The following is a 70,988-nucleotide window of genomic DNA, read 5'->3' as shown; positions in this document are numbered from 1 at the left end:
GCGTGCAGGCTTTCTCTAGTTGCGGCGAGCAGGGGCTACTCTTCGTTGCGGTGCGCAGGCTTCTCATTGCGGTGGCTTCTCTTGTTGCAGAGCACAGGCTCTAGGCACGCGGGCTTCAGTAGTTGTGGCATGCGGGCTCAGTAGTTGTGGCTTGCAGGGTCTAGAGCAGTTGTGGAGCACGGTCTTAGTTGCTCCGCGGCATGTGGGATCTTCCCAGACCAGGGCTCGAACCCGTGCCCCCTGCATTGGCAGGTGGATTCTTAACCACTGCGCCACCAGGGAAGCCCCGGTTGTTGCTCTCTTGATGCAGCTGAAGACTGGAGACGCTGGGAAGGACTCCCCCCAGGCAGAGTGGCTTCAGCTCGGAGGGTCAGGCTCTGCTGCCCCCCCCCCCCCCCCGCAAGGACCACCTCCTTCACCTGCCTCTCAGCCCATTTAGGGCTCCTGGAAATTGTCCCTCCCTCATTTCAGGGCTCCTGATCAAGAGGAGACACATCTCATTGTGGAAAATTTGTTCTGTTTCACTTAAGAAACAGCATTTTCTTCCCTTGTCTGATGTGTTGATTAGATTTCAGACAGGATTAGCAGGGTTGATGGCATTAAGTAAAAAGTCATCTCCTTTGGAAGCAGCCCAGGAAGTCTGGATTCTATTTTTAAAAGCGTTGGATCCCATTAAGATGAAATATTGAGAACCGTGTGGATTCCGATTCGATGGGAGAAGTCAGAACTCCAAGTACCGGCAGGCCCATGTGGACACCTCTGGGGCAGGGGGAGGAGGGTGGGAAATGAGGACAACATAATTTGTCAGTAAGATCAGAGAATTCTCGGCAACTCTCTTCCTCAAGAACAAGTGATCAACAAATCAAATATGGCCCATCTGCCAGGGAATGGCTGAATAAATTGCAGTACACCTGTACCATGAAAAAATGTGCATTCACTTAAAATTTCAAATTAGAGTTATACCAATGGACTTGGATAGAGTTCCACCAGGTATTATTATTAAATGAGAAAAGCAAAATATTTTAGCTTTTAAAGCATCTAAAATATGATACTATCATATAAAACCATGACAAACAACCTCCCCATTTATGACATGAGTACTTATGTACATGAATATGTGCCTCTATATGAGTTTACATATATGGAGAAAAATATGGAAAGGAACATACAAGATTGTTAATATCAGTTACCCCTGGCAGGATTTGGGTTTGTGGTAGGTGCTGAAGAGGGTGGGGGATAGAGGAAAGTTGGAACCAAACAAAAGGGAACCATAACAAAAAAGAGCCAACAAGTATGATGTGATCACATTTATGTGTTTATGTAAAAATGAATAAGGGGGAGGGTAAACTATGTGGTGCATCTCTACTGCCTCTAGCCCTGCCCGGGGCACTGTAAATAACAGAGGAAGGCTCTGTCCACTAGAAGCTTACACTCCCTTTGGGGAAACAAGGCATAAACACTTGCAGCACTTGGTGTCAACGTAATTTGACACTCATCTCTGTCTCCTGTGTTCCTGTTTATTTAACAAGCATTTCCTGAGCCCACACTAGGCGCTAGGCATGATCACTGCCCTAGGGAACATATCTAGTTGTGGAAAATGCAAAATAATTAGAGATGGATACATAGAGGCGCTGAGTAAATATTTATTGCATTGGGTTAAAATAGCTATAATTTGGACATAGGTGCTATATAAGATTTTTGTCATTATAGTCAAATCAAGATCTAAAGGGACCTTACTACCTATCCAGTCTGACTTCCTTATAATTACATATGTGGAAACCGAGGCAAGTAGATGAGAATAGTCACTTGTAGTATACAGCAGAGCTGGGATGCCAACCCACAGCTCAAGGACCACTCATTTCTTTCTGCCATAGTGTGAAGTCTTCAAGCAGAACTGAGAACAAATAATGCCTGAGTGAAGCATTTGACATTTTAGTCATGTTTCAGATGAGGCAGCTGATATAATGGGGAAAACATTGTGCTATAGGTTGAATTCTGTCCCCCCAAAAGATATGTTCAAGTCTTAACCTCTGAAACCTGCCAACATGACCTTATTTGGAAATAGGATCTTTGCAGATGTAATCAAGTTACATCTGATGAGGTCATACAGGATTAGGGTGGTCCCTAAGTCCAAAGTGACTGGTATCCTTATAAATAGAGGGAAAAGACATAAAGGAAGTTTAAATACCTATTACTGAGTGAAAGAAGTCAATCTGGAAAGCCTACATACTGTATGACATTCTGGAAAAGGCAAAATGATGGAGACAGTAAAAAGATCAGTGGTTACCAGGGGTTAGAGGGGAGGGATGAATAGTCAGAGCACAGAGGATTTTAGGGCAGTGAAAATACTCTGTGTGATATCATAATGATGGTTACATGTCTATACAGTTTTTCCGAACCCACAGAGTGTACAACATTGGGACTTCCCTGGTGGTCCAGTGATTAAGACTCTGTGCTTCTACTGCAGGGGGTGCGGGTTCGATCCCTGGTCGGGGAACTAAGACCCTGCATGCTGCGTGGCGCAGCCAAAAAGACCCCCCCAAAAACAAACAAACAAAAAAACACAGAGTGTACAACACCAAGAGTGAACCCTAATGTAAACTATGGACTCTGGGTGAACATGAGGTGTCAGTGCAGGTTCGTTAATTGTAACAAATATATCACACTGGTGGGGTACGTTGATATGGGGGAATTTTGTGTATGTGGGGAGCCATAGGGTATACAGGAACTCACTGTACTTTCCACTCAATTTTGCTAAAACTGCTCTAAAACGTATTGTCTATTTAAGAAAAAAAAAAAAAAAGAGACGCCAGTGCTCATCTCTTGATAGATTGAAAAATGCCTCTCACAGATCTCCTGCCTCTGGTCACCACCGTTTCCTGTTAGCAGTGGGTGGGATTACAGTGAGGCCAGGTATAGGAAAAGAAACATGCTGGCTGCCTTCAGTACTTGTTAGCTTGAAAACACGAAAGAGCTTTCCCTCCTTGTTTGACCAGGGGCCAGGAGGGGGCGCTCCTTAGCAGGCTCATACACCACTGCAATGCTCCCGTTGAAATAGGAGCGTGATCTTATTTTTAGCAGATCTGTGTGTCAATGTCACCCTGAAATGAAAGTGCCTGGATGGTGGCAGGACATCATGCTGGGGGCTAAGGGGTCAGTAATTCTAGGGCTGTGGCTGTGGGACTGGATGACAAAGTATGACCCAGAGTTGAGGGAGGGGAAATGTCACAGTGCTTTCCATCCCCCCAACAATAGCCTGTGTCTTGAAGGTGGTGAAACCAGGGGGAGGGAGGCAGCTGTGGCAGAGAGGGGTTTGCCTCCCCCCTCCTTTCCCTCGTCCTCCTTATCATTTTGGAGCTGTGCTAAGCACTTCACATGCATTTCTTTCTTTTTTTTTTTTGTCTTGCTATTTTCTTTCTTTAAAATTTATTTTATTGAAGTATAGTTGATTTACAATTTTATGTTAATTTCTACTGTACAGCAAAGTGATTCAGTTACACATATACATTTATGTATTGATATATATATGTATGCATTCCTTTTCATATTCTTTCCCATTATGGTTTATCACAGGATACTGAATATAGTTCCCTGTGCTATACAGTAGGACCTTGTTTTTTTAATCCATTCTGTATATAATAGTTTGCATTTGCTAATCCCAAACTCCCAATCCATCCCTTCCCCATCCCCCTCCTCCTTGGCAATCACGAGTCTGTTCTCTATTTCTGCTTCACATGCATTTCTTTGTCTCTGATTTAGAGTCTAAAGGTGACCCCTCTCCTTTTATGAGCTGTGGGCCCCTGAGCCTATCACTTACACTCTCTGAAGCTCAGTTCCCACGTTTGAAGTGGGGACATTAACACCTGCGGGGGGTTACTGAGGGTGTGGGGTAGTGGAGACAACCCAGGCTTTGAGTCAGGCGGCCCAGGGGCAGTTCCTGAAGTTCTGCTCACCAGGTCCCTTCTTCTCCTTGCACTAACAAACAGAGATGATCATACCCCCTGCATAAGATTTAGGGGAGAATTTAAGGGACTTAATGAAAAACTACCACTTGAATGTCTGCCCTGTACCAGCCATTACACCAGGGCTCCAACACACACTCATTTAGCATGACACCTGACGATAGCATATGAGAGATTAAGCTGTTCCCATTTCACAGATGAGGACACCGAGGGCAGAGAGGTTAGGTCTCAGAGCTCAGACCTAAAGCCAGGCCTGGGGTGCACTTTCTAAGATAAGTGTCCTCTGTACAGCAGGCGCTGACCCTTAGCTCACAGGGCTGACGTAAGAATCAAATAACAAGGCATTTGTAAACAACGCAATGAAAACAGTGCTTTGTAAATGTAGGCAGCTTAAAACAAAAAAGTACTTCTATTTTTTAACTTCACATTTAAAACTTGGAGAACATCACAAATGTTATATTCTTTTGGATAGTCTTATTTAGACTAAAATTACAAAAAGTGTTCACCAACTGGAAATATTTTTACAGCTCCCCCAAACTGTTTAGTAACAAGCATCCACAGGTTTGTTTTTATGGTACTGATGTAGTTTTGAATGTCAAATGACAGTCTGCTGGGATGGAAAATCAAAATAGAGCTTTTTGTTAAAAAAAAGAAATAATAAGACATCATTTAGCCCAAGTGGAAGATACTTAACAAAAAATTTTAAGATACACTTTTTTTCCCTGGTGGCTGTCACATACAGTCTTTCTCTCTCTCCCTTCCTCTCTCTCTGTCTGTACTGCATTCCCTCAACTTTGCCTCCTCTGAGCTTCTGCACTGGCTTCTGGTTTCATTTCTTCCGTTCTCTCTTAACTGGGTGTTGACTGCTGTTAGTGACTAGTTGTGCTGCGGACGGAGCTCCCTAGGATGGAGGCGAGGGCTGCAGGCGAGGTCCCCTGGGCAGGGCTAGCTTTACAGACAGGTGGCCAGTGCAGTCACACAGGGCCCCACACTCATAAAGGGTCCCTCCACTCTTGGTTTAATGCTCTGCAGTTGCTGTCTTGAAATTCTTAATAATTCCGTCTTTGAATTTGTGTTTTTGAGTGAAGTCTGATGGGACAGTGGAGCCTGGTCTCATTCATGGTCCCTCCCCTTGCCACCTCCAGCGGACCCTCTTCCCTGCCCCCTGGGGCTCCAGGCCCTGCCTGCCTGCCCCTCCCCACCCCTCTCCTGCAACAATTGCTGTTCTCTGCCTAGGGGGTGACCAGGTCTCACTGGAGGGACAGACCCATGGACCTGATTACAGGTATGGGGAAGGTCATGGTCAGGCACATGCCCTGCTCCCACCCTGCCACATCTCAGGGTGGGGTTGCCAGCAGCCGTCCTCCTTCAGGGCTGGCATAGGTGGCCTGCCTAGAACCTTCTGCCGACCCCTGATGGAGGTACAAGTGCGTCTGGGTGTGAGGATTGCAATCCCTTGAGGTCACCTGGCCTCTGTGTCTTGAGGTGGTAGCCCTTCAGCTGTGGGAAGGGGAGAATGACTTTCCTAACCCAGCAGGGACCCTGCACTTTTATTTTGCATGGGGTCCCCAAATTATGCAGCCGACCCTTCCTCGGGGGTCTCTCTTCCAGTACTTCAGTGGACACCAAGGTCCCAGGTTTTGTTTCATTCTTTTCCTGCCTCCTGGACTCCCCTTCCCCACTGTCCTTCACCTGTTTCCTCCCGTTCATTCAGAACTCAATTTAGATGCCATCTCGGCGCCCCCCCACCCCGGCCCCGCCATTCCCAGCCCTCATTGGTGTCTCTTTCCTTTCTCTGCCTGCGGCACCCAGTGCAGCCTCTGCCACCAACTCTGGCTCTAGTCCTTGTACTCTTGACCTCTTTGGGCCTCAGTTTCCTCTTTATAATGGGGGAGGGAGGGTTGGCGAGCTCTTGGAGGCCCCTTCCAGCTCTGCCTTCCAGTCCGTGATTCCACACGTGTGGGTCTTGACCCCCAGCAAGAGTGTGAGCAACGGGCAGAACGAGACCTACCCTTCCTCTTGCCTGTGTCTCAGTTCCCACCCCTGTGCTCAGCACATCGCAAACACCTGACAAATGTACATTGAACTGGATTGTGAGAGTCTCTAAAACACTCAGTTCCTTGGAACAAAGGCACAGCAGGCCTTTCAGACTCTTCTGCAAAGGGATCTCTTCAGGCATGTGACCTGATGTGGCTTCAGGCTTTCAGATCCATCTCATGTCCATCCAGCTGCTCCCAGTGGGCTGAGGCCATCATAGTGCAAAGCCTGGGTCAACCTAGAGGTGGCCTTTCCTGGCTGTGTGTCCAGCTGCCCCAATGTGGGTGCCCTGTGTGAGCTTCCCTGATGGGCTGGTAACTGTCTACTCAAGCAGGGTGCACCCTTGACCTTTCACCCCAGCCTGAGAGTCAGCTGCCCTTTGCCCCTGGCAGCCACTTGGCCAGAGACTAAGGGGGACGATAGCTTGAAGGCAGGCAGCTGGCCTGGGAGTCCAGCCTTCAGATGTCAGCCCATTCCAGGGGGAGGAGCACAGGTGATGGGAAAAAAGCAAGAGAAAAGCACCTCCTCCAAAGGGCATTGATGTCAGAGATATAGTACAGATTTGAACACATAGGGTGGGGAAAGGAAGACCAACTCTACTCCCTCGGACTTCTCAAACTTTAGAGTGCAGAGGAAACACTTAGACAGAGTATTTAAGATTCAGATTCCCAACCTCACACATGAGAAAGTCTGACTCAGTAGGTCTGGGGTGGGCCCTGGAATCTGCATTTGTAACTGCCTGCCTGGACATGGTGGAGAAATCCTGCCTTCTGCAGCCTCCAGTGCCCTGGGCCCTGATGACATCACCAGCAGCATGTAACAGTGCATCCCTATTCTCTATTTCCTCGGGATAGTTTCCTGGAAAGAGAATTATTGAATCTGAGGGTGCTTCTTTTCCAGAGACACTGATTGCAAGACTGCTCTGTGGTTACACACTGGGCAGGCAAAGTTCCCTTTCTGGCTGGAGAGACTTTAAGATTTTGGGAGCCAAACAGGTCTGCGAGATACTGGATGGGAAAGACTCTCTTAACTGTTGAGCTGAATCTCTGTAGGTCCTGTTTTCTTCAAAGAAAGCAGATTCCAGCTCTACCTAGCTCTAACACTTCCAAGTTTTGTGGCTGTGTTAGTCAGAGGTTTCAGTTGTAAACAGTTGAAACTGTTCTTGGTTTTCTGAAACAGAGTAAGAATTTACTGGAGGGTGTGGTCCACTGAATAATGGTACTCGGAAGATGTCCATGTCCTAATGCCTGGAACCTGGGGATATGTCGCCTTACATTGCAAAAGCGACTTTGCAGATGTGAGTAAATCAAGGATCTTGGGAAGGGAGAGTATCCTGGATAATTTGGGTGAGCCTGATGTAATTACAAGAGTCCTTATAGGAGGGAAGCAGGAAGGTCAGAGTCAGAGAAAGAGATGTGACGTTGGAAGGGAAGGTCAGAGAGAGATTTGAAGATGCTCCACTGCTGGCTTTGAAGATGGATGGAGGGAACATGAATCAAGGCATGCAGGAAAAGGCATTGTCTAGAAGCTAGAAAAGGCAAGGAAATGGATTCTCCCTTAGAGCTTCCAGCCCTGCCAACACCTTGATTTTATCTCCAATAGACCTGTTTCAGACTTCTGACCTCCAGAATTATAAGATAACAAGTTTGTGTTGCTTTAAGTCACTAAGTTTGCGGTAATTTGTTACAGCAGCGATAGGAAACTATTACAGCAGGAAAGAAGGCAACTCAGAGAACTGATGGGGAGGCTGGAGAATCTGGTCCAGGTACGTGAGGCGCAGGTAACACCCTGCCCCAGGAACGGCCTGCTCAGGACACTGTCCCTGCTGGACACTTGCTGCTAACTTTGTGGGCCCCGCTGCCTGGGGACAGTGCTACTGCTGCCTGAGCCCGCCTCATCTTATCATTTCAGGATGCAGCTCAAAAACGATAAGTTTTCCTACAGAACCCGAATGTCTTTGTCACACCTAGCAAAATGAGCTGTAATTTCTTTTTTTTTTTTTTTTAATGACATTGGTACTTTTTTTTTTTTTAATTTATTTAGTTATATTTTTATTTTTGGCTGCATTGGGTCTTTGTTGCTGCGCAGGGGCTTTTCTCTAGTTGCGGCGAGTGAGGGGTACTCTTCGTTGTGGTGCGTGGGCTTCTCATTGGGTGGCTTCTCTTGTTGCAGAGCACAGGCTCTAGGCTCGCGGGCTTCAGTAGTTGTGGCACTCGGGCTCAGTAGTTGTGGCACACGGGCTTAGTTGCTCCGCGGCATGTGGGATCTTCCCGGACCAGGGCTCGAACCCGTGTCCCCTGCATTGGCAGGCAGATTCTTAACCACTGTGCCACCAGGGAAGCCCGAGCTGTAATTTCTTGACTAGCCAATATCTAGTCTCTAATCAGGTTTCCCCAGTTTTCTCAAAATATCTCTTTAGAGATGGTTTATTCTAATCAGGATCTAAACAGGGTCAGCACATCACATTTGGATATTCCGTCCCTTAATTCTCTTACAGGCAGTCATGCAGTCCCCACCCTCCCCTATTTTCACCCATATTTTTTCCTCCATCTTATTGACTTGCTGCAGAAACTGAGCCAATTGTCCTGTAGAACAGATTACCTTGAATGTTAATTAAAAGAGAGGGTACATACTGTCATGGAAGAAGGTGGGCTTTGGAGAGTCTTGAGATCAAAGCCCGGCTCTGGGGTTTATCTTTGTGTCCCTGCACCCCTCACTTTATCCACTGGAGTTTGATCAGTGAGGCAGAGCCACGATGAGTGATATCAAGTAAAGACATTTGGGGGAGAATTAGGCATCACACAATTGCGGATCTGGTTAAGCAGTCTACATAAAGTCATTTCTGCGTCCAGTGTTGGGCCTGAAGTCCCCCGGGCCAGCAGTTGGGAAGGAAAGATAGATGTGAAGCAGGGGAGAAAAGGACAAACTGGAACCCACAAAGACGAACTGGGCCCCTCAGGGAGAAACTGCAACTTGCATTTGTCTTGCTTCCTTTCAGTGACGCAGGTGACTTGCAGGATTAGTTGGTGACCCGCAGAGCCACACACACAGCTGGCCCAGGATTTGGAGAAGCAGATGGAGAAGACTGGGCTGGAGCAAGAGGGACAGTGGACTCACAGCTGCCACACACCAACGAGGTGAGCCAGGAGCCCAAAATTGGCCTGCATGGCGGGTACCGGTTGGATGGGGTTTAAGGAGTGCCCTTTATACAAACAGATTTCCCTCCCTTAAAATATATTTTTAAAATTTGACAAGAAAACCTGAAAATATAGAAAGGATTAAACAAGGAAATAAATAAATAAACCCATAATTAAATAATCCACAGCTACTGTTAACATTTAGGGTTTTGTCTTTTTTTTTTTTTTTTTCCCATGTCCTGGCTATTGTAAATACAGCTGCAGTGAACATTGTGGTACATGACTCTTTTTGAATTATGGTTTTCTCAGGGTATATGCCCAGTAGTGGGATTGCTGGGTCATATGGTAGTTCTATTTTTAGTTTTTTAAGGAACCTCCATACTGTTCTCCATAGTGGCTGTATCAATTTACATTCCCACCAACAGTGCAAGAGGGTTCCCTTTTCTCCACACCCTCTCCAGCATTTCTTGTTTCTAGATTTTTTGATGATGGCCATTCTGACCGGTGTGAGATGATATCTCATTGTAGTTTTGATTTGCATTTCTCTAATGATTAATGATGTAAGCCGTGGAGGTTTAAGACTGTGTAGCTTATCAACGTGATAAGCCACACAGTCTTAAACCTCCATGACTTACATCTTAGTGCCAAGGCCATCCCTTCATTTAAAAGGAAGAAGCAAGAAAACTAGTACCCACTGGGGATTTGCTGAGTGCCAGGCACTTTAAAACACAAGGGAGGCCTATGAATCCCCGTTGTTACAAATGAGCACACCAAGGCCAAGAGAAACAAAAGGCCTTGCTTAAGGTTACGGGGCCAATTAATTAAGGGCTAGGACCAGAACTGGGTGCTTTTCAATCCCTGAGTACAGAGGCAGGTACAGTAGGGAGAAGACCACTGAGCTTGGGTACTCATCCAAGCTCTGCTGTGTATTAATTCTTTGAACCTAGGGATGGTACTCATGCCTTCTGAGCTTCAGCTTTCCTCTTCTGTAAAATGGGGGACTGCTTGCTTTGTAGGGTTCCTGTTCAGAGTAACAGGGATGATACTTGAAAAGGACCTGGTATCATGCTTGGCCCGTAGGAGGAGCTCACTAAAGCCAGTTGTAACATTCACTACCTTTGCTTCTGTCCCACCTCTTCTGGGAGCCCTGATGGGGAAGCCCATCCAGGTATGGATGGATCACAGGGATTTCTGGGAGACTTAAGTCTCTGGAACGAATCCCCTCACTCCCTGACCACCCCACCGGCCCCCATCATGTTCGACCCCAGCCCAGCACGCTGGCAGCTTGATTACTTTGCAACACTCTGGCTTTTCTCTCAGAGCAGAAAGAAGGCTCCGGACTCTACATCACTTTCGTGCTCCCCAGATAGACCTGGTCCCCAGATAGAGGAAGGACAAGGCTCAGAGCTGGGGGTGGGGGTGGGGAGGAGGTAACTGGAGCATTACCTGTACGAAGTGTCCTACATCCAGGTGATATTTTATCCTGCTCCTTGTGAGGGTCTCCAATGAGCAGAGGACTGTGGTGGCCTGCACTGTTGGTGCCTAGGCCTTTGCAGACCCACCTCAAGTTTTTCTGGGAGTTTGGCTAAGCGCTCCCACCTCAGCCCTTTAAAGGCTCTGGGCTGAACTCAGCCACCTCCAACGGGACCACGAAGGACCAGCCAAGCACTCCACGGCTGCTTCCCAGCCCGCCTGGGAAACATTTCATTTTCTATTTGCAGAATCACAGATGTTGACTTTTGATCTCTTCCTCTCTCCCTCTGGGCCTCAGATCAGTAATGACAGCTATTTCATTTGTTTTTAATTTTTTTTTTCTTTTCCCTATAAAGAGAAAAAGTCATGAGGGCTCAGAAAGGCTGTTAAAATATTTTAAGAGTTATTACACACTAGCTACTGGGGTGAGAAAGAAAAGATCTAGCCCTCTCCATGTAAAGCCAGGGGCGGTCATCAGAAGGGGGCTGAGTGGGGCACCTTTAAAGGCAATGTTTTTAACCTTCCGTGTATTTGTACACCGTCCAGGGATCTTGTTATGGTGCAGATTCAGATTCAGTAGGTCTAACGAGCTCCTGGTTGAGGGAGGTCCACGCGGCTGGTTCCGGACCACACTCAGAGAAAGACGTTGAGGTTCTGCCTGTCTCTACCCTGCTCCAATCCTGAAGTGCTGTGGTCTATAAAAACCTCCCTGCCATCTCCATGCAGCTGGGGCTGTGTAGGCAGTGCTGACCAAGCTTCTCTCAGCAGACACTTTAATATAATTAAAACCCACACTAGATTCTTATCACTTCTGTTCTGTTTAAACAGAGGATATTCAGATATATACACATTTCCAGAAAAGGTGTCTTTGTTTTTTGGGGTTTTTTTTGCCACACCGTGAGGCATATGGAATCTTAGTTCCCCGACCAGGATCGAACCTGTGCCCCCTGCAGTGGAAGTGCGGAGTCCTAACCGCTGGACTGCCAGGGAAGTCCCCAAAGAAGGTGTATTTGGACCAGAATCTGTCCCTACAGGTCACACAGAGACTCTTATTGGGGGTGGGGGTCTTCCTTCTCTCACTCCTTTCCATCCTTTGGGTTATTTGTCATTTTTTCAAATGAAATTCAGCTCAACCACTATGATATTATGCTGAACCTTTTGCCACTCCACAAATGGGCAGGTCTCTGAATACCCAGTGAAAATTACCTTTCTCCTTCTATATTTGCTAGTTACTTATTTAAAAATTCATGTTCTATGTATTTAGAGCACATAGGCTCAACTTTAAGAAAATGTATTATATGACTGAAACATAATGCAATGGATAATTAGTGCGCATTAGAAAGTGATCTCAGTTTCATGAAAGGATTCACTGCAGCATGCCTTCAGGTGATGAGCTCTTTTCTGGTCGTTTAACTATGAAAATCTTGCTCTCAGAGATTCTGATTTAACTGGTCTAAGGAGGGACTAGGGCCCTAATTTTTTTTTAAAGCTCCCAGGGTGATTCTAATGCACATCCAGGGTTGAGAGCTACTAGACTAAATGATGTCAAGCTTCCAACTTTAAACTGTTCAGATGACTTGCTGTTCACTTAAATTCAACACATATTTTTGTACACCTGTCGTGTGCCAGGCACTATGTGAGGCTTCAGATACATGAAGTCCTGGTTCCTACATTCAAGGCTCCCACAGTCTAGCAGGGTAAATAAAGCACACAGAATTAATTTTATCTGGAGACCCCACAAATAGTGAATCAGGGAAACGGTGTCTGTAATGTACAAATAAAAGGCAAGGAAGGAATGGGCAAACCTGCATGTATCTCCTCCACATCATTACTATCCCTCTCCCTTCCTTCCAAAGGGAATAGAAGATGGATTAAGTAGGAGAACAATGAGCTGCAGGGCAGACGCTTGGCAATCAGATTTGAGTTCTGTGGAGAATGGGAGGGCTCTGGGAGGCTGAGGTGTGTAGCCGTCCAGACTGGGTGATTTCTTTCTTTTTTTTTTTTTTTAAGCTGCGTTGGGTGTTCGTTGCTGCACATGGGCTTTCTCTACTTGCGGCGAGCGGGGGCTGCTCTTTGTTGTGGTGCGCGGGCTTCTCATTGCGGTGGCTTCTCTTGTTGCGGAGCACGGGCTCTAGGGGCGCAGGCTCACTAGTTGAGGCACGTGGGCTCAGTAGTTGTGGCTCGTGGGCTCTGAAGCACAGGCTCAGTAGTTGTGGCGCACGGGCTTGGTTGCTCCGAGGCATGTGGGATCTTCCCGGATCAGGGCTCGAACCCGTGTCCCCTGCACTGGCAGGTGGATTCTTAACCACTGAGCCACCAGCGAAGTCCCCAGACTGGGTGATTTCTTAATGCAGGAATGCAAAACCTGCCCGCAAGTGGCAAAGAGTATGAGATGATTCTCAGCGGCTCCTCTGCCAAAACTGTCAAGAAATTCAAGTTGCCTTCTCCACCTCCTTTTCCGAACATGTCCCCAGCCTCCCGGTTTGGGTGCTCTTCTCCCCAGATGGCCTTCCCTGGTCCCCTCACTGCTCTAGGTCCCTCACGCCGTCCAGGCTTACCTGTCCCCAAATAACCTCTCACCAGTGGTAGCTCTGACCCCTGTGCTGCAGGCATCAGTGAGCGGGGCTGGCTTCCATATGGAGCTACAAATGGCCAAAAGACCCACTCAGAAACACTTGCGTTGTAAGGTAGGGACTCTGTTCTTCCAAATGTCACTCCAACGTGGGAGAATTCAAGAATGAGATGTTTTAATAAAGGCAGAGCCAGGCAGCCCCCAGCTTGCATGAATCCACCAAAGGGCAGAGCAAATGGATTTTGGCAGAAAGTAGCATATGCCCCAAGCATTCCCCTTGACCCTACTTCTGGGCCTCACTTCTGGGTCAAGTGGGATCCTCTCCCACAAGGGAGAGAGAACTTGCTCCCAGGCCAAGTTGGCCAAAAGGGAAATGGGCTGCTTCTTAAGACGCTCAGCTTCCGCATTTTGTGAGGATATGGGGAGGTTTGGGGGCAGGACTATTTGAACAATGGATAGGGTGTTGGCTACTTCTAATGTGCCTTACAGGGAGCCTCTAAAAACCACTTTGTGACCTGCCTTTAGCTGCCTTCCAGCTCTATGATTCTTTGAAATATTTGAACTGAATTTAGGAGGTCTCCTGCAAGTGGAAGAGCCCTGGCAATCCTGCACAGCCATGAGCATGAACAAGTATTAACTGGGACTCTCCTCAGACCCCACTCTGTGACCCTCAAGTATTTCCTATCACTCAGTCCTCACAGTCATTCCAAGCGGTAGATATTATACCCATTTTACAAATAAGGAAACTGAGGCTCAAAGAAGCTGAAAGATTTGCCCAATATCCCACAAAAAACAAGCAGCTCGAACCCAGGTTTCCTAACTTTTAGTCTGATGCTCATAGTATGATATTATGATTTGTATTCTGTTCAGACACAGTAAGAGCTGGAAAAATCCCAGAGTATTTATTCAAGAAAGAAAATGATCTCAAAGAAGAAGAAATGGATTTGGTGGAATTGAATGGATGGGTTAGCTCAGGGCAATCTCGTGAGTTGCCAGCAGAGGGCAGAAGCTTGCCATTCTATATAGATGCTTACATCCTTTAAAGCCCACGGAGGTCTGGGAGTAAGTGTAGTAAGAATTTTTCACTCAGAGGGAACCCAAAGAAAGAGTAGGAAAGCGTCGGTGTGGACCGCTGTGGTTTCAGGTGGCATGCATCTGGGAGCCAGGGGCATGGAAAGAAAAGCATTCTCCTCTTCTGGGTCCCCTGCACCCAGAAGGCAAGAGGCCTACAGCAGCACAAGACACTGAAACATGCACGGATTCCAATACAAACAATCCAAGATTTGGGTCCTCAATCCCCCAGTGTCTATCTTCTGTCACTTTCCCTGTTTGTGCCTGCATCTGCATCCATGAAAAGAAGGTGATAAAAACTGCCTCGTAGGATGATCAGCTAAAGTACTTTGCAAACTATAAAATGTGCTGGCAGGTTAGTGGAGGTGGGTTTAAATGAAGGCTGCTCTAGTGTCTCTCGCTAGCACGTGAGCTGTTGACAAGGAGGCCAGGTTGACACCTGTGCTGGGAGGCCGGGGGAGGGGGTGTGGAGCTGGCATTGAGGTGGTAGGCAGAGGAGGGGATGCCACTGCCCCCATTCTCTGATCAGGGTCACTCTGATCTCAGGACACTCCACTCCAGTTGACATGCTTCACATGGGCTGCCTGATCTCCGGGGTCCTGTGTCCTCAGAGGAGAGCCCTGAACCTCCCGGGCCAGCACCTGAGAGGCCTGAGTTTCAGTGATGTGGCCCAGCTCCCTCAGCCCCAGGGATCGTGGGCAGGGTCCCTTCCCAGCCAGACAGCTCAGAACTGAAATGCTGCTGGTGAGGCTAAGTGCGAGAGACCAAGGACCCCGTTGCTGCTCACCCCCAACCCGGCACTCGTCACAGTAACAACACTTTACAGTTCTTCCCAGGAGCGCAACTTCCCATCTCATTTGTGATTTTGTTCACCAGGCCAACAGTCCTGAGAGGGAGGTAGGACAGATATGGTTTTAACTCCAATTTTTTAAGATAAAGAGACTCTCAGCCAGCTTAACAATTTGTCCAAAGTCAAGCAGTAGTTAAAAAACAACAACAAGAACAACAACGACAAAACCCCAAGCAATTCAGAACCTGGTCTTATGGCCTTAAAGACACCACCTTGTGCTAATGTTTCTATCAAGAGAGATCTTCTATCTCTCTCCATCTGCTTTCTCTCTTTTTAAACTCCCGGCACAGACATATAAGGTCATCATTCTCAACTTATGTACATTATCATCGTCAAGCTAAGCGAAGACCTTCTCTTGTTTTGTTTGATTTAATTTTATTTCCTTTTCCTATCATCCCCACCTCTTCTTACCCCCTAAATGGGCACACCCTCCAATTTGGTTGGTTGGTTCTTTCACTGACTGATTGATTGACTGATTGATTCATTCATTCATTTGTAGGCTTGAGCCGGATACATTTCTGACCAATAATGTGTTTATGATGCTATTAACAAGCATTTTTTTGTTATTGTTGTTCACAACTCATGGACCCTAATTTTGATTCCTTTTCTTCTACACTTCTAGTCATTTCCCATTTACATTTATATGCTTTACTCATCCCCTACTCCTGCATCCCTAAGTATATTACCTGCTACTTGTGCCTACTTAATTTGTTTTATTCTTATTGGCTTCTGATTTGTTTTATATTATTCTCGACTTTTTATCATCTTGGAGGTGTTTCCCTGCTCGTTTTGTATTATTTGTTTATTTACTGTACATGCTTCTGAGTCCTTCATCCAGGTTGGTGACAGTGATGTCCACAGTCAACACATTAGTCAGTCCTCACTATCACCTAAAGTCCGAGTAAGCTCCTCATAAGGCTGACAGTAAATCACTGAACTCTTGCTTTGATCTTGATTCTTTTACAAGTTTTACGTACTCTTTAGTAGTTGGATGCTGGAACGGTGGTGTCCAATAGAACTTTCCACGATAATGGAAATGTTTTATACTTTTGTGCTGCCCAGTATGGTAGCCGCTAGCGACGTGTGGCTATTTGAGCAGCTGCAATGTGGCTTGTGTGACTGAGGAGCTAAAATTTAATTTTAATTAATTTAAATTAAAATTTAAATAGCTTCATATGGCTACCTATTGGAAAGCACAGATCTATTGCATTACTACTCCAAATGTAGTCCCTAGACCAGCAGCATTGCCATCTGGAATCTGGGAGCTTGTTAGAGATGCAGAATTTCAGGTACACCAACTTCTACTGAATTAGATCTGCATTTTAACAAGATTCCCCGTATGATTTCTATGCACACTGAAGTTTCTGCCCTCCCCCCAAGATTTACTGAGATATAATTGACATATAATTGTGTAAGTTTAAGGTGTACAATGATGTTGATTTGATATACTTGTGTATTGTGAAATGATTACCACCATAGTGCTAGCTAACACCTGCATCACATCACATAATTACCATCTCTTTTTTTGTGGTGAGAACATTTAAGTTCTACTCTCGGCAACTTTCAAGTATAAATACAGTATTATTAACTATAATCACCATACTGTATATTAGATTCCCAGAACTATTTCATCTTATAACTGGAATTCTGTACCCTTTGACAAACATTTCCCCATTTCCCCCACCTCCAGCCCCTGGTAATCACCGTTATAGTCTAGTTCCATGAGTTCAGCTTTTTAGATTTCACGTATAAGTGATATCATACAGTATTTGTCTTTCTCTGTCTGACTTGTTTCACTTAGCATAATGCCCTCAAGGTCCATCCATGTTGTCACAAATGGCAGGATGTCCCTCTTTCTCATGGCTGAATAACATTCATATATATATATATATATAAAACATATGAATGGATGGAGAAGATGTGAGATTATATCTATATCTATATCTGTATCTCACATCTTCTTTACCCATTCATCCATTGGGAGACACTTAGGTTGTTTTCAATCTTGGCTATCCTGAATAAAATGCTGCAAAGAACATGGGAGTCCAGATTTCTTTTAGAAATCCTGTTTCCATTTCCTTTGGATATATACCTAGAAGTGGGGTTGCTGGACCATATGGTAGTTCTATTTTTAATTTTATTTATTTATTTATTTATTTTTTTAAAATTTATTTTATTTATTTTTTTATGGCTGTATTGGGTCTTCGTTTCTGTGCGAGGGCTTTCTCTAGTTGCGGCAAGTGGGGGCCACTCTTCATCGCGGTGCGCGGGCCTCTCATTACCACGGCCTCTCTTGTTGCAGAGCACAGGCTCCAGACGCGCAGGCTCAGTAGTTGTGGCTCACGGGCCTAGTTGCTCCGTGGCATGTGGGATCTTCCCAGACCAGGGCTCGAACCCGTGTCCCCTGCATTGGCGGGCAGATTCTCAACCACTGCGCCACCAGGGAAGCCCAATTTTTAATTTTTTTGAGAAACTTCCATACTGTTTTCCATAGTGGCTGCACCAATTAACATTCCCACCCACAGTGCAGAAGGGTTCCCTCCTCTTTACATCCTTGCCAGCATTTGTTATCTCTTGCCTTTTGGAGGACAGTCATTCTAACAGGTGTGAGGTAATATATCATTGTGCTTTTGATTTGAATTTCCCTGATGATTAGTGATGCTGAGTGCCTTTTCACCTGTTGGCCATTTGTATGTCTTCTCTAGAAAGATGTCTCTTTAAAAAAAAAAAATCAGAGCGTTTTTTTTGCTGTTGAGTTGTATGAGCTCTTTATATTTTTTGGATTTTAACCCCTTATCAGATATATGATTTGCAAATATTTTCTCCTATTCTGTAGGTTTGCCTTTTTTGTTTAATTTTTTTCTCTTTGAAGGTATTATGCATCTTTGTAAGAATGATACTCAAATACTCCATGGCTTGTTTTGTTTTTGCTATTTTGAAAAAAACTGTATGTTTTTCATATATTTTCTATTTTAATATACTTTTTATAGGTGATGTATCAATAGAAGAAAGATATTTGTGATATCTTCATTGAGCAAATGCTGAGCTTTCTATTAGTGCTAATAATATTTTTATTATGTTGAGTTGTCAGTGTGGTCGGTCAGAGTTCTCTCTCTTTCCTTCCTATAGCGCTTATTTATTTTTCTGATTTTTATTGCTTTAGCTAAGTCTCTAGTACTATGCTGAGCCATAGCAATGATAACAGGCACCCTTGATTGTGGGGATGAATCTAAACTTTCTCCATGTAATATATATGTTGTAGACACTTAATATGTAGCCTTCATCAAGTTGAGAAAATATACATTTATTCTAGTTTTTTTGGAGACTTTTTTTAAAAATTCAAAAGTGTTTATTTGATACAAATGGTTTTCAAAATAAAAGTTCAAATGTTTTTCAAAACATTTCTTGAGATAATCATGAAATTTTTCTTCTTCTGTTCATTAATGGTAAAAATTACATTAATAGTTTTTTCTCACATTAAACTTTTCTGTATTCTAAAAATAAACCTTACTTGGTCATAACTTTTTAAATACACTGTTGGATACAGTTAGCTAATATTTTATGTAGAATTTCATATCAATATTCAAACATGAAATAGCCTTATAGCTTTTTGTTTCTTTTTTTTTTACCATCCTTATCTGACTTTGTAATGAAGGTTAGACCAGTCTTATAACAAAGGCGAAACTGACTTCTATTTTCTGGAACAGTTTGTGTATGTCAGGGTATTATCTCATCCTTACCATTAGGTGGAACTTATCTGTAAAACCGTCTGAGCCTAGGGCTTTTCAGGAAGAGGGGAGGTCTTTGATTACATTGTAATTCTTTATTGAATACTTGACAATTCAGTTTGCTGTTTATTACTGTTGCAACTTTGGAATTTCATACTTTTCCAGAATTGTATCAATTTTAATGTCTCCAAATTTCAATTTTTCATAATATTGTTAGTCTAAAGCTTTTTGTGCTGGTGTTTCTTTCAGTATTAATTGCATGTTTACATCTCTTTTTTTCTTCTTCTAACTTTGTCATATACTATTTGTATATTTTACAACCTTTTCAAGAAACCAGCTTAATGTCTTGTTGTTTCTGCACTCTGTCTCTCTGATTTCTGACATTATGTTATGTTTTCCTTTCCTCCCCTCCTCCTTCTCCTCCTCCTCCTTCCTCATCCTTCTCCTCTTCCTCCTTCTAGGTTTATTCTGGAGCTTTTTTCTAGCTTCCTGCATTGAAAAATTAGCTCTAAGAATGTTTCAAAAGGGGTTTGGAGGAAGCCCTCTGAAGCCTTATATACTTGATACTACTTGCATTTAAATGATATTTTGGCTGGATATAAAATTCTAGGTTTGAAGTCCTTTTCCACCAACATTTAAAGTATTACTTCATTTCTTTCTTGTATGCATCTTTGTTATTGAGGTTTCGTATCATTCTGATTCTTTTTCCTTTTTCGTTGATCTACTTTTTCTTTATAAATATTTTGAGAATTTTCCTTGTTGTTAATGTTCTTAACTTTTACTACAATATTTCTAGGTGTGAGTTCCCTTTTTATCTATCTTGTTTAACACTGAATCCTTTCAACAGAAGTTTTATATATTCTTTATTTCTACAACATTCTCAATTACGATACCTTCAAATATATCCTCCCGCCTTAATTCATTTTCCCATTCTGGCTCCAAAGTCTGTGATACTAACCACTTCACTATCCTCCCACTCTTGAAAAGAGAGTCAAGATTTTGTTGCCCTTGTCTGCTTAGGCACTGCCTCCTTCCCCCACACTAAAAGGCCATGATGGGGGCCTATTTTGCCTCTGTATTCTTAGTGTGTCAGTGCTCACTGTGTGTTGAATGAATGAATTAAGAGAATGGAGGAGTGGCAGTGACCACAAGGCTAGAGCAGGAGGTGCTGTTGCAGCCCGGGCAGCAACCAAGCTTCATGACAGTACTGTGTGCCCACACCCAGGTGTATGACCTCTACAGGGTGGCAGCTCCTTTAGCAGACCCCTCCCTGTGGGAGGAAACACCTAGGGCAGCCAGCCCCGCCCAGTCATGCTCTAAGATAATGACCTGGGGTAAGTGCCTGCCATAGCTTCGACCAGCTGTCCATTTGGCTCAAAGCTCCCTTCTGGCAGCTGTGGGGCTCCCGATGTGAGGCTGGTCTGACTCCTTCCTGTCCAGCTGTGGGACCAATGGCAAGTTGCCCTCCTCTTTGACCCTCAGTGTTCTCTTCCATATCTTGGGGATAATGTTACTGCCCTTTCCAGCTTCCAGGGGTGTAAGGGGCAGCAAAAAAGATATTTAAGTGCTTGTAAACAGGGTGCTGCTCTCATCAGGGACAAACCACAGTGCATGTGAAACTCTCTGACCCTGGAGTCTGTGTTCAGAAGGGAGATCCCACATGGTGATATGTGGTCCTTGATCTAACCCTGCTTCCTTGGAGGGGGTCAAGACTCCCCACAGGTCTGTGGCTCTTCAAATCATTTGAAAGAAACCTCTGGGAGCTAGAGCCAACTCCAGGTGGGTGATTCCATCCACTCTTCACCCTCCTCTCCTGCACCCTCACTCACAACCCTATACTGTATTACCTCACTCCATCCCCCCACCATCCCCTGCTCTGGTTTTATTGAGGCTCCATTCTGACCTTCCCTGCTTGTAAGAGGGTCCCACACCCAGAGCATTTCCCTTCCCCTCTGCCCAGCAGAACTTCTTTTGCTATGTATATACCTTATGACCTGCTCTCAGCTAGGCCTAAGCTGAGGAATTCAATCTAAGTGTTCCTTGGATGATATGGGCTTACTCCTCATAAATCATATATATATTTTTTCAGTAGGGCACCCAAAGTCTTAACACAAAAGTAGAAATACCAGGTCTCTTGGCAGCCTGGTGGCAGGAAGAGGGGAGGGGTTGTTCCAAGCCCTTCAGATAACCCATTTAGGCAGTAAGGTGGACTCTTGAGAATATGCCCTTGGTTTCCAAGGCACAGACATTTTTCTGAATGAAATTCTCTCTTTTGGACCAAGGCTATCAGCTCTCTAGAACAACCGCCACCCCTTACTTTCAGCTTCTCTTAGTGGCCACTCCCAGCAATCTTTGAAGCTTTATTGATTCATGCTATTTTCTACCATCTCCTCAGTTTTATTTTTTAAGTAGATCTGATGCTCTTTCAATATTCCTCCTTTTCTGATCTTCTTTCATAAAAGTCTTCCTTTTCTATAGCTTTATTTTAAGAGGTTTCAAGCATGAGGTAAGAAATTAGATTGATTTTCTTGGGCACCATCCAACCCTGAACTCAATGATTCTGTGAAATTTGCAACATGGTTAACACTAAACTAGCACCACTGAGGACCACTAATGATTAAACTGCAACAATGTGGATGGTGCCCTTCTACCTAATGAGAAGATACAACACTAACCAGTAAGTTCTTTGTCTGGTGTTAAGATTACTGAGTTACTTTGACATTATCTAGTTTGAGCATTCAAACTAGCCACATTCCTGGTGTGCCATGGTAATCCTATCTTAGTAATGACAATAATAGATAACACACAATATACCAGTCACTTTACATACATTAACTTATTTATTTCTCGTACTAATGCTGTGAGATAATTAATATTTTCATCCCTACATTACAGAAGGGAAAACTGAGGCATAGTAAGGTTAAGTAATTTACCCAAAATTGGAGTTGGTAAATGATAGAGCTGGGATTCAAACTCAGTAGAATGGCCTCTTTCCCATACTACCTCCTGAAGTTCAGAAAAGATTATTGTGCATCCCCCTATATGTAATTATGCTGTCATATCTCCTCATAGGAGACTATTGGAACCCTTTTCTTTGCCCCTTGTCATTATGATATGTGTCTGGGTTTTACCTTTTGCACACTGGGAAAAGTTGGAAGAATTAGGAGACCTTTGAAGGAGATAAGAAATACAAGTAAAGGGCTTCCCTGGTGGCGCAGTGGTTAAGAATCCGCCTGCCAATGTAGGGGACACGGGTTTGAGCCCTGGTCCGGGAAGGTCCCACATGCTGCGGAGCAACTAAGCCCGTGCACCACAACTACTGAGCCTGTGCTCTAGAGCCTGAGAGCCACAACTGCTGAGCCTGTGTGCCTAGAGCCCGTGCTCCACAAGAGAAGCCACCGCAATGAGAAGCCCACGCACCACAACGAAGAGTAGCCCTCGCTTGCCGCAACTAGAGAAAGCCCGCACGTAGCAACAAAGACCCAACGCAGCCAAAAATTTAAAAAAATAAATAAAATTTAAAAAAAAAGAAATACAAGTAAAAATACTGAAGCTGCAATAAGAAATAGGGAGTAAGCAATGCTTGAGTAAAAGTGAGAAGGGTTGGAGAGGGGAGCAGAGGAGGAAATGAGGGGTCTTATGGAGGGTTTGGAAATCATAATCACATGTCATACAAAATGAAATGAATAAATAGGAACTTTCAAAATCATAAAGATGTCAAATTCATCTATGGAATTTTAATCGAAGTCCAACAGGGTGTTTTGTTTTGTTTGGAACTAGACAATCTGATCCCAAAAGTGATTTGGAAGAGGAAAGGGCCAAGAATAACTGAGAAGCAATTTTGAAAAAGTACAAGGTAGAAGAGCTTGCCTACCAGATATCAAGACTTATCATCAAAATATTTAGTAATGAAGACAATATCATTTGGGCAAAAGGATAGACCAGTGGAGCAGAATAGAGAGCCCAGCCACTGGCCCACCTGTACTTGGAAAGAATACAAGGCAGAGATGTCACAAATCAGTGTGGATCTATTTAGTAAACGAGTCTAAGGAGCAACTGTTTTCATATGGAAAATACAAAATTAGATTTCTACCCTAAATCAACCACAGGTAGATTAAAGAATTCTTCAATAAAAACAAAAAGCAAAAGTTTAAGATACAAGATGAAACTATAGAAAAATTCTTCATGACTTTAAGAAGGATTTCTCTAAGAAATACACACACACAAATAGAAACCAGAAAAAATGGATAATTTTGACTACACTAAAATTAACTTCTACACAACAAAAGGCCACTATAACAAAGTGAAAAACAAGCCATAGCCTGGGAGAAGATATTTTCAGTGACTATAACATGTAAAGAAATCTCTAAAATTAATTAGAAAAAGATAAACAACACATGGGGGAAATGGGCAAAGAATATAAACTATTGATTTGCAGAAGAGGAACCCCGGAAGGTCAATAAAAATACAGAGAGATGCTTGCTTTCACTATTAATCAAAGAAATACCAATTAAAACAGTAATGTAATACCATACACACCCACCAGATCAGCAAAAATTTATGTTAGCCAATGCCAAGTGCTGGCAAAGATCTGTTATGTCATGGAGCCTCATTCACTGCTAGTGGGATTGTAAATTGATACAAGTACTCTGGAGAGCAATTTGGCTGTTACTAGTAAAGTTGTAGGTGGTCGTGTCCAGAAATCCCACTCCTAGGCATACAGTCTTGTATGTATGCACAAGGAGACATGTATTAAGATGTTTGCTGCCACATGGAAACAACCTAAAAGTCCATGAGACTGGATGACTAAATTGTATTATAGTTATACAATGGAATACAGTACAGTGTGTGTCAGCATAGATGAAAATCACATAATTGTAATGCTAGGGGAGAAATGCACATTGCAGAAGATTATGATTCTGTACACACATACATATACATATATAGTTTAAAAGCTGGCACAGCATAATAATACTTTATAATGTTTATGGATACATAAAAATGCAATAAATATAATAAAAAATATAAAAACATGCACGAGGATGATGAATTCAAAACAGTGCTTCACTCTGGGAAATGAGGGAGGAGAATGGAGTGGGGAAGAGGACAGAGGGAAACTCAGCTGTGTCTCTAATATTTACTTTCTTTGAAGTAAAAAGACCTGAAGCAAATAAGACAATATGCTAATATTTTCTAAAGCTGATGTGGTCATCATTAATGCTGTCCACCCAATATTTCTGGCTCTCTGCCTTCCAGGCCCATGGTAAGATTGCATTTTCCATTCACTTTGAAGTTAGGGGTAGCCTGGAGACTTTGGCCAATGAACTGAAGTGGAAGTTTGAAGTGGAAGTGACTTACATTTCTGGTCTCAGTGCACAAAATTGTTGGCCAACATGGTAGCCCAGAGGAAAAGTTTCTCTCCTCCCCAGGCCCTAAGCAGACATGATATTTCCAGATTACCTGTGGAGTACAGGTGGATGAGTGAGAAATGAACCTTTATTGCTCTCAGCCACTGAAATTTGGGGATGTTTGTTACCACAGCACAACCAACTCTGTCCTGACTGATACAGCTGGGAAGTGTGTCCATAGGTGTTCACTGTATTAGTCTCTGATTTTATCTACATGTTGAAATATTACAAATACATTTTTAAAAGTTTTTAAATTGGACTGGATTAATCATTAGTTCACGGCACATTGTCTTTATTGGTCTGCGTAAGGCCCTTCTCTTATTCTATTAATTCTCGTTTTCTTAGTAAGTACCTCAGACTTGGGATGGAAGCAACGTTGAATGACAGGAGATCTTGATGTCTTGACAAAGGGAATGAATGATGGGCTCGCACTCCTAGCATGAGTCCAGATTTCCTCCAGTGCTCTCTGGTAGCCTATAGCATCTCTCGTCAGATTGTGGGAGCCAGACTTTCCAATTAGAAAGTCTCAGCTCTTCTCCAGAGAAATGTAAACAAGAATTGTGATGAATGCAATGGTCCCAATTGTTGCTGACTCTTTGTATGGTTTTAGAAAAATCATTTCACCCTTTGTTCCTAATTCTCTGATGTGTTGGAAAGTGCTAACCTTGCCCCCAGGGAGTTCCTTCCCTACCCACTTAGAGCCAACACCTGCCCTCCATCCCCACCAACCAGCAACTGTTTCCCCAGACGCAGGTCACCTCTGAGAGAAATGCTAAGAAAACTTTCCACACCTCGTGGCTCCCAGGTTCCTTTGCAGGGCTGCCTGCAAAACCCTCAGGGAGTGAAAACCCCAGAAAGAGAAGGAGGAAGGGGGCAGAGTGCTGGGAGAAGGAAGAGAAACTTGTGCTTCTGGCCAGTTCTGTTCTGTACTGTGCAGCGAAACACAAGCGGTGCCTGGAAGTCACCGTGAAATTTGATGCCTTTGAGAAGTTCCGTGGAAAGAATGACATCATGACCAACCACTCCCCCCCACCCCACCTTTTTTCCAGTGGGAGTGAGAAATAAATAGACTGACACATTTTCCAGTCAGGGAGCGATTCTGGAGAGCAAGTTTACCTTGGCTCAGGAGCTCAGGTGGGGCTGTGAGAAACCTTATCTGTGCTTGCCCTGTAAACAAGGGGCCCTCCATCTCCCCGGAGCCTTGGCCACTGAGCAGGTGACCGCGGCAGGCAGGTGAGCAGGGCAAGCCATGGGCTGGCCAGAGCTACCGCAGAGCCAGCCTGGCCCCAAGCAGGCTGTGTTAGGTAAATATTGCCTAGATTTGACTGACAGACTCATTTACTGACTGTGGCTACCAAGAGAAATGCCATCAAATCCACCAGATTCAAAGGTAAAACAGACGTCCCTTAATTCGATGTTTCTCAAACTGTAATGTGCATATGGTCCCCTGGGGATCTCGTTAAACTGCAGCTTCTGATTCAGCAGGTTGGGGCAGGGCTGAGAAATTGCATTTCTAGCAAGCTGCTGGGAGATGCTGATGGTGCTGGTCTATGGAGCACACTGTGAGCTAGCAAAGCCTTAATGTTGAGATGACCATGTGCATTTTACACAGTCGAAATAGTTACCATTTAAGGAGCTCCTTCTGACTCTGTGACAGGTGCTGTACCAGGTGTTTTCTGTCATTGAGCTCTTTTACTCTTCATACCAGCTCTGCAAGGTGGGCATTATTATCCCTGCCCCTTCCTTGGCAGACAAGGAACTTGAGGCTAAGAGAGGTTAATTCCTGCTCTGTGTCATTTCCAAGAGCTTTCATTGCTATCTTCCCTCCCCTTCCCCGCGATCTGAAATAACCCAAAGACAAAGGATAATACACACCCTGTGTAGGGCTGGGCGTTGTCTGCTTGTGGTGATCGGCCCACTTGACACCCGAGAATGAATAATTCCTTTTGTACAGAATCATCAGGGCCAAGCATGGGAATTCAGGAATCCTGGAGTGAATGTTTGGCCCAGTAAGCCCTGGCCACAGTAGAGATAGTCACTCAGAAAGGTGGACACGTCTGGTTTTCAAATCCCTCTTGTACTGATGTGTTCACCCCTAGGAAATGCGGTTTAAGATTCTAAATACCAGGAGGAGATGCTTTGATGTGTCAGCTTGGAAAGAATGCCTCTTAAGGGCCATTTAGGACTGCAGGAGGGAAAAAAAATACCCCAGCTTGTGGAAACACCAGCGTGAAGGCAGTTGTAATTGACTGACCCACCTGGAGATATTTAAATACCTCCAAGAACTGTGATGTGCCCTTGCAAAACCCAGACAGCTTCCAGGTATGAACTTGCATCACGTCTGCATCTCAACAAGCAAGGCAGTCCAACTAGCTGGTCCTGGCCACACACAGGGCAAAGTGGGAAAAATATGAGACTCTCCCCCAGACCCTTGGAAGACCTGAATTCTGGTGACCACTCAGGAAGTCGGACTGCTCTAGGACTCCATTAGCATTTGAACTTCATCCATAGTGGTTCAAAGATGCGACCATGATTTGTACTGCAGGGTGGGGAAGGCCAGGTTCAGGCCCTCCTGGAAGCCATTACAACTCCATCCTTGTTACACAGAAGAAAATACTCAGAGTAGCAAGTCCCAAGAAAAATTGAAGGCCTCCAAAAAGTCACATTTAATTTTGTTATTTACATATTACATCATCCTAAAAAGTATTTGAGGGAGTTTACGGAAATCACATAAAAGAGAGCAAAGTTTAAAAAAAAATAAGGAGAGGGAGTATGGGAGGAAGGGAAAATAAAAGAAGAGGATTAAGCCTGGTGGGGTCAATACCTTATCAAATATTTTAAGGTCCCACGCACTTGGACTAAGTTATCTTAAATCGAGCTCTGACTTCCTAACCTACAAAGCAAAAAAGAAAAGCACGGACAGCACTCACTACACCTATGCTGTAAAAATGAAGCAACTGGTTCAGAGAAGCCCAGCTATTCCTGGTGCTGAGGCTCCCCATGGGGCTTCGTGAGGGAGAACCAGAAGACACAGTGGAATGTCACCAAGAGTGTCCTCAGCACCAGCTCTGTGGGAAGTCCCACGGGTTGTTTCATGGAGACGTTTCCTCTAATGCGCCCAGTGCAGGCTGACGGCCGTGCCAATGCCTAGTCCATCGAGAGCAATTGTGAAAGATTCCGGAATGACCCCTGCGGAGCTGGCTCAGTCCCAGGATAAAAATCAGAGGCAAGGAACTGCTCTGGGAATCTGACAGTCTGATTTCTAAGCACTCCCCGCGCCTGCCTCTCTGGGAATCTGAATTCAGTCTGCTCTCTTGTGCCCACCTCACTTAATTTTGGGGTGTGCGTCCTGAGCACTCCCAGCAAATCTGCAGACAATGAAGGTGAAGACGGGGGCACAACCTGTAGCCCATCCCCGAGCTGGGAGCAACGGTCTGCCCGCCATGACTTGCTGGGCACAGAGCAGTCTCTTTTCCTGGGAAAGCACACACTGAGGAGCCAGAGGACCAGTGCTGGTCCTGAGTTCACGCTCACTGACTGTCAGAACTGAGGAAAGTCAACTCCTCTCTCTGGGCCTTAGTTCTGTTGCCTGCAAAAGGGAGAAGGTGGGCTGGCATCTAATCTGTCCCCTCCCGGAGGATTCCCCAAGCTGTGGTCCTCTGCGATGCACGGCAAATGGAAGAGAGGCAAGAAAGCAGAGTTGCAAGCTTTGGGGTCTGTGGTAGAAATGGAAATGTGCCACCTGGATCCCCTTCAGGGGAGCACCTGCTGCCCAGCTGCTGGGAGTGGGGTCAGCAGACTGCGTCCAGCTCCCAGCTCCTTCAAGGTCAGCCTCGGCTGAAGAGGGCCTCCTCTCCCAAGATCAGGCCTTCCCCAGGACAGCCCACACTGCAGATGCAGGAGAACAAAGACCCAGGCATTTTGTCCCAATGCGGGACACTCTGACAGGTAATATTTCCCCCAAAGCTCCCCATAGGCTTGGCTGAGATTTGTTGAGCCTGCATTAGACTTCCTTCTTGGCCCAAGCCTGCTTCTTCCCCTTCCTTTCATCAGTGTTGGCCCCAAACCCTGTCTCCACAGCTGTCTCTGAAGAACCCAGTCTGCAACAGCTTCAAAGCACCACGGCACAGAGACTTGCCAGACTTGACCTTTGGAACAGAAGCCTTAGCCACCAGGGACCCCAGAGTGAGAGAACCAACTAGTGTGGATGGTGTGACAACACTTATAGCCACAGCCGCAACTCAACAGGCAGTCATCACATGGACACCCCACCCATCTAAAACTGACATGATCCTCTTCTCCCCACATCATTCCCTTCTGGGCTTTGCTTTTCCAGCAGATGGTGGCAGTTTTCCAGTCACCCAAGCTCAAGAACTCCAAGACTTTTCCAATTCCCTCTCCCTTCTGCTCTCACGTCCAAACAATTACCGAGTTCTAAAGCCTCCATCTCTGCATGGCCTCTCACCTTGTCATCCGCACCTCCCATGGACACAACCTCTCTCTTGGGCCATCACAGCAGGTCCCCTTCTGACCTCCCTTGCTCCAGCTTGCCCCTCCTTACTTACCGTCAGATGGTCATCCCGGTGCCGGCTCCTGTCACGGTGATGGCCCCCACTGCTCCCCGTCATTGCTCTGTGGAAGGAAGAGAATGTCAGAGATACTGGAATCACACCAGTCCTTCACACCTGTTTCCCCTGTAGTCACTGGGAGGTATTTGTTGCTGCTTGTGACAAACACTCATACACAAACAAAGTGGTAAAACAACATGAATTGGATAAGTTTCTGTTTCTGTTTGGATTGAGGTCAGCGTTATTTCCCTACCTTAGACCCAGAAAACAGAGCACTTGTTCAACTGCCAAGGTGCCCCTGGCATGTAAGTGTATGTGCCTGTGTGGACATGTGGAGGTCCCAAGAACAAAAAAAGAGCTGGGTGACTTGCTGGCATTCAATACCAGGGTATTTCTTAATGTTCTTTGTTGAACAAATAGCTTTCGTCTGCCCGTGTCCCCGTGTGCAGAAGGGCAGGCTGTGAAGGCGGGACGCCGTCTGCCTGCCAATTAAGGCTGGTGGAACCTCCCTGGGCTTTGACGGAAATGCAGCAGTTCACATACTGTGTGCTTCTAGCCAAGGCATTGGCAAGTGCAAGACTAGTTCAAATACTCTGAGAAATGTGCTGGGAAGAGGGAGAGATGGGTTATCAACCATTATATTTGGCATCATTCTCTTCTAAGAGAACTGGCTTGGCCTCTCTTTCTCAGAAAACAAGAAAGGGTTGCTACCTTTGCTATGTTTTCCTGTTAACAAGCAACAAAATGAAATAATTGATGTGGGTTTCACTATCCCTTCTTTTTACTGTTCATCTTCAAGCAGATCCAGTAGAGGATAATTTAACACTGTACCTTTCTGCCAAGGAAGCCGAGTGTCCGCCACTACTGCACCCTTATGTGTGACGAGCTGAGGGCAGGGAATATCAGGTACATTTTACAGAGGAGCAAACTGAGGCCCGACAAGTAAAGAGACCTGTTCATTCTCTTATTAAGAATGTCAGACAACATCATATGTGGTGTGTAATTCATTAGTCTTTATATATTCTTTTTAAATGAGGAAATTAGTAAGCACTGGGGAAGATTAGGGTCCTGGAGGTGGAGGCAATAACCGGAGAATAACCCTGGGGAACGTGTGTGGAGGAGACCCCCTCCAGTGAGGAACAGGAAGTGAAGTGGGTCAGGGCTTTCACTGGTGGGTTCTCCAACTACCCCTAAATAAAAAAGAGCCTGTGGCTAGGGGCGGGGGCCGCCCGCTCCCAGCCTCCTGAAAGACTGGAACGATCTAGCTTTTTTCAATAGTAACATCAGGGCATTAAAGAGTGAAGTTAGAAAACAGCCTCAGGAGGGTCTCCTTCCCTATTTCTGGTTTTCCTTTCTTTTTCTTTTTTTTTTTTAAATTAATTTATTTTATTTATTTATTTTTGGCTGCATTGGGTCTTCGTTGCTGTGCGCAGGCTTTCTCTAGTTGTGGCGAGTAGAGTCTACTCTTTGTTGCAGTGTGCAGGCTTCTCACTGTGGTGGCTTCTTTCGTTGCGGAGCACAGGGTCTAGGCACGCGGGCTTCAGTAGCTGTGGCACGTGGGCTCAGTAGTTGTGGCTTGCAGGCTCTAGAGTGCAGGCTCGGTAGTTGTGGCGCACGGGCTTAGTTGCTCCGCAACATGTGGGATGTTCCTGGACCAGGGCTTGAACCCGTGTCTGCTGCATTGGCAGGCGGATTCTTAACCACTGCGCCACCAGGGACGCCCCTGGTTTTCCTATCTTAAGAGGATGCCAGAGTGATGAGGAATGAGACGGCCAGGTGCTCTCTCAGAGGGCAAGTGGGGATGCAAGGCAAGAGTCCTGCAGTTCAGGCTTTAATGGCAGGGTCGGGGGTGGAGGACGTGGGGGCCAGCTGCCCCACTGTCCTCAGTAGCTGGTGAGCAGTACTGTCCCCAGCTCCGCCCGAGCCCATGCGCCACGCCATCCACTCACAAGGCTTAGAAACCCTTCATGGAAGCCTCTGATGCCCCAGGGCCTCATCAAGCATGTGAAAGGGCATTTGGCCTTCCTCGCCATCATGACCTGTCATCAGCTTTGCTCACACTGGTGCAGGACTTCAGCAGTGACGTCAGGGCCACCTCTCCTGGTGCACACGTGGGCTGCTTGACCTGGCCTGGGCAGGGGTGCTGGGTGCCTGGGGTCCACTTGGAGAAGTACTCTTTGGTCTAAAACTCCGTCCCTTCTTAGTACAAAGGAAGGAAGAAAATGATCTGCCCAGACTTTTTATACCCCTCCCCATTGATCACTGGCGTTAATCTGCTCCAATGCTGTCATCATATTCGAGCTGGGGTCAAAGATTCCCATCAGATCCCTCCAGAAGGGCTGTGACCGACTAGGGAAGTCATTATCTATTGTACCCATGGTTGCACCCACCCAGCCTTTCTGAGGGGTTCACTTCCTTCTCTGTCCTCTCAGGGCATGGTTTCCCCTCAGCCTCCGACCATCAACCATCCTCCAGGCTCCGGGACCACAGAGATCTTCCCTCTCACCCACTCAGCCTGCCTGAAATGGCACTATTAGACGGAGACCCTGGAGATACTGTGAGCATGTCATTCTCACAATAGTGTGAATTTGTTTGGCAGATCAAGTTCACTTGCTTGGCAGCTGCCTGAGATTAGGGCTCTGAAGAGTGGACTTTTCTTTGGAAAAGAAAAAGGTGGCTTTGGAGTTTGGGAGGCCAATATGAAGGAGGCAGCATGGGTTTCTTGAGATCAGTGGGTGCCTGAGGCGGCTCAAAAAAGGTGTGAAACAAGAGGAGATGGAAAGGGGAAGTCTCAGAAGACACAAGTCACATAAATTCAATCTGACCTACTTAACGCTTCTGCTTAGGCCCCACCCAACTGTAGGAGAAATGCTGATATTAACTCAAATAACGTAGAGGTGAGGAAACTGGACTGGTTTGGCTAACAGAAGTGCCAGACATTTTTCCTGCCAGAAATTTGGTGCACAGTCCATTCTGCCAAGCACAAGGCCCTTTCCTAACAAATAAGTATTCCATTTCACATGCAGACTTGGAGTTGTAGGGGCCTCCAGTGCCCCCTCCCAAGATCTAGATTCTTTTGCTCACTCCTGGTTCCCAGCACACCCTGGCACTTTCTCACCCCTGGGTCTTTGCTTATGCTGTTCTTGTTGCTAACATCGCCTGTCTCTGGCTTTTACCCATCCTTTGAGGCCAGCTCAAGGGCATCCTTTCCCTTTAGCTTCTCATGATACCATTCATTTATTCAACAACTATTTCTTGAGTGCCTACTATGTGCCAGGCACCCTTCCAGGTGGTAAAGGTACAGCAGTAAACAAAACAGACTCAATCCTTACCCTCATAGAATTTATATTCCGGTAGTCAGCACCCTTCTCCCCAAGACAAGAGTAATCACGACACCCCCCATGCTCACATCTCTATCACAGCAGCTGTCAGATGGTCCTAGAGGGGCTGGCATCTCCCAGTCTCCCCAGTGACGGACACCATGCCAAGCACCAGAGGCAGCCCTGATTTCTTTATAAAGGGAACTCTGGGATAGAAAATCTGGTGGGATGGGTAGAGGCTAGGGTTTTTATATGCAAACTGTACTTACATAGCACATGTGCTGTTTTTATTTGGCTTTATAATTATTTAGGGGATCACTAAAACAATTTAGTGATTTGTCTTAGAGCTGTGTTGACCCGTCAGACCCTCTCTTATCACATAGTGTGTGTGTCTATTTGCGATGGTTTTGGGGGTGATGGAGATGGGAGAGAACTAAAGACCTCCTAAAGTAATTCCTTGGAACTCCACCATCTGGCACGTAGTAGGTGCTCAATACCTCCTTAATTCTATCTGTTGGTAGAATTGTTGTTGAAAGGTCAGGAAGGTGTAATATGGACCCAGCTATCTGATCCCAAGGCTGGGCACCATGTGGGTGTGAAGTACACTGGGGACTCCAGTGAGCTGGTGTTAGCTTGGGTTACAGAGTTGGCAGAGACCTTCAGAAGGAGCTGCTCCCCGTGCATAATTCACTGCTTGTTCCTCCAAGGAGGAACGGTGGGTGTGAAATCAAGAGGGACACAGCTGGCCCTGGAGGAAGCTAGCCGACATCCTGTATATTTGAAAAGAAAACTGAAAGTGCTTTTCTTCACAAGAAGCTATTGTAAGTGTTTTTCTCTTTTTTCCTAACACCACAGGAACCATGGAGTTTCTCTGGTCCGGAGGTGTGGGTGAAATGGTGGGGGGTAGGGTGGTATGAAGGGAATTTGGATTGTTCTGTGGTCTGTGCTCTTTGTCTAATTCGAGGAAGATATCAGCCTGCTGGAGTCCACCCCGAGGAGCCCTCTGCTATATGATCTGTGTCCTGGTGATAGTAACCTCTTTTCTGGCTGTTAAAGTACATTCCTGTGTAGATGTGGAAAGAGAGAAAGCACGCTAGGGCCAGAGCCAGGACAGGAATGTGAGTATTTCCTTAATTGGACACGAGAGCCTTGAACTGGTTCCAGTTTTAGTGTTTTCTTTTAAGAGCCTGGACCCTAAAGATTCCATAGAGTTTTCTTTCTCTGAAAAAATCCCTTTGGTTCAAAGCCCCCTTGATAGAAATAAAGAATAAGCCAGGGCTGAATCTCTTTGATATTTGGGAAGGCAAGAGTTCATGGGCTGCCAGATCCCAGGCTTCTTTTGGGGGTGAGAGCGCTCTGGGCAGAACGGTGGAGGCTCCTCGTGAGATGCACAGGGCAAGAGCGTCCATGGGCTTCATACTGGGCTGCAGGGCTCTGATGATAGGATGCAAAGCACTTCGCTCTTGAGCATTTATTAAAGCAGCTTCTCTCAGCCTTATTAGCATCCTGAGAGCTAAAAAGAGACGCTATTGCTTGCCTTATTGCTTTAGGAGTCTGAGACAGAGAGTTTACACAACTTGCTGAGGACTTAGAGTAAAGTCAGTGGAAGGCTAGAGCATTCTGTCTGGTGGGTTTGGGTTGCTCTGTGTGGTGGACTGCTAATTCCTTAACGGCCGAGGTGGGAGAGCGTGCCCACACTCTCAGGCCCGCTCATTCATCATGTGCCCAGAACCCAGCTGAACGCTTGCTGGGAGGCACCAAAAACTCCATGGGGTGTGAGGGGAGCTGCTAGGACTCTGGGACCACAGCAGTGCCCACCAGGCAGAGCTTCACTGCTTGCCTCTGATGTCTGCCCCGCAAAAGCTGGAAACTTCAGTCAAGGGGCTCCAGGGGAAAATGGGGCAGTCTGTGGTTGAAATAAGTGAAAAACTGAAGCAGATGCAATCATGTCTGCTGAACCCCCTCTTTCCTCCCCCTCCACATCTTAAAAACAAGCCGTGCATCTGCTCAGTGCTTTCCAACTTACCAAGTGTTTTCATAACATTATCTCATTTCATCCTCACATCAACCCACACACATTCTTGCCTTTCAGATTTCTTATATACTCAAATGAATTTCACTGAAAAATTGGCTTGAAACTCCCTTTCTCCCACTCACTTTTTTTTTTTTTTTTTAACCCCAAGCCTTTGACTGATAGTTTGAGAAATTCCTAGATTCCCAGGGTGGGAAATTTGTTTATTCTGCCAGCCCTACTACCCCACTGGATGGTCACAAAGTAGTCCTGATCTTTGCTATTGGAATCAACACCTGTGTATTCAGTTTATAGATTAGCTGTTAAAACAAACAAAGCCACCGAGGCGAGGATAAATGTCGCATTGTGGGGAAAATATAGGCTTTAGAACCAACAAGCCCCAGAGTCAAATTTTAGTTGAGCCATTTGAGAGTCATGTTACTTAACTTCTCAGAACCTCTTTTTTCAGCTCTAAAATGGGGCGATAGTGCCTCTGTCTTAAAGTTGTTTGTGAGGCATAAGTGTTCTAACAGATGTGAATGTATCTCAACAAACTTACTTTGTGAAGTCCCTTCTAGCTAACCCAAGAACCGGCTTCACCACTACTAGGCAAATTGCAAGCAATACTGCCTTTTTGCAAAGGCAGAAGGGACATAAAGTGTGGGAATATGTTACTAAATGAATGTGGATGGAGACTTTTTTACTCGATGAGTAATTAGAGATGTGTCCTGCATACATGGCACAGTGGTGTCTGAGATAACTCTAATAAGATATAAAGCTCATTACCTTTATTCTTTTTTTTAACTCTTATTTTAGGTGAGAGTGAGAAGGAGCTGGGAAACCGGATTTATGTAATGTTGGAAAGCATTACAACTTGGATTTTTCAGGTTGTAAAGTTCTCATTACACTTGGATTTTTATCGAAGCAGAATTGCAATTCAACTTTCTAGTTCCTGGAGACAAAGGTAGGAGAAGGGACTACAGAAGGGTATTTAGTTCCTTGGTCTGCACATAGTAAATGCTCAATAAATGGTGGTGGTGGACTGAGGGGATTTCAAGAGACCAGGTCGTGTGTTTGACTTCTGTTGCTGACTTCCTGGCAAGTGCAATGCAAGGTGTGGGGTTGTCGTGGAAAGAACATTTGACCAGCAGTTTGAAGGCCTGCGTTCAGGTTCCATCAATACCACTTAACAGCCTGGTAACCTTGGACATGCCACTTAATCTTCGATGTCTTCTCACCTGTAAAATGAGGAGACTGGACTCAGTGATTTGGAAAGTCTCTTTCAGCTCTAAGTTTCTGCAGCTCAATGCAACTTCATTCGTTTGTGTTTCTGTTTCTTCATTTATTCAAAGGAAGCAGGGATAGAAACCTATCTCATGGGGTATTGGGAAGAATTGGTCAGTCTGAAGGTTAAAATAACCTGTGTCTTTAGAGAGATGAAGGAAACACAGTGCCCCACAGCAATGTAGTAGAGTGGCTGTGTGAACCTTGGAAACCCCCTTCATTTATTTCAGCTTCTGTTGGCATATTTGTAAAGTTGTGCTATGGTGATCTTTCTACATTCTTTTGAAAGTTGAGATCATGGAAATGCTTTGAAAACCTGCAAGGCACTATAGAGAGTATTCTGATTGAGAAATGGTATATTTGTTATAGTTGTATAAAAGTTTAGCCCTATGCTTCCCATATTTTCAAATGAATGAATGTGTCATGGGGACACAGAGGGGAAATAGAAACTATAGATTTGGGGTCCCAACCCAAGGCTTACTTTCAACTGCATCCTACTGACGGAGGTGAAATTTAGCTAAAATTGGCATTAATACAAAGTTTCTCCAAGAGGAGCAGAAGATAATTACCTCAATGTTCTCCAATGTAGGAAATTTTTCCAGAGGCCTGATAGGCCAGATATCTGCTGATGGAGGCCTTACTTCCCATCCTCTTCTCCAAAATGAGGCCATTTTGACACTAAGGTGTGTGTGTGGGGGGGAGGGGTAGCTTCCTGAGTTTTGAAAGTTTCACAAAGCAATAATCACAAAGATATAATGCACGGCTGTTGGTGTAAAAGCGGCGAGACAGTCTTTCATGCCAGGCCTTGCCACGGGTTGCTACTGGGGAGAGATGGCAGAAGGCATCAGTTCTGCTCACCCAGGCTCTAGCTCAGGCACTCTCCTCTAAGTGCCCCAGGAAGTCCAGCCTGGAAACCAGTTCTCCAAGCACTGGCTTCTCCTTTGGTGGAGTAGATGACATGTCACACCCACCCTTTGAGAAGCTTCCCCACCCTACACCCAAGGCACAAACAGCGCCCCCTGGCGGCAGTAACCTCACACCTGGAATCCCCACCCCACCATGGCATCTGTCCACAGAAGCATCATCGCCCTCCATCAGGACAGTACCTCCAGAGGAGCAGAATGGAGGTGGTACTTAGAAGCACAAATCAATTTCTGATTTATCTTGTGGGGAGGGAGTGGAGATGGGGGTGACGAGAAGCTTCTGAATTTCTCTGGTTGGAGGGAGCAACTAGGGGGCTGATCTTTTTTATTTTATTTTATTTTGTTTTTTGGCTGCGTTGGGTTTTCGTTGCTGCACTCAGCCTTTTTCTAGCTGTGGCGAGCGGGGGCTACTCTTCGTTGCGGTGCGTGGGCTTCTCATTGCGATGGCTTCTCTTGTTGCGGAGCACGGGCTCTAGAGCTCAGGCTCAGTAGTTGTGGCGCACGGGCTTAGTTGCTCCGCGGCATGTGGGATTTTCCCAGACCAGGACTCGAACCAGTGTCCCCTGCATTGGCAGGCGGATTCTTAACCACTGCGCCACCGGGCAAGTCCCTAGGGGGCTGATCTTGAAGCTGCATTTTCATCGGAAGTTCACTGTTTTTATTCAGGTTGTATATATGAATGACTAAAAATAGGAAAGTTAGTTTTAATTTAATTATTCTTATCAATTCTTATCGATTATTTTTATTTGGGTTGGCTTGAGAGGGCTGATCAAATTATGAGGGCCTCTTCATGGCCCTGCCACTGTGAAACCCTCACCATTAATCCTATCCACCTTTACCTGAGATAAACCTGATGTTTCTACTTTTAAGCGCATATATATGGATTCAATACATTCACTATCTTTCGAAGAGCTGACTTCAATGCACACTGCATTTTGCCTAGTTTTGGATACCGTCCTCCCCCTGTCCCCCCTCCTCCCCCCTCCACACATACATAGACTTTCTCTGTCCCCAGTACACACTTAAGTCAGGGTTGTAAAGCCATTTTACAGGAGACTGAGGCAGAGGTGTGAAGCAACGCACTCCAGCCACAGAGGGGCAGACTCCCATCCCTGCTCTGGGGGCTGCGCAGCCTGACTGCACGGAGGGACTCCCGGCGTTGCAATTCCCGGGCAGTGTGGGAGGGGTTCGGCTGAAGCTCTTTGTTTCTTCTCCTTGGAGGAGATCTGGGAGCCAAGGCTAGTGGGGTGTGCTTGTACGGCGTCCCCCAGCACCCCCGTTCCCCCGCCACGGGCCGGGTGTGTATGTGTCCAGTGGAAAAACCCTACGACGACACCACATCCTTTCTCACACAAATCAAACCCTCCACGGCTCTCAGGGCTGCAGACCAGTCCCTTGCAAGCTAACGTGACCCCCGCGGGCGCTCGGTCCCGCAGCTCCGCGTCCCCTCCCACCTTCCCACTGCCTCTTTTTTAGCTGTGCTCTCATTTGCACGCATCTTCCCAGGGATAGAAGAGACGCGTCTCGGGCGCAGCAATCCAGGTGCCACGGGCGAGGATGCCAGGGAAAGGCCTAGTTTGGGGGATGTACGCTGAAGAGGGGTCCCGAGGTGTGGGCCGGGGACGGCGAGTGGGTACCAAAGAGGGCGATGGTTGAGGGATGGCGCCCTTTCCCCGCGCCAAGCGGTCACGTCCGGAGCGGGTCCCGGCGCCCTCCTCACACCACGGTCCTCTGCCCCCAAGTCCCCCCACCCCGGCCCCGGAGGTGTGTGCAGGGAGAGAGGCGCGGGGCGCCAACGCCCGCGGGATTGTAGGTCTGAAGTAGCGTTGACATTGAACTCCGGTCCCCTTGCGTGCGTGTGTGTGCGCGCGCGCATGGCCACGCGCGTGTTTGCGTGTGTGAGTCGTGGGGTGGGGGCCGGGCTAGAAGCTGCAGCAAACCACTGCCCTCGGGGAGCAGAGCCGAGCGCGCCCCCGAGCCGCCGCCAGCGGGAGCTGCGAGCGCCGAAGCCATTCATGATTTTGGTGACGTTATTCCAGGAGTGGGCGAGGGGGGGCGGGGCCTCCCGGAGCCGAGCCCCGCCCCCGCCCCTATAAATACGGCTTCCTGGGCTCTTTGTGGGGCCGCGAGCTCGGTGGAGAACCGAGAGCTCCGACTGCTTTGCCGACGCTGCTGGCAGTGGGGCTGTCTCCGGGAGGCGGACCGGCGAACGCCCAGTGCCCACACTCGGCAGCCTGCCGCGCCTGTCTGCGCCCGTGACATCCTTACCCGAGACGCAGTGACCGTGTTTAAATCACAAGGGCGTGGGTCAGGCTCCCCTAGGACTTCATGTCTGTATATTTCCCCATTCACTGGTGAGTATCCTGCGCCCTCGGCGGGCATCCGTCTCGCGCCCGTGGCTGCGGGGTCCGGGCGCCTGCTCGTGCCTGCTCGGTGCGAGGGCAGCGGGTGGCGCGGGCGCCGGGCACTAACCCGCCTCCCAAGCCAGTGCAGGAGTCAACGTCAAGGTTGCAAAGGTGGGGGTGGGGAGGTGGCGCTGAGAGCATCCAGACAAAGGAAGTGAACTCGAAGCCCTCACTTAAGGGACGGCTGGGAGGGTGTGTGTACGGCCGTAGTGGGGTCGGGGGAGAACCAGGGGTCACGGCTGAACCCGGCTAATAAAAGCCCCTTTGCGGAGGGCTGCAGGAGGCGCGCGCCCTGCCTGGCGTAGGGGGCTCCTGCTCTCCCCGGGCCCCTCCCCTTTTCCTTTTTGTTTGCATGCAAGTCTTGGCGTCGAGGCCGGCGGCAGCGGGGCTGAGCTGGTGCAGCGGCGGCGTTTGCAGAGCTCCGAGGGGTGAGGGAAAACGCTCTCCCCACACGTAACCCGACTGAAGCCACAGGCAGCAGCACAGTTCCTCGCTGCACTCTCTCGATCCCTTTTCTCTCCATAGCCCCTAAACCCGACGCGCCTTTATGGGGGCCCGGGTTGGGGAGGAGCCGCCCTCACCGGGCCCGCCGGGAAGGAGCCCGGGCCGGGTGGGGGGAGGCGGAGGTTTGCACCCGACCGGGGATCGGGACTGGGAGGGATGCGCCCCGGGCGCCCGCCTCTTTGAAGAGCGAGGCCCCCGGCCGCTGGGACTTGCGCACCGGCTGCTGCTTCCTTCCTGCGCTGGGGAAGAGGAAGAGCTGTCGGGGGGCGAGCGCTGGCGGCCTGGAGCTCGCTCCCAGGTGCGGGCGCGGAGAGCCCGGCCCGCCCCGCAGGCTTCAGCTTCGCGCAGTTCTGCTCAGCTCAGAAACCGGAAAGTTCATGCTTCTTGCTTCAACTTTTCGGCCCCGCGCCACAGCCGGGAGCGAGGAGCGAACGCCCGGACACCAGGCTAAGAGCCTGGCGAGAGCCCGGTGGGCGCTTTTCTGGCCCATTACTTTGGGGGTGGGCAGTAGCCTCTCCATAACCCAGGGGGAAACTGACTTTGGAGTCCTGGCTCCTGACCTTAAACTTGCCCGGAAGCCTAGCATCTTCTTTTAGTCTCCCCTCCCCCAACCCAGCCTGTCTCTGTTTAGAAAGGAGACTGAACTCTCAAAACAAAGTAAAAATTTCCTCACCCCGGAGGCTTGCGTACCTCTCTCCTCTGAGCGCTCCTTCCCTCCCACCTCCGGGTACCATATGGGTGAGACTTGGAAGGCCACTGGAGGCTGTGTGCCCCTGGCCACTCAAAACTTGCCAAGATGGGTGTTAAGACTCATCAGGGTTATTGTCGCCTGAGAGATTAAGGTTTGGTATTACTTTACAGTTGATTAGCATTTCATAGTTTGCAATGCTTCCCCCCCCCCCAGAGATTAGTCCTTTACCAAAACTGTGAGATATGCATTATTGGCATCATGGTAACAGACTAACAGTGCACCTGCAGCTGAGAGAGGTTATATGACCTGTTCAAGATCACACAGCACTTGAGTGGCATAGCTTGGACCAGAGTCTATTGCTTCTGTTTCCAAATCCTGTGCCATTTCTACTCTATGCAGTAGCTGTAAAATGAAGAAGAGTTTGGTACCCCTGTTTCCTTAGATACTGTCTTTCAAAGGCCTACCCTACATTTTTTTTTTTTTTTTTAACCACGTGTAAAGGCATGATGGTGAAAATATTGGCTGTTGTGTAGGGAGTACACTGACTTTGGTATGTGCTATTTGGCATTACACATTCGGGACCCTGTACGTGCCCATGGCTTGTGTGAGGATAATGGAACGTTTGTATCCTGCTTACAGAGTACAAAGCACTTTCACATGTCAGCCATTGGTGGGCCAGCTTGGCCCCTCTGGAAATTTCCTTTGCAGTCAGAGTCCGGGCATCCTTAAGGCTTTTAATCCAGGGGATGTTTTTCAAGCTGTGAGCTTGCAGCTGCTGTGGCTGGGGCTAGAGAAGGAGGTTGGATGGCAGATGTGAAGCTTTCAGAAAGCTGACCCCTTGGGGCTTTAAGTGGGACATTTTGCAAAAAGGAACACCAGAGAGACAGAGAGAAATTTAGGAAGGCAGCATTATTGAACTTGGTTTCTCTGAGGTTGACCTGTTATCATTATATAATAATAATATTCAGTTCCCCTAGAGACGGGTTGAATTGGTTTTAATATAGATAGACGTCCTCAGCTACTTACTGGTTTTTTTTTTTTTTTTCTAGTTCTGTCACTTAAAAGAAAATCCAGAGTCGCTCTGTGCCAGTAGGGACTAGTACAGGAGAGGAGGGAAGAGGAGGTTTGCCAGAGCGGTTTTCAGACAATGGGCTTTGTTGGTGGAGGTTGAGAGCCCTGATGCTCTAGGCTTGTAAGGTGCTTCCTCGGTGCATGAGCTCGTTTTTCAGCGAGTTCTGTTTTGAACACCTCTCATCCTGCTTCCAGGCAGTCCTCTAATTTAACAGCAGAAGGCACCGAGAGTAGGCATGTGAAAGTGCGTGTGTTTGTTGACTTTTGCTCTGGGTTTCTTGGCAGCCCTGACTATCTGAGATTGGCCGAGATGACTGAGGTGATGATGAACACCCCATCCATGGAGGAAATTGGCCTCAACCCCCGAAAGGATGGCCTTTCCTATCAGGTAAGTTCAGTACTGGCTTCCTTCTGGTTCCTTAGAGCCTAGTGTCTTTTGCTGGGGCTGGAGGCAGACTTGGTTCTGTGTCCCAGTGCTATTTGTAAGAGCTATGCGCCCTTGAGAAAGTCCCCTAATGCCAGTAAGCCTCGGTTTCTTCATCTGTAAAATGGGGCAACAATAGTCCTTACTTCACAGAATTGTGGTGAAGACTCAACATGATGAGATGACATGGATAAGGTATTCACAGTACCTGAGAGGCAGTAAGCGTTCAGAAAGCATGAGCTGATGTTATTAATTAGTCATCCTGGCTGCTGTGGACTCTCCCCTTCATGGTGGCAAAGGGGGAAGTGATAATGTGCAGTCAGTTCAGATCAGAACTTCCCTCCCCACCCAAGCCTTGGGCAGTAGCAACATTGCTGTGAGGGGCAGCTTATGGGGAAGGGTAGTCTGGTGGAGGCATTGCTGTGTCAAATGCTGCTTTCTTCCTCTGGTTGATGGTTGACCAACTGATTCCAACAGGGTTAATGTTCAAACTACTTAGAGTTGAAGAGACCTTTCCCAGAAGGGTAGCTCTCTCAGGGATGTTATTGCCAGGATCCAGCATAGAGGTTATGCTGTGTGGTGGATCCAGAATATATAAGGACCAAAAAACTGGTCTAAGTAACACCTTCAGATTCTCAGCCCAGTGCTCTTTCTGGCCTGCCATTCGCTTTCCACTGCCCACAGCCCGCTGCAGAGACCTCCAGATAGCGCCGAGGCAGTGAACTGTTTTCAGATTTCCAAGAAGAGTGCCTACGTTATTACCTTCAGGGGAGGAAAGAGTCTGTTCTTAAGGGAAGATCTTGGAGCTAGGGAAATTGTGTAGGATGGCTGGCCGGGGAAGATGAATGAAGTGTGATGGGCTCATTCAGCAGATATTAACTGAATGTGGCTATGGGCCATGCACTTTACAAATGTTACTCATTCACTCTTGACTGTGGGCACTGAGATGGGAATTATTGTTCTGTTTCACAGATGAGGAAACAGGGTCAGACTGAGTGGATGACTTGGGTCTCGAACTCCAAAACCTTGCTTTTCTGATGTATCATGTGTCTGTGCCTTGGGGTTGGCTCTTGGCTAGAATCTAGACTTGCTCTGCCTTAGAACCATTCCAGGGGCATTTGTTTTGTGAAGGAAGAGAAAATAGAAAGCTGGGTGGGTGTGATGGAGGGGGGGTGATCAAAGAGAGCTGAGATGAAAGCTGAGGTTGGGTAAGGTAATTTGGCAGGTGACAGCAAGAGTCATCTCAGACACACTTGGGAGGTTAGAGAAGGCCCCTTTGTTGTGTGTCAGAATGGCCAAGCCCCGTTTGCTGGCTGGAAATAAGTATTCAGGTAGCCTGAGGGGATTCAGAGGGAGGGGGGGAAATACCCTTTCCTGGTTGGTTTTGTACCTTCCACCCTCAGAGTGGGCCTGAGAGAGACAACTGAACGCCCCACAGCCTGTGGGAGGGTAGAAGTTTCCTCACCTACCAGCCGGGGTGTTTTTGGATACCAGTTTCCAAGCCACTGAATCAGACTGAATCTCTTTGTGGTTACAGGTGAGGTGTTTTTTGTTTTGTTTTTGCTTTTTTGTTTTTTCAGTTCTGGGTTTTAGATTTCCATCACAAAACCTTTCCAGACACAGTCATCAGTATGTTTGTGTGTGCTTTTTGGTATTCTCCTTTTGAACGTGTTCCAGGATAAAGGGCCAGGTCCTACAGGGCAGTTTTCTTGACCTTCAGGTCATTCCGCTGGATCTGAGGGTAAGAGCAGGTGATGACCCAGGAAGGGGCTGCAGTGCTGGGTGAGGACAGCTGAATTGGGGTTGCCATGGCAGGAGGAAAATAAAATCGCCTCTGGGTTCCTAAGATAACTCGATGCTGCCTAAGAAAAGGGCCCTCAAATCTTCTTTTGTGGTGCTAGACTTAGGGCCCAGTTTTCACAGCCTCTCAGGAAATCTGCCCTGCTACCTGAGTGGGGACTACTGCACAGTTCCAAAATATCTTATCTGGAACTTCAAAGCACTCTGTCACAAGATTTCAGAAAGGTCTTCTGGTTGCCTGGTGAAGAGAAAGGGGAGAGGTGGTTATCGTCAAGCAAGCAGTATTTATTGGACACTTGCTATATGTAACATGCTATGCTGGGCATTGTAGGAAGGGTCCAGGGCTCACGTGGGAAACTAGTACGTACATAACTGGAACACCGGCCATCTGGTGGAGCAATACGAAAGCTACAGTCAATCCAGGGATGTGTGGTAATCTAAAGGCTTGGGAGAAGGAGGCTGGGCCTTGAAAGAGGCTTTGAGAGGACACTTCCATCTCTAATTTTGTTGAACCTTCAGATACCCCTTGGTTTGCCCCTGTTTCAGCCAGGCGCAGGACTGTGCAGCCAACTGGTCTGCCAATTGTCATGAGACCGGTATTTTCTGGGCCCACTCAAAGCCAGTGCCATCCAATTAAACACATTCCCACCAGAGCTCTGGGGATTGGCTGGGGCTGCACTTGGCTGGAGCCTGTCCATTGTACATGCTCAGGCTAGGCTTGGCTCTGGGGGCAGGAGATCTTTGAACTCTGTTCTTGGCATTCCTCCTGAGGGTAATAATAGTACATGGCTTTTACTGTGACCTGCTTTTCCAAGGAACTAAAAGTGGGAAGGAGACATCAATCCCAACTTGGCAGTTGAAATAGAATCTCAGACTTGTGGTTTGACCTTGAAACAAGGTCATAAAATAAATAGGCACGGTGGAATTTGTCAGTTGTTCCCCCACCTTCCAGACCTACCCAGAAGGAAGCTTTCTTGATTTCTCTGCCCCAGATGTGACCTCCTTCTTCTCCAGCACCTGTGGCATTTGTGCTTAAATGATGCTGCCGTGGTCCTGCCTGACCTTCTCCCTGCCCATGTGTCCGAGGGCAGGGGATGACTTATTCCCTCTTTGTGCCCATCAGCCATCACCCCTCCTGCAGCCCTCCCCAACCCAAGGTGCCTGCTGGCTCTGGGCCTTCACAGAGCAGGTGCTAAGTGGATGGTGGTGCTTTCAGTTAAATTGAGTCTCTTGGTTCTGAAGCTGCCCACCTTCACTTCTGCCTTAGAATTTTTAAAGGGCCTCCTCAGGCTCAGACAGATGTCTTTTTATCTCCTGAAAGATTCGGGTAAGCCCGTCTCTTGTGCTTAGGGAGAGTTAGCAAGTATAAAAATCCACAGAGCCGGTGCCTTGTTTTGTCTTTAACATTTACTTGGAGAGTCAATTCAGTATGTGCAGTGCACGGCCGCTCTCTCACTTGGCATGAATTATGACACCCCGCGGGGTGGGTGAGTAAATGGTTACTAGAAAGTCGAGGACATGTTGGGCGGGATGGGAGTGGCGGCCAGCTCACAGGGCTGAGTGGGAGGGTCTCCATGAGGACATTTCTGCCCCTGCTGGCTGCAGCTCCCTCCCCACACTGCATCTGTCAGCCTCCTGTTCTCCGGCCCCTGGGACGGGAACGTCTGCGCCTAATGCCTTCTTCCTTTCCCTGATTCAGGGGAGCAGATCAGTGGTTGCCTTGCAGGCTCCCCCATCCCAGGTCCAGGGACCCTAAGAATGTGGCATTTCGGAATGCCTCTCTGACTGGGTCTCCTTCCGTGCTGGGCCTGAGTTGGCCTGGAGGAGGGACCTGGGCATTTGCCTGTGGACACTGATGCTGCCACCACCCAAGGGCTGTGCATTCTGGCCTTGCTGCCTAGCTTCCCCCAGCACAGTTTGCTGAGGCTTTTGCAGTTCTATCCCCCTTGCTAAGCTCTAGACAGAGATATGGCTCTTCAGTTTTCACTTAAGACTGTCCCGTTTAAAGCAACTGGACCAAGATCTTATAACTTTTATCCTTCCCAAGGCCCTTTAAATTCCTCTCTGATCAGCATACATGTCCCTCCCTGGTCACCTTTTGTATTCCTCTTGCTGTTCTTGGTCTCATACTCCTACCATTTGACGTCCACACACCAGTCAGATGAGGGGAGCCAGGGAGGATGCGCTGGAAGCCAGAGGCGCTAATTCTACATGTACCGCAGTGCCCCGTGTTCTGGGCCTTCCCTAAGAGCTTCCCTGCATCTTCGCCTGTTTTTCCCAAGACAGGAGGGAGGGATATCCTGGCGTTTTATAGGATAGGGAGGAGGGACAGTGGTGGGTGACCTTCTCCTGCCACAGCCCTGACGTTTGCTTCCTGCAGTCTGAGCCTCGCTTTTAGCTCTGCATTAGGACAGGTCTAATGCACTGTGCTGGCTGAGAATAGCTCCTCCCCAGACAGGAACTCTCTGCTTCTTCCATCTCCAAGGCCCAACAATAGACGACTCCTTTATCTCTCCCTCCTCGCTCTTTATCAGAAGCAGCAACTCCTCTCTCAAAGAACAGTCTCAGTTGAACCTCTAAAGTCAGGTAGCAGTTCAGAAACACTTTCTCTTCACTCACCTCTCCGCTGAGCCTTTCTTTATGAGACCCCCGAGGCTGGCTCTCCTTGCTCCCACCCGTGTAAATGCAGGCGTTGAAATCAGCGATGGGCTGGGGTTCTTGCGCGTGTCTCTGTTCCGCCTCCCTCTAACCCCCGCTCACAAGGCCACTCCAGGCATAAGTCATCACCTCCCTTTGTCTCCTCCTCCTGGTGCCCTTGTCTCGTTGGTTACTCCCAGCTGTGGTACCCCACATGTTCTCAAGAGTTTTGGAGGCCCAGCTGGGCAGGCGCACAGAAGTCCCATGGTCACCAGGAAAACATCTTTCACATCAGACTTAAAAAGCCTCAGTTGTCCCTGAAGAGACATAAAGCTAAAATTCCAAAGCACTTGGCAGGAGATGTCCCCCCATGGACACGACATGCTCCTGGAATCCCAGGGAGTTTTCTTTTTCCTATCCCTACCCTGTCCACCCTGCTCCCTGCTTGGGTACAATTCATAAGAACATGAGGCAAACAGGCAGTTAGGGCCACAAGGTTCAGAAGCACAAGGAGTTCATTTCTTTGGGTGGTGTTGGGCCTGTGTCTGAACGTGCTGCCTCTTTTTGAGTCAGTGCCCAGGTCACGTCAGTTTCAGGTCACGTCTACTTTGTATGAGGGATCCAGCACCTCCCTTCAGTGCCCAAGGCCTTGACACAAACATGGTGTTCAGTGTTTTGGAATGCCCCTGGGTGAGGGCCTGCAGAGGGCTGGAATTGTTCCCATGGGGTTCCTCCCCAACACACACACTGTGGTCACAGCAGTGAGTCTGTAGCACTGCCAGGGAGAGAACAAGCTTGCTTCACTTCCCTAGCCAACGTGACACACACTGGAGCCATACAGCCCGGCCTTCTCTCAAAGGGCCTGTGTTAGGCCTGAGGCCTCTCAAGCGGTGGTGTGTTCATCCCTCTCCAGACCCAGGGTCTGTGTCTTAGACGGCTCTTTGTTCCCACAATGCCGGGCAAATAGTGTCCTGCAAATAGTTGCTTAATGGATGCTGTATGATTGATTGGACCCTTCCTCTCTACCTTTCCTGAACTGAGAATTATCCCTCCACCTTGGCTATCCCACGGTGTGGGTTTTTATAGAGTCAGCATTTTCTCTATGGTGACCCAGTCTCCCAGGTTGGATAGAGAGGAGGATTGTACCATTAGGGAAATGGATGAGTTTGGGTGGCGTATCTTGTGACTGGAGCCAAGAGCTATTCCTGGGTGTCTAGTGAATGTCCTGAAATGATCTCTCAGGCCTGAGTCCTGAAATAATCCTCGGAGGATGAAGACAGGCCCTCATTCACACGGGGCCCAGAGTTGCCGGGGCTTCATTCCTTTGCAGTCTCATAGACCCTGCTCCCCCCTTGGCTGTCTCTCGCCGAGCTCGCCACCTGCCCTTCCCTCGTCCCGGAGCCCAGCTCAGGAGGGTTCTTGATCAGTCAATCAACTCCTGTGTCTGCTCCCCACTCCTTGACTGGGGGAGGGCCCCTCGTTGCACAGACCTATCTTAGAAAAAAAATAATATTTGCCAAAAGTTTCTCCAGCCTTCTTTGACCTCAAGGGAAGTTTGGGAGGTCCCTCAGTCCCCTCACTGCTAGAATTAATTGCCTTACACTGTCAGAAGCCCCTTTTAGGTAAACTGTATAGAAGAGGCACCCAAGCATTTAGCTGAAGCGACATCAACTACTTGCAACTCGGCCAGTAATTGTACTGGAGCCAATGGGAAGGAAGGTTCCAGATCTCTCATCCAAAGGAGAACTGCCCTGAGCAAGGAGGGAAGTCACAAACCTCAGTCCAGGGGGGGTTGGTCTCTAGGTCTGACTTTCTCCTAACTTGAACCTGAAGGTGGTTCCCAGGCAGAATTAATTAGTATACCTTGAATTCATCTCCTGTCTTTACTTTGTAGAGCTTGAAACACATGTCCACCCTGGATCTGAGAGCATCCTTGGTTTTCCCAAATTCCTAACCATTTTCTCCAGACACAGCCCTATGTGTCAGTTCTAATTTATCAGCAGGTGAGCATTAGGCCGAGGTGTGTGGGCAGCCCCAGGCTCAGCCGCTGATCCCCATGGGACAGAGCCCGAGATGCCTACAGAGGCGCGCGCGTGCACACACACACACACACTCGCATGCACTTACATGAACTCACACACACGTGCACACACACACACACACACGACCAAAAGGGCAGACAGCAGAATGTTAATAGCAGTTGTTTTAGATCAGAGTGCTGTAATTACAGGAAAATTTTCTTTTCCTTCCCCTTTTTTGAGTAATTTCATTTTTCACTGGCAAAGTATGTATTTTATTATTCTCATGCTTACTTTTCAAATTTTTAAAGTAACATAGGCCCATTATGGAATTTTTATTTTCTTCTTTAAACTTTTTTTTCCAGTCACCATCATCTCACCATGCATAAATCGCAACTGTTAACATTTTAGCATCTTTTCCATGGAACTTATATTTTTATATGGCCAAGATCACACAGGGTTGTGTTCTGCTTTTTTACTTAATGGTATGTTAGTCATCAGCATCACATCATCACAACTTACCTTTTTTGTATAAATTAATTTATTCTATTTATTTTTAATTTATTCTATTTATTTTTATTTTTGGCTGAGTTGGGTCTTTGTTGCTGTGCACGGGCTTTTCTCTAGGTGCGGCGAGCGGGGGCTACTCTTCGTTGCGGTGCGGGGGCTTCTCATTGTGGTGGCTTCTCTTGTTGCAGAGCACGGGCTCTAGGCACGCGGGCTTCAGTAGTTGTGGCACATGGGCTCAGTAGTTCTGGTTCGCGGGCTGTACAGCGCGGTCTCAGTAGTTGCGGCACACGGGCTTAGTTGTTCCGCGGCATGTGGGATGTTCCTGGACCAGGGCTCAAACCCGTGTCCCCTGCATTGGCAGACGGATTCTTAACCACTGCACCACCAGGGAAGCCCACAATTTATCTTAAAAATGCTTCAAAGCCAGCATTTTAATAACTGCACAATGTTATAAAGTTACAACGTGATTTTTTCACCATTCTCCAATTGTTGAATTATTTTTAAATTGTATATATTTTTCTCTTATAAATAATTTGATAATTTATATATAATTTTATATATAAATCTTTGTCCACAGTTTATACTATTTCCTTAGAGTCTTAGGAATAGAATTTCTGAGTCAAAAGGTGTAAGAGAGTGTGTGTGCGTGTGTGTGTGTGTGTTATAATTGAAGGTGATTATTAATTACTTTTAGAAATTTAGGAAACTACAGAGAAATACAAAGGAAATTTTAAATGCCCATATTCCTATCACTGAAATATTTTGGTATGTTTACTTCCAGTATTTTATATGCATTTTAATTAAAAAAATAAAATTGAGGTAAAACTGTATGTGCCAGAGTGAACCTTTTTTCACTTCGTATAATATTGTGACTATGTTCCTGTCATTTGGTTTTCTTTGTAAAATGGCATTTCATTTTGTTATGTACCGCTTATTGCTGAATATTTAGGTTGTGGCATATTTTGTTCTTACAGAGAACACTGCTTTGAATATCATTTTACACAAATCTCTGCGCAGGTCTGATTTGTTTCCTCAGAATAAATTCCTGGAAGTAGAATTGCTGAATCAAAGAGATTCAACATCATTAAGCCTCTTGAATATATATATTACCTTAATAACAGAAGACAAATAAAAGAGTTTATCATAGTATAAGCTCCCAGCATTGAAAGCTCTAGCAAATAGAATCTCAGAGTTGTAAAATCTATACCAATGGGATGATGGAGGAGCTTTGTGGAGAGAGTCAGAAAGGTGTTTGGTTACTTTAAAGTGTTTGGGAGATGTTGTACATCTTCCCCTAGTTTGTTAATTGCTTATTTAGAGCAGAGATGATAACAGTTAATGATGTTTAGGCGCCATTTAGCCGGCATTGCAAATTAGCCAGCGACATTCTTGTCCCATAGTGGGTATGTTGACATGCTCTGTGGATTACAAATGTATATGAGTTGGCAATTCCCCTACTTATCTCTTTTATTCTGTTAATGACGTTGGAGCACCGTGTGACCTTGAGGAAGACCAGGGTAGTTGCCTTGGCTTGGATACCCACGAAGGTTGAACAGAGGCACGTTTAGTCCCCTGAACCATCTTGGTTTTCCTGGGTTTCCAGGTCTGGCTCATGGAATGGTCATGGTTTAGGAATATTGCTTCCCTGGAATCAGGGATAAACTGGGCTCTTAGAAGTAGATCTGAACATAATGGAAGTCTTGGGCCAGTGTTCAAGGGCCTTCCACCCAATACCACTGCAAGGCTCCAGGTTCTTTGCAACAGGTAAACAGCCTAGGCCAGTGTTCCAGTAGAGTCCACATATGCCTGGTGGTTTACAAAGTTAATTTAGGTGTTGCACAGACAAACTTTGAAAATGTTAGTGCATTTTATGGTTATTACCTATGACAAGTAATACTACTTTTCCATTTATGTAGTTATAGAATTTTATTTTTTTTAAAATGTTTTAAACAAGTGAATAAAGAAAAAATATAATTGAGCCATAGTGTGTATGTGGACGGGAAAGCGTAACCATGGTGGTGCCTGACTTCCTGTGACTGGCGTCACTGTTGTTACCATGAAGGAATTTTTTTTCTTCGAGAGTTGAATCTGTCCTCTTGGACGGAAGCATTCTTAAAGATAAGCTAATACTTAATTATGACTTCTGTATTTCTTTGGTCATTTGCCCCCTTGGATATAGCAGTTAAAGCCATATCAGAAACGTTCTTGGCTGTTTTCCTTGGCACCCTAATATTGGAGGTTTTAATGCCGAATTACTTCTTAAGCAGGTTCTATGTATACACCCCTTCATGTTTTAACAACGTGTTAAAACCAGAGGACAGCTGCCCCTGAGGTTCACAGAAACTTTCAAGGGATACGACAGCAGAGAGCATTTTGGAGAAATCAATTTCCATGTCTTTGGCTTCCTTCTGTTGCTTTTCTAAAATTGTGTTTCCTGAAGACAGGCTTCACCAGTTTTCTTTTCCTACCTTTCCTATCAAATTGCCCTCCACCCCCTTTGTAAGAGGACCTGCTTCTCACCTACGTGAATCTTTTAAGGTGCCTTCCCAGGGTATAGAAACCTTTAGGAGAATCGAACAGATGGACCATTTAAAAATGTTACTGTCTAAGAAGCTTCATAAATCCCACCTATCTATAAAAAAACCAGTGAAAAATTACCTTTGTGTTTAATAATTATTTGTGGTATGTTTATTGATTACTTATATACTAATAGCTGCAATAAGCGAATCAAGAATTTTATTTTTTTAACTAACAAGCCTTAGGGTCATGGGACATAAAAACATTAAAAGCCAATTTACAAATACATTTTTTTTTTTTAATTATTTGATTATTTATTTATTTATTTATTTATGGCTGTGTTGGGTCTTCGTTTCTGTGCGAGGGCTTTTCTCCAGTTGCGGCAAGTGGGGGCCACTCTTCATCGCGGTGTGCGGGCCTGTCATTATCGCGGTCTCACTTGTTGCGGAGCACAGGCTCCAGACGTGCCCGCTCAGTAATTGTGGCTCTCGGGCCTAGTTGCTCCGCGGCATGTGGGATCTTCCCAGACCAGGGCTCGAACCCGTGTCCCCTGCATTGGTAGGCAGATTCTCAACCACTGCACCACCAGGGAAGCCCCACAAATACATCTTTTTATTGCAGAGAAGTATGAAAAAAGCTAATGACTAAAAACTTTCAAACATGAAAATACATTAAGATAAAATTCTATGGAGCAGTAGAATGGAGATACATTTTCAAGTAGAGAAAGGAATAAGATTTGACTTACGAGCTTGTTTATGAGTTTTTAAAATAGGTGATGGTAGATATCAAATTGCTATGGTGTTTATAAGCCATTGAGTACTTATTTAAAAGAGTGGCATAAAAGTTTATTTTAAAATGGTAATATTTATAATATAGCAGAAGTTTTAGGTGTTGGTTTTAAAAGGTGTGAAAGGAGACGATTTTTCAAAATTCTTTCAATTCTTTCAAAATTCTTTCAAGATTCTTTCAGTCTCCAAGTTTGGAGATTGTGGATATATATATTTTCCTTGGGATCGAAACTGAGATACCGTAGCATCTCAGAGTGGGAGGGTACCTTTGAGACTGGGCCAGTCTCTATCAGATGTGGGAATGCACTCTACAGTAGCGTGGCATTGGGTCACTTACGTGTTCTTTGGACACTGCCAGTGATACGGAGTTCAGAACCTTTCAGCGCAGCGGGATTATGGAGTATGAATCTGGATAACTGGTTTCTAATCTTGGCTTTGCTACTGTCTATATCATTTCAGGCGACTCCCAGCATCTCTTTGGGCCTTGCCTTCCCCATCTGTAAGGGAGAGAGTTGATTCTATCATTTTTGTTAGAAGTTGTATAATGCGGTGAAATCCTCCATCTGATCTTAGATAGGCCCCCTGGAGTTAAAAAAAATCTGCTCTCTCTTAGACTTCATGTCACCCTTTTAAATATTTGAAGGTACCTCTTATGTTCCCCTCAAATCTTTTCCAGTTTTAAAACATATTATCCTGCAACCTTGACTTATGGAGTCATCTTTGTGAAGGTATTTTTTCTCCAGGCCATTGGCTCTCAAATTTTTAAATCTCAGTCCCTTTTACTTTTTAAAAAATTATTTAGGACCCCTAGAGATATTTGTTTATGTGGATTATATCTTTTGATATTAAAACAGTTTAAAATTTTTATTATTTATTAATTCCTTTAAAATGACAATAAAACCATTACATGTTAATATAAGTAATGATTTTTAATAAAAATAAATATATTTTCCAAAACACAAAAAAAAGTTCAGCACAAAGAAAGGTTTCACATTTTTGCAAATCTGTTTGATATCTGGCTTAATAGAAGATAGCTAGAGTCTCACATCTGCTTCTGCTTCCTATCTGTTGTGATCGGTGTTGGTTGAAGTACATGAAGAAAATCTGGCCTATGCAGATATGTACTTAGAAAAGGGAGAAATATTTTAGTAGCCTTTTCATATATTTTTCTTTGGTATTTTGGCAAAACTCAGTAAGTGGTAGTTTCTTAAAGGTTAGTGGTAATGTGGAATCTGAAACCTTATCAATGAACTTTCTGTACTCTTACATTAAAATTCATTAGCCTATCTTGCACTTTGAACGAATCTTTTACCCATGCTTGGTTTCATAACATGCTGTACTGATCATTTGGAAAATATGGGTTCGCTGAGTTATGCAGATCTTCCAAAGTTAACACATTTTGTTACATAATGTCAAAAAAGTCACATTAGTTAATATCTCCACTGGTCTCATCAGAAATTCTTCAACTGATAGGAAACTGTCAAGATTATGGTGGCTGATACAAGTTTTCCAAAATTCTAATTTTTGCTTGAGACCTCAGTTTTTATCATTGGTAACAAATACCATCAGTCATTTTCTTTGAAATATCAGGCTCATTTTCTTTGAAATATCAGGCTCAGGTCTGCCAAATACCCAAGTCTGAATAACCATGGTTATTGGTCAGTCATTCTTTCAACTAAAAATGGTGTCCCATGGAAAAAGCGGCTAGTTCAGCTCACAACTCAATCCCATAAATGCTTTTCTGCGAGACAACCATTGTGCTCTGATGTGCACCAGCAGTGTTGTATGCCGACTTTGCAGTTCATCACAGAGTATATTAAAACAACATGTACTTAACAGTCAATATTTAATAAAAATTAATCTTTACTGCTTCATCAAGGACATGAAGTTTTTTTTTTTTAATTGCGAGTGGGAGGTGGTGAAGAATACAATGACTACCAGCACAGTTTGCTGCTGCCGCCATCATTAATTCTTGCTCAGGTGCCAGCAAATTCACCCACCGTTGCTTTTTATACCATTAGTGCAAGTATCAACACAGGAAAAACGGCAAATAACATCTTAGTATTACTAAGAAAATATTTTAACTCCATGGACACTCTGTCCCTGAAAGGAGCTCAGGAGTGAAGCTTTGAGAACCACTGCTCTAGACTGAACAGAATGTGTCTGATCAGACGCCAGCTGGGCATCACCTCCCTGTTAGTGCAGATGGTGTAGATGGCCTCCATGAGATTAGCGGACCTCTAGGAACATAGCCCTCTTTGCTTCAATGTTTTCACATCAATACTGCAGTTGCGATCAACTATAATCTCCAGGCCTCTTTTACTGGACCTACTATCAAGCAAGGCTTCCTGTTGGAGAGGGGAAGAAAAGTTTTTAACTTAAAGAAAGATACAAACTAGCTGATGACCTCACTTTGGGAAAAGGTGAGTTGGAGGTGATGGATGTCATCCAAGTGGAGACTTTCACAGATAGTGGAAAGGGCAGTGAAGCCGTGGATTGGGGAATCCTCAGCCTAAGATGGACAGTGGAGGCCAGGAAGCTGCCTGAGTCCAGAGAAAAGCCTAGGGTGACACCAAGTCCAGGGAGGGCACAGGGAAGGTGGGGTTAGACAGGTGAACCTGAGTAGGGTCATGAGAATCAGGAGAGAGCGTAGATCTTGAAGAAGGCTGGCCTGGTAGTGTGCTGCAGAGGTCGTGGTGACTGAAGGCCAAGCAGGGCCCTGGGACTGGGCTGTAAGCAAGTCCTCAGAGACTTGAGAGTGGTTTCCATCCAGCGATGGTTTTGGAAGCCATGTAGTAGGGGAACCCCAGACAAGAAGAGAATGGGAGGCTATGGGACCAGGCTAAATGTTCAAGATTTTTGTCTCCAAAACAAAGAATGAGGGAATGGTTGGAAATGGCAGCCCTGTCAGTCTGGGCTTTCTGAGAGAGGGTGTGTGGCTGTGGGACACCTGGGTGACACCAGCAAGAGAGAGAGAGAGAGAGAGAGAGAGAGACGCCATCCCCCAAGGCCCAGAGATGACTGGGAAGCATGTCTTCTTTTCAAAGGGCAATTATGAGATAGTCAGGGGGGATATTTGGATGGGGGTGTTTGAAATCATCCTATGCCAGATAGCTGCAGTGTTTTCTTACCACCCTGGAGAACTTTGAGAGATGTTCTGTAACATTACAAAAGCCCCATCAGCTCGCTGGGCCCGAATTATCTGCAGCAATTAGTGCTAATTAATTGGAATTTGGAACTCCTAACTTGCAGGATGGGTGTGTGTTGGAGAGATGTTTATGAAAGATGGTGTTTATCCAGAGGATTTCCTTTTCTTTTAAGTTTCAAGGCTGGAGGCTTAAGCATCTTTAATCCAAAGGAAGGAGATAACAGTTGTTATAAAGCCCCAAATCTCTGCTCAAGTCTCCTGTAGGATTAGAGACACCAGAGAAGTGTAGGAGAGGGTGAGGTGGATAGTCTGTAACCCCAGTCCAGGGGAGATTTGAGTGACGTGAGTCTCAGGGATGGAGAATGAGGTCATTAGCATCCGAGTGGAGATGGGAGAATGTTCTTCCCCATCCCCTGAGTCCAGGCAGTAGCCACTCTGCCCCTTTGCTATAATTCTTTCTGTTCTTGCCACCACATTTCACTTTGAAAAGTCAATAAAATGCAAATAATAATGATGATGATAAAATAGCAGGAGGCAAGGATTTCAAAGAACATATTTCTTGCCTTCACGTATTGTTAGGGGACAAAAAGCAGGGTGTACTTTTCTTTTGAATTAGCTGCCCCTCATTCACTCGGCCTTTGGCAGAGCAGGATGCTGGTAGAGATCTGCCCATTGTTATAAACCAGCCCTTCCTAGGAACGAATAAACACACAAGGCCAATCCATTGTTATTCTCCAGGAAAAATAAGAAACCCAGGCGGCAGGCCCCTAGAGTAGGCTGGGGGAAGGAGGGGGGATGCGTAATGGGGAGACTTACGCTGCAGGGGCTTCCACTGAAAGGCCAGGATCTGGACAAGGCAGTGGCTTCCATTCCAGCTGGCCTAACCCATGCCCTGGGAAAAGAGAGGTACTGTAGGGGAAGTGATGAACCATTTGTCCAAAGAACCTGGCCTAGACTTTGTGAGCACAAGCCCAGGAGTGCTGCTGATTTCCTCCTGTCCCAAGCCACAGCTACAGACGTTCCAGTGCCTTACTGTAAATGCTCCCTGGGGACCCCCGCTTTACGTAATAAGAACCATCATTAGGAATTTAAAGTTTATAGAACATGTTCAGACATACCTGTATTTAATTCTCTCCAAAGCCCTATAAGATGGGAATTAGTAGTAATCCCAATTTATAAATGAGGAAAGGAGGGCAATGGGCGTCCCCATCTTTGAGCCTGTTGGGTTCCGTGCTGGCACTCAACCTGAAGCATCATGTAATCCTTTCAACAATACTGTAGAGTGGAAATTCCTTCCTCATTTTACTCAGGAGGCAGCTGAGGCTCAGAGAAGTTAAAACGATTTGACCCCAGTCATAGAGATAATAAGGCATGGGGACAAGGGAAAAGCCAGATCTTTCAGACTCCTGGTCTACCTGCGGGAGTGGTGATTTTCCATCACAGGTTTGAGGTTGATTTCTACCCCCTCCTCTGGAACCAGAGAGGGGAGAGACACACTGTGTGGTTTTGGATGCTGAGGCAGATCCCTCTTGGGGCCTTGGAGAGCCACCTGGTTATTCATCGCAGGCCCTCTGTCCCACCTGCCCTCTCCCCCCCACCCCAACATGCCTCTTTCCTCTGTTCCACCCCAGCAAAGAGGAGCAGGATGGCCAAGCTCCCTGGGTCTCAGCTTGCAGAACTGGTAATTAGCCCTTTGTATCTAGTTAACCACCTTTCATCTCCTCTACCTGCTGGTGTCCGCTTTCCCTATTAGCATATCTCAGCTCTTTGCCGAGCCCTCCACCTTCTTTGTGGCCAGCTCGGGTTGTTTGTCAGGGTTGATGGCTGAGGGATGCATGCACACAGGGGAGGGCTGCTCCAACCAGAGTCGCTCACATTTTCCATCCTAGGTGCCAGGCATCTCTCTCCTCTCCCACCCCAGAGGCAGTCAGGTTTAGGTCACCTGGCTTAGAGGCAGACAGTCGATAGCTAGGCCCCCAAATTTCGGGCCTTTGGAGCCCTGGTATTACCTTTCAGTTCCCCTCCGTGGGTGAAACGGGAGCCGACTGACCGGCGACTTTTATACTTTCAACAAAAGCCTGCTGACTAATTCCTCATCTCCAGGAGCTCACCTTCAACCCCAGACTTCTCTGCTCTGAGGCCTCTCATGTCGGTCTATTAGCCAAACATCCTGAGCTTTCCTGGACAGTCCTGCTTTCACTGTCCTCATATTTATCTATTTATTTGTGTAGCTATTTCAATTTATATTAACTTTACATATTTCATATAAATTTATATTAATAAAAATGAAAGGGAATTAAAAATTTTAGCCTCAAGTGCTTAAGAGACACATGTGGCTGGTGTTTACCATTGGACAGTGCAGATAGAAAATATTTCCATTATTGCGGAAAGTTCTGTTGGACAGCTCTGATCTACAGGCAGAAATTCCGGTATATTGGCATCCAAACTACATCTCACAGACCGTTTCTTCTTAGAAGGTCCTAAAGCTCCTTTGACCTTTCTTTTTAAAATTTATTTTGTTTATTTAGTTTTGGCTGCGTTGGGTCTTCCTTGCCGCATGTGGGCTTTCTTTAGTTGCGGTGAGCGGGGGCTACTCTTTGTTGCAATACGTGGGCTTCTCATTGCTGTGGCTTCTCTTGTTGCGGAGCCTAGACTCTAGGCACGCGGACTTCAGTAGTTGTGGCACATGTGCTCAGTAGTTGTGGCTCGCGAGCTCTAGAGCACAGGCTCAGTAGTTGTGGCACATGGGCTTAGTTGCTCCGCAGCTTGTGGGATCTTCCCGGACCAGGGCTCAAACCCGTGTCCCCTGCATTGGCAGGTGTATTCTTAAAACCACTGTGCCACCAGGGAAGCCCCTCCTTTGACCTTTTGAGTGAACTCATTTGAGTTCCCAAAATGTCAGATCCTGTTGGGATTGGAGGCCACCTGGCAAAGGATGCGTTTGAAGAAGTGTCCCCTATAAAATTGACCATGACCAAGTTTGAATGCCTGCTGTTCCCCACAGTGGGCCGTGCGGGACCCGGGATGTTCTTGGTGCATGTGATCTCCGAGATGTCATTTGCAAAGGAGGGAACTTGGTGTCTATTAGTTTCATCCAAGCCATCAGCCCTGGCAGCCGAGTGTAACAGCTGGTCGTGGAGTCCAGTGTTGGTGGACAGAGGAAGGGGCAGGGCTGAGAGAATCACAGCTGGGAGGGATGCTTCGTGATCTGTCCTGCCCTGGAGGGTGAGGGTGGGAAATGCCTCTCAGAGCCTCCCCATCTTCCTTTCTGGACACCTTAGAGAGGAGCCTTTTGCTTCAGAGAGAAACGAAAAGGATTTTTTCCCCCTTCTCCAGTCCAAGCAGAAGGGGCGCTTTGGGGTAAGAGGTTTAACCAGAAGCAGTTTCTTTTTGGAACAGGGGCAGTGCTTTATTCCTGGCCAGTTCCTGCAGGCAAACAGCATGCCGGGCTGGCCTGCTGCCCCAACTCTACCTGTCATGTGCTTGGCAAGTCTGACTTGAGTCCTTTTTTCCACTGCCTTCCCCACCCCGTCAAACTGCCGTTGCAACCTCTCATTTTTCTGCTGCCTAGATGATTAAAAAGCATGACTTAGTGGAAAAATCTTGACCTCCTTGGGGTCAGCCTCTTAGGCAGCTGTCAGAGATAAGATTGTACTGGCAAAATACTCAGCTTTGCTTTGCAAGGCTTTCTGTCTGGATGTGAGGAAATGAGAAGCTGTTTGGTTCTGGGTGCGTTTTGTTTGTCTTTGGAGAGAGCTACAATTTTCAGAGGCATAAATTGGTATTATCTGATAATACAATATAATCTCTGATGGGAGGGTTAGATTATTATAGTGATTTTTTTAAATGTAATTAACAGGCTTTGTAAAAGAAAAAAAAGTTTTTTTTTCCATGGCGCCTGCTTTGAGCAATTCAGGGAGCAAAGTTCTCTGGCAAGTAAGCAGTATCAGAAGTTCAATGCTCAGACTTCCCCCAAGGACTTAAAAGACTTAATTGTGTGGCTCCTGGTATGAAAGGCATTGTTTGGAGTTATTTTAATTACTGTGTTAGTATTGCTGCCTCTTGCTTGGAGTTTGAAACTGCTGTTGGAGACTGCTCTCGTTGTCCTGTTGAAACTGCTCCAAAGAGGACATTCCAATTTGAATTTAGCATATGTCTTCAAAGCATTTTATCATCTCTGTATTTGTCCAGGATTTGCAGCCACCTAGTGAGACCAGAAGGCCACTTCACTTCTTAAAAAGAGAAACTGAGGCCCGGGCGTTTGAGAGGTCTTGGTTAGGGTTGTACAAGTGATGTCAAGGTTGATGTGGCTTGACGCTATGTGTTGTCAAATGAGCGCCTCATTCGAAGTCCTGTGGGTCTGAGTTTGGGTCCCCGTTCAGCCGCTTCCTAGCTCTGTGGCCTTGAGTAAGTCACTTGCCCTCTCTGTGCTTCAGTTTCCTCATCTATAAATAGTGATCACACCACTGCATACTTCAGAGGATTATTGTGGAGACTGAGATTCTGCTCAGCAAATGTGCCTGGCATATCTTCCGTCACCAGCAGCATCCTTATTTGAACACTCTTCCCCCTACTTTTAGTTGAAGACGCATTCCCAGCTTAGAACAAAATCATATGCCCTCCACCCTTGTTGTCCTCTTCCTCCTTCTGCTGGCCTTGCCGCTGCCTGTCTCTCTGGCTCTTCCTCAGCGTGGGCGGTCATAGTTAGGAGCCGGCGCCACCTCTCTCAGCCAGGGAGTCACAGCGTAGGCCCAGCCCTGGGCTTGAGGCCAGAGGGTAGAGGCAGGGGCCCAGGGCTGTCTTGGGCCAGGTGTCCATCCCCTCTTGCTATTTCGCAGCTCTATCCTTAAAGATTTAGAACAACTGTTTGGACTGGGCAGCTCATCTTCTGGACCTAGCTGCCCAGATGGTCATCCTGGGGCCTGAACTGCCAAATGGGCCATTAAAGCCTAGGGTCTTGCCCACCCTCCCTGGTCAGTTTTCTGTGAAGTGGGCATGTTGACCCAGTGGCGTCCATTCATCGTTCAAAAGGCACAGGTGCTGAAGACAGGAGATCGAGGTTTGAATCCTGGCTCTTCCTTGTGACCCTCAGAGCCCCAGGGTCTCTCTGCTCCTGGGCAGCGGGGGAGGGGGGGGAGGTGAGGCCTACCGGAGGTGACATCTGAAAAAGCTTTGTAAACTGTAGCATACTTTCCACTCGTGGGGTTCCCCTCACTCATGCCCAAAGGTTGTGCTCGGAAGGGCACCTGTGTCCTCACCCACAGCAGGGGGCTCCGGCTCCCCAGAAGAGAAGTGAGGAGGGGCCCAAGTAAGCCACTTGACCTTCTCCCTGCTCGGCATGTGGGTCTGTGCGCAGAGCCCAGGCCAGAGGCAGACCTGCAGGGCTGGCTGCATCAGGAAGAGAAAGCCCGCAGGGGGCGTCATCTTTCCCCGTGCCTCCCTTCACCCCACTAGCCTAGCCCCTCCCTGCCTTGTTTTCCTCCTGGCCGCCATTACGATACTGTTTATAAGCCTCGTTAAGTCTTTAATGATGCCTGGTTGTGCAGCTGGCTTAAGACTTAATCCCCCAGCAATAGGGCTTTATTGGGTAAATGGTTAATAATCACTCGTCTGCAGGGATTGGGGAGGTTGTGTTGAGGCCCCTGATTCCCAGAAGCCCCATGTGGCCCCTGACATGGTCAGGGACTTGATGGGGACAGCACAGCGTGGGGCTAGGTGCAGTAAGATTGGGTACCCTCGTAACACCCCAGAAGTTGGGAAGGCCTGAGTTTCTAGGAGAGCACTTCTACTACCTCCAAGGAACAGAGCCAGGCACGGGGAACCCCCGGGACCTCTTCAAATGTGTGTCTCCACCCCCTCCAGGGTCTACTTTCCTTTCTTTTGCCATTAACGAGCTGTGTGACCCTGAGCAAGTCTCCTGACCCCTCTGGGCCTCAGTTTCCTTATCTATCAAATGGAAAGGTTGGAGGAGATGGCCTTGCAGGTGCCGTGTGATTCTGTGAGCCCCAGCGTCCCAGACAGTCTCCTCTCTCCGTCTCTCTGGCGTGTCCCCGAGGGCTGTGTGTGGCAAGAGGCCAGCAGCCCATCGGATTAAGTACTTAAGCTGCTGGGCAAAGAATTGGGTCAGCTGTAGTCACAGGGCAGTGTGCGCAAAGGGAATCCGCAGAGCCTGGATTTTATAGCCTGGTTTGGGGTTTCTCCCAGCTCTGGTCAGGACACACAGTAGGCATCAGAAAAAGGAACCTCGTTGACAGGACTCTGGAAAGAGAAGTAGACTCTTTCAGGTGTAGAGCCGTCAAGGAGCCAGGTGTTGTTTACAGGTGAAAAAATAGCCTGGGATTATGTTCCCACGTGCCTGTGTCTGGGGCCATGCCTTCAACCCTGATTTGACTTTGACTTTACAGCTACAGCGAGATCAGAACCCTTCTCCTTGAGGGGCACGTGGTATTGGCCACGGACTTGGGAGTCAAACAGACCTGGGTTTGATCCCATTCTACCACTGCTCGTTTCCAGGTTGAATGGTTTGGGCAACCTCCTTCTCCAGGAATCTCCTGGGATTCTTTCAGGTGGCGTGAGCAGCACGTATGTTTCTGCCTGACTGTGTTGGGTCCAAATTATATATATAAAGTACCTGGTAGGTGCCAATAATTATCCTGGGAGGAATTTAATGTTATGGCACCTGTTGTATGCATTGTACTTCTAGAGTAAAATGCTTGCTGCAAATGGAGATGTGACTTACTGTGGACATGATTTTGAGTTCTTTTATCTGAAAACAAAACCGAAAAGTACAAACACAAATTTGGTGGCACTGCCATGAAAACTTTCAGCTTCAGGATTAGTCTGGGTTTCCTTTGTTGCCCCAGAGTTTGTTCCCTGGCTCCTGCCTGATGCTCTGCAGTATCCCACCTGCTGCTCCCCAGTATCCCAAGGGCGTAGCACGGTCTCTGGTGTATAGCGGGGGCTCGGTCCTGCACGTGTACATGATGGGGTTCTCCGCTTCTATTTCAGATCTTCCCTGACCCGTCAGACTTCGACCGCTGCTGCAAACTGAAGGACCGTCTGCCCTCCATCGTGGTGGAGCCCACAGAGGGGGAGGTAGAGAGCGGGGAGCTCCGGTGGCCCCCAGAGGAGTTCTTGGTCCAGGAGGATGAGCAGGACAACTGTGAAGAGACACCGAACGAAGACAAGGAACAGTAGGGTCCACGCCGGCTCCCACAGGGTCACACCAGACAGCATCTGTACCCGAACTGTGTTCTTTCCCGCTACCATGGAAGGAGAGCATGAGCCACAATAGTTCTGAAAAAGTCAGATGATGGCTTCCGTTTTGCACCTGCAAATCACTGAGTTGGTTTTCTTTTCTTTTCTTTTCCTTTTTTGAGATGTCGGGCAGCGGAGCCCTCTGCGACAACACGCCAGACCTTTGAGAAAGGAAGCTGCTTAGAGCAGGGGTTGGGGGGGTGCGGGGAGGTGGGCGTCTTGGAGATCTTTATCTGAACTCAAGCAGGCTGGGGGCAGCCGTGGGATTCCAGTGGGCTCTGGGGGTGGGGTGGGATGGGAGGATGTGCAAAGCTAGCAAGGAACGTCTGAGGCAAGAAAACAAACAGGAGATGAAAGAGAAAAGACACATTTTAAAGAAAACATTGAGCAGAGAAGTGCAGCCAGGAAGTACCTACCCAGCAAGCATTCGCTCTGGCTGCTGGGACATCAGACAACAAAGTCTTCATCTCTCTCTAGTTTTGCCCACTGCCAGCCTTTGTTTTTGTTTCGGGTGTGTTGGTCTGTAATGGGGAGGCAGGCAGAGGAGAGCAGTGGAGGCTGGCTACCTGCAAAGCCAGCTGGAGGTGATGCCGATGCCAGGAACGCCTCCCGTTTCCTTCTCCAGACCCTCCCCTCAGGCCCTAGCAGGTGCGCATGCCCCTGTAATCTGGAGGTTTTTAAAGAGGCCGCAATGTTGAGCGCTCCCCTGATTTATCCTTTTTGCCCCCCAACCCTTCTGGAAGTAGCGAGAGCCCTTCCCACCCTTGTTGGAGGGCCGATGTAGATGCTTGGACACCAAGGTCCATCCCCACCTGCTCCCCCCAGACTTGCTCTCCCTTTGGGCAGAGGCACAGAGTGGTGGGCTCCCCCAGGCTGGCCCTTCCTCCTCCTCATCTCCACCCTCCCAGCCCTGGCACAGCGGTCAGGCTGGGTGGCTGCCAGCCCCGCCGCAGATTCCAGCCAGCCTGGCCGGGCACAGCACCCATTCCCACGTGGGATTTTGGCCTCTTTTTCCGGTGGGAGCTGAGTGGCGCACGGAGGAGGCTTTTTCTGTTTCTGGTTGGGGAAGTGAGCTTTAACGCAGGTCCTGAGAGCTGGCAGGGCCTGGGAGTTATAGGATGGCAGTGACGGGCTCTCGTGCGGCAGCCTGGGGATTGAATTTGAAACTAAAGGGTGTCATGAGATCTTGGGCTTCTTCCGCGGTGTTCCTGGATGCAGGGGGGAGGACGGTGCGGTGAGGGAGCGTCATTCCTCCTCACCTCCCACCTGACCCCTGCAAGGGCAAGTTGCAAGAGAAGGCTAGCTTGGACTTAGAGCTTCTCGTCATAGTTAAGAACCACCTGGAGCTGCAAAGATTGCAGGACAATCCCTTCAGACCATCTTTATTTCAGAGCAGGACTGTGCAGCCAAGAGGTGAGCTCAAGACCCTCCCTGGGGCTGAACTCCGCCAACGGAGGCACCCACCATGTCTCCTCAGGGCTGCAGTCAGTCCAGCTTGATCCCAGTTGGGACATGCATGTAGAGTTGTACTTAATACCTCAAGGTTAGTGTGGCTCTGGAGAACGCTGGTGCAGGAGGACCAGCGTGTGCTGTTGTCACATCAGCAGGACTTGGTCCTGGGAAGCCAACGCTCACCCCCTCACCCCTCTGCCCCCAGCCTCCATGTCGTCTGCTTGTGTTGCACACACCGATGGCAATAACTGCCTCCAGCACCTCGAGCAAGTGGGAGAGGCCTGCAGCCTGCCCTGCGAGGGGGCTCCGCTCTCGCTCTCCCTCTCCTTCTGTTTTGGCTGCAGGGAGCCTTTCCCAGTTACCCTCACACCCCCGCAGCTGCAGCTCTCATCCCGTGCCTCCCTCTGTGGATGGGGTCTTGCCTTTGAAAATCCCATGTTTCTGTGTCCCCCTCTCATCTGCTCCCCTGTATCATCTGTCCTGGTCTTGCCGTCTGATGGGAACGTGCTTGTAAACTGCATAACAAATCTACTTTGTGTATATGTGTGTTCATGGGGGTGGTTTATTAGTTTTGCCGGTCGCTAGACCCCTTTGTACGGTCACGTGGAGTCTGAGCTGGCCAGGGGCTGACAGCTTAAGTCAGGACCCTCAGCGGCGAGCCTCTTGGGGCGACCCAGCTGCTCTTGGACAAGTGGCTGAGCTCCTGTCTGGCCTCCTCTTTTTTTTTTTTTAAGTAACTTGTGTGTATTTCTAACTGATGCTATTGAAACAAAACAAAACAAAACAAAAAACCCCCTAGTATTTCAGTAAAAATGCCTGTTGTAAGATGAACCTCCTGTAACTTCTATCTGTTCTTTTTTGAGGCTCAGGGAGAAACTAGCATTTTTTTTTCCAAACTACTTTTTGTCACTGTGACAGTTGTAAATAAAGTTTGAAAATGCTTTCCACTCTGGTCTGGTTTCTTTCTTTCTTGCTGCTCCATTGGAACAGACAAAGCACAGGAGCTACTCTTGCGGGCGGCTGAGTTCAGTGGAGCCCCATGTGAGGGTCCTTACATATCTCACCTTCTGGCCCTTCTTGGGTGAGCCCATCCATGGTTTTTATCAGCTGGTTGAATGAAAGCAGCTTTTTTCTTCTATGCTAGTGGTTCTAACTCTGGATGTGCGTCAGAGTCACCAAGAGAGCTTTAAAAAAATACAAATACCTGGATCCTACCCCCACAGAGTTGCATTTCAGTTGGTCTGGGGTGAGGTCCAGGCATTAGCATTTTTTAGAATCACCTAGATTTTAACACACAGCCATGGTGGTTGTTGGGTTTTGTTTTTTGTTTTTTGTTTTTTTTTTTAAGCTGCATTGGGTCTTCATTGCTGCGCACGGGCTTTCTCTAGTCGTGGTGAGCGGGGACTACTCTTCGTTGCAGCGCGCAGGCTTCTCATTGCGGTGGCTTCTCTTGTCGCAGAGCATGGGCCCTAGGCACACGGGCTTTGGTAGTTGTGGCACGTGGGCTCAGTAGTTGTGGCTTGTGGGCTCTAGAGCGCAGGCTCAGTAGTTTGTGGCACACGGACTTAGTTGCTCCACGGCATGTGGAATCTTCCTGGACCAGGGCTCGAACCCGTGTCCCCTGCATTGGCAGGTGGATTTTTAACCACTGCGCCACTAGGGAAGTCTCACAGCCATGGTTTTAAACCGCCCTTCTAAGGGAAGAGAAACATCCAAAATATATTGTAAAGTTGTTCACAAAGACTGGGAGTGAATGAATGGGCGTGTATATAGCCCAAGAGAAATCCAGGAATCATTCAAACCATTGACTGAGTGCCTAGGACTTATCAGGCATTGTTAAGAGTTTGGGTGAACAAAATAGCAGTGGTCGCAGCTCTTACTGCACTGCTTTAGTGTAAAATTAAAGGAAAAACAGGTGCTGTAAGAGTAAGTGTCTGTTGGAAGGGTCAGGAGAGGCATCTGAAGAAGTGACAAGGAGTAGGAGAGGAAGGGGGTGAGGTGCATGGAGAGAGTGCTTCCGGCAGAAAAGGCTTGGGATGAGCTTGACTGGAGGCAATGGGGAGGAGGAAACAGTGCAAGGAGGGATGCTTAGGCCTGGGTGAGGAGTTTGGGTTTTATTCTAAGTGCAGGGCCTAGGACAGTATCATTTACATTTTTACACAATCTGGCTCTATGGAGATGGGATTGGAGCGGGCAAGATGGAAGGCTAAGAGACCAGGAAGGGGGCTTCATGGAGGTCAGAGTGAGAGAAGGTGGTGCTTTGTGGAAAGGGTTTTTGGACATTTGTTGAACCTGAGGCTGGCTATTTTTGCCTTCACTCAGCCCACATCTGGGCTCTTAACCATGGACAGTATAAGTAATCAAGTGATCTGTGCTGAGCTCAATTGATACTAGTGGAAGATCAATCCATTTTAACATTAGCCTGTCAGACCACTTGATCTATGGATCTGCTGCCCTGAAGATAATGTTCAAGCCTTGACCATCCTCATCTTGGATTGCCCTCTGTGTCCCCCAAACAGCCTGAGGATAGAGTTTATTACAACACAGCCTCCTTGAACATAGCCCCACAGAAAACTGTCTTTATTCACAGATGATATCATTTATGTAGAAAAATCCTATGAAACCTACCCCAAAAATCTACTAGAGCTGACATGTGAATTCAGCATGGTTGCAGGATCTAAGATCAACATACAAAAACCGACTATATTTCTATATACTAGCAATGAATAATTGGAAATTGAAATTTAAAATTCCACTTACATTAGCATCAAAACATAAACTATTTAGGGATAAATCTGACAAAAGATGTGCAAAACCTATTCAATAAAAACTACAAAACACTACTGAGAGATATGAAATAAGACCTACGTAATCAGAGAGGTATACCTTGTTCATGGCTCTGAAGACACCATGTTGTTAAGATGTCAGTTCTCTCCAAATTGAGCTATAGATTCAACACAATCAAAATCCCAGCAAGCTTTTTTTGCAGAAATTGGCAATCTGATTCTAAAATTCCTGTGAAAATGCAAAGGACCTAGAGTAGCCAAAACAACTTTAACAAAGACCAAAGTTAGAGAACCCAAATCTCAATTTCAAACTTTATTACAAAGTTACAGTAATCAAAACGTTTAGCATTGGCATCAAATAGACAAATAGATCCACAGAACAGAGTCCAGAAATGGACCCAAACATAAATGGATGATTGATTTTTGACAAAGGTACCAAGGCAACTCAGTGGAGAAAGGACAGTCTTTTCAACAATTGGTGTTAGAATAATTGTACATCCACATGCAAATATCCCCTGGGGATGGAAACATGAGTCTTTACTTCTGTCTCCCATTGCCTCCATGTGACTTTCTAAATAGAATAATTATTCATTTAGGAAAAAAATCATGTTCATGGTTGGTCAATCGCTTCAATGCTGTCCCCACTCCACCCCAGGTCACCTCCTCTGTCCCTAAAGGAGGAACATTAGTGGCAACTGGTGACCTTTGCTGTGTTATTCAGGATGACTTGTATTCAAGTCCTACTCAGTCCCTCCATATGTTATCTGGGGCCAGTTTCTTAATGTCCAGGATCTTCAGATTTCTTTTCTAGTACCTCTTGCACAGGGATGTGAAGATTGAACCCTCAGTAGGCACTCTACAAGTCAGGGTTTTACCTCTCTTCCCCTTAAAGATCTAAGGAACCGGCCCCTGCCTTTTCTCCCCTGTTTTTTGCTCTGAGTCCTGTGTGCACACCAGAGTCAAGGAGACTTCAAGGTGAAGACAGCTCCCTACCTGCAAATGCACCTCCCTTAGTCTGCCCCTTTTATTTCTCACCATGAAGAAGGGGAAAACAGGGAGAAGAAGGGAACTTTAATGCCTTCTGTCCACCGAAATATTGGAGAGGGAAGGGGGAGACATCTCCCATCAAGCTAGGCCTGATGTCTGGCTCCTTTTTAAAGTGGATATCCTTGGGCAGAAACCTGTTTGAAATGATGCTTGAGTTTTGTGTAGAGATTCCAGGTGTGGGTGACAGCAAATGCAAAGGCCCTGTGGTAGACATTGACTTGACTTTTTTGAGGAATGTCTGCAAAGCCAGCAGGGCTAGAGTAGAGAAAAAGAGAAGTAGCTGAGGTCAGATATCACAGAGCGGAGTTTGGAATCACTATTGCCCACCTGAGAAGCCCACTGGGGAAGGAAGCAGGCTCATTAGGCATCCCAGCCCCTGGAAATCCACTGGTCAGCCCATCCAAAGTTGTCTGACCGGGTGGCAAATGGCAGTCAGTATTGATGGACCTGAGGCAATGTTACAGCCTGAAGGGGCTTCTGGATCATCAAAGGAGGATTAAATTAGGTAGAATTCAGTTTGTACATCTGTCCTCCAATTACTGAAGTGTGGTTATGGCTAAGAGAATGGACTCTGAGCTCAGGGCCCTGGATCTGTAGCTCAGGGCTGCCTCTTACTAGCTGTGTGACCTTAGGTGAGTTACTTTTCTTCTCTGGGCCTCACTTTCCTCCTCCGTAAAACGGGTACCTACCTCACAGAGTTGTGGCGAGGTTTAAATGCACTATTACAAGTAACATGCTTAGAACTGTAGCAGGCACATAGTGAGTACTCAAAATGTTAATCATTGCAGTAGGCAGAATAATACCCCCAACTCCCAAAGTTGTCCACATCCTAATCTCAAGAGCCTATTACTCTGTTATGTTACATGGCAAGTGGGAATTAAAGTTGCAGGTGGAGTTAAGGTTGCTAATCAGCTGCCCTTGGCTTGGGAGAGGCTGGATTATCCAGGTGAGCCCAATCTAATCACAAGAGTCTTTACAAGGGGGAGGCAGAAGAGTGAGTGCCAGAGTCAAAGAGAGATTTGAAGATGGCGGAAGGGGCTACCAGCCAAGGAATGCAGGTACCTCTAGAAGTTGGAAAAGGCAAGGAAACAGTTCTCCCCAAAGCCTCCAGAAGGGACACAGCCCTGCTGACACGTTGACTGTAGCACAGTGACACCCATTTTGGACTTCTGACTTCTAGAACGGTAAGATAAATTTGTGTTGTTTTAAGTCACTACATTTGTGGTAATTTGTTAGAGCCACAGTAGGAAATGAATACAGCCATTGTTATCATATGATGATGGTGATGATGATATAGACTTTTCCTGTGTGGCCTCAGAGAGCAGGGTGGCAATGGACAGGAGGGGGTCTCAAGCAGGCCAAGGCCACTGTCCAGAATTAGAGCCCATGCTGTCCTAAGGCTGAGTCTTCTCTGGGTGTCACCAGGCAGAGGTATCTGTCAGATGGAGGGGGCACTGCTGCACTGGGACTGGGTAAATTTGAGGCTGTGAAGAGCTTATTCTAGAATTTTGAAAATTAGTGATTGATGTGTGATATGTGTGTCATTATAGCCTATGTATCAGAATATTCATTAGAACGCTCCCTTCTCCCCATTTACCTGCATAGAAGGTCCTGCTTTGAAATGTAATTCAATTTGCACTACTTCTGTTGCCATTTCCAATCAGAAAAATATGAATTCACTCTTTTCTAATATCGGCTACCGTTTATAGAGCACTGGGCTATAGGTTTACCATCATTTCTTCTAACTCTCACAACAGTTTTACAAAGTGTGGGTTTTTATATAGAGAGGTTTTTTTTCTGTACAAACTACAATTAGCAATGATGGAAATTATACAAGGCGGTGGAGTTTGGGGACCTCATCTTTCAAATCCCATTACGGTGGCAAGTGATGGGATTATTTGCATTTTTGTTTCCTTCCAGCCATTGTCCCTCATACTTACCAGAATTAACTCAATATATTTTTTTCCCATGAAGTAGGCATTTTTAATGTTATCTTACAGATGAGGAAGCTGAGGTCAGAGGGCTTTAAAATATACTGAAAGAGCAGGGTTAGAATCAATGATGTGCTGGTAAATGTGTAAGAGCTGGCTCTCAAGGGAAAAAAACCCCCAAAAAACCTGATTTAAAGCTTCTGCCAATTTCCATGGCATCAATGCTCCCACTCTAACTGATTTCATGGACAAGCTACTCAGCCTGAGTCTCAGCTTCCTTTTCTGTAAAATGGATATAACTCCAAAACCAGGACCGTGCCTAGTTCAGAGGCCCTATATAAACTCAAGTGCCCTTCATTCAGAAAAGAGAAATAGCTCCAAAAGATGTATCTGGCACAGTATTTTTCCAACTGAATCATGAATCATTATTGGGTTGTGAAATCGATTTATTTGTGGTTTGCAACCACAATCTTTTTTAAAATTTTTTTAAAAATTATTATTATTTATTTACTTATTTATTTTTGGCTGTGTTGAGTCTTCGTTTCTGTGCGTGGGCTTTCTCTAGTGGCAAGTGGGGGCCACTCTTCATCGCAGTGCACGGGCCTCTCACTGTCGCGGCCTCTCTTGTTGAGGAGCACAAGCTCCAGACGCGCAGGCTCAGTAGTTGTGGCTCACGGGCCCAGTTGCTCCGCAGCACGTGGGATCTTCCCAGACCAGGGCTCGAACCCGTGTCCCCTGCACTGGCAGGCAGATTCTCAACCACTGCGCCACCAGGGAAGCCCGCAACCACAATTTTTAAAAAGAAAGACGACAGAAAAGACTAGAATAGAAGAGGAAAAAAAAAAATCAGAGTGCAGCAGACATGGGAAGATTAAGTGTTATTCCCTGAAAACTTGGTTTCATGCCTACATATGTATGGATGTGTGTACTGGGTCATGAGAAATTGTGCTGCTGACAAAACAGTTTGACAGTCACTGAGTGAACCTGGCTTTCTAGAAAGCAGTGAGTGCTTTTACCTTAAGAGTTGTAGGGTGGGAGAGAGGCAACTAGAAAAAGTACCTTTATACCCTTCTCTGCAGAGACAATGGGGCTGAGGCACCCAAGGGCGGGGCCGGGGTGGCCCGTGTTGAGGGGACCAGCCAGAGAGAAGGCCACGATGCCCTTGGCCTCCTCCTCCAAGGCCAGGGTTAAGCTCCAGGCAGCCCTCAGATTGCCTCCTGAGCACTAGAGGGAGGGACCCTTGCATGAGGGAGGAGGAGGAAGCTGCACAGGAAATCCTGGCTGTAAGCTCGGGGCTGCTGGAACCCACCACAGCAGCTACCAGGCAACCAACAATAGCGCCGTTAGATAAAAATAACCCACGGGCTCTGCAGCTCTGCCGTGCGGGGCAGGGGCATGCGGTCTAGAGGGCTGGATTCTCACCACTCTACAGCTGGGGTCATGCTACTTGGCGCCGTGCTATGCCTTGATTTCCTGATTGCTAATTAGAGGGCAGTTTTTCAGCTGGAGGTCATTTGGGCTGGTGCCAGGAATGGGGCCCCTTGCCCCCAGGGTCTCTGCTCCCCTGCACTCTTACACAGGGTGATATACAAAATCTCTCATGCTAAGATCTTGAGATCTGAATGCACCACCTCTCCCAGATGGACTTTCATCTTAAA

General features: G+C 46.7%; 1 protein-coding gene and 1 long non-coding RNA gene across 3 annotated transcripts; one reads left to right on the top strand and one right to left on the bottom strand.

Annotated features, from left to right (window-relative positions):
* Positions 1 to 17,219: 17,219 nt before the first annotated feature.
* On the bottom strand, positions 17,220 to 30,650 carry LOC309643446. Its single transcript, XR_014253780.1, has 2 exons — positions 29,060 to 30,650; positions 17,220 to 28,870 (listed from the first exon to the last, which is right to left on the bottom strand). It is a non-coding gene; the product is annotated as an uncharacterized lncRNA (long non-coding RNA).
* A 4,326-nt stretch (positions 30,651 to 34,976) lies between these two features.
* Positions 34,977 to 64,513, top strand: LBH (LBH regulator of WNT signaling pathway). 2 transcript variants are annotated; one of them, XM_082426172.1, is made up of 3 exons: positions 34,977 to 35,101; positions 41,301 to 41,403; positions 61,866 to 64,513. In XM_082426172.1, the coding sequence occupies exons 1-3, from the start codon at positions 34,992 to 34,994 to the stop codon at positions 62,052 to 62,054; spliced, it is 402 nt and encodes a 133-aa protein (XP_082282298.1). In that variant the 5' UTR covers positions 34,977 to 34,991; the 3' UTR covers positions 62,055 to 64,513. The 2 variants fall into 2 exon arrangements, with proteins under 2 accessions (XP_082282298.1, XP_082282299.1); XM_082426173.1 differs by lacking the exon at positions 34,977 to 35,101 and adding an exon at positions 38,453 to 38,698.
* The last annotated feature ends 6,475 nt before the right edge of the window (positions 64,514 to 70,988 follow it).

The sequence above is a fragment of the Balaenoptera physalus genome, assembly GCF_965194825.1.
Source record: "Balaenoptera physalus genome assembly, chromosome: 15".
Lineage (NCBI taxonomy): Eukaryota > Metazoa > Chordata > Mammalia > Artiodactyla > Balaenopteridae > Balaenoptera > Balaenoptera physalus.
Note: the sequence above shows the minus strand (reverse complement) of the source record. Positions and strands in the feature narration are given on the sequence as shown.

Excerpts from the sequence above, each read along its gene's own strand:
- LBH (XM_082426172.1), top strand. The coding sequence starts at position 34,992 with ATGTTGGAAAGCATTACAACTTGGATTTTTCAGGTTGTAAAGTTCTCA. Across the intron at positions 35,102-41,300 it reads TCTAGTTCCTGGAGACAAAG|CCCTGACTATCTGAGATTGG; the intron begins GTAGGAGAAGGG and ends GTTTCTTGGCAG. Across the intron at positions 41,404-61,865 it reads AGGATGGCCTTTCCTATCAG|ATCTTCCCTGACCCGTCAGA; the intron begins GTAAGTTCAGTA and ends CTTCTATTTCAG.